The following is a 72,089-nucleotide window of genomic DNA, read 5'->3' on the forward strand; positions in this document are numbered from 1 at the left end:
ATACATAGATTGATATATGCTTAAAAACATTGAACTGTGCACTTATACAGATGAATTTATAGTATGTGAATTATATATCAATAAAGATATTTACAGAGGGTGTTTTCTTATCTTTACTTCCAATAAAAACTATTAATATTAGGTAGCTTGAAAGTGTTGCCAAGCAGTGATGTGAGTTTATTTGTTCCATTTCCCTCAGCAATTTCATCATGGTCAGTTGTTAGATTCAAAGCAAAAAATTAAAATAAAATATTTCTTACTGGATAGAAAGTATTTGTGCTTAGATTATAAAGGCAATCTTCCAGTAATGTCAAGATCCATTCTGGCCATCACATTGGATTGCTATTGAGAATTTACAAAGGTGGAGGAGATGGAATATTTTCTCTTTTCAATTTTTCAACCCACTCTGACAGTCTCATGCCTTAGACTGTTAGATGTAGAAACTTCAAGTAGTTTTCCTTGACCCAGTGGCAGCTAAGTAATAAGTAATGCCAAGAACTGATTTTAAGAAGGAAACCTCATCTCTAGGGAATTAGATCACAGAGCTGGCCTAACAACTCCCTCACTCCTCAGCATAGATCCCAGACATTTCCCAAGTACAGAAAACAATTCTCATGACTTTATCTTATCAGCTCAGCAACATCCCCTTGAGCACCAAGTCCTCTTCTTGTCCTTAAGAATACAAGTCATTCTGAAAGTCAAAAGATAGTATGGTAAATATGTTTATAGTCACACGTATATAGCTCAGTTTCAACCAGTGCAGTCTCAAGGGAGAGAAATATATGAATCAAAGGGCCATTCTCAATTGCAATTTTATAACAGCTGAATGATTGAATAGGCTATTTCTAATTCAACAGTTAACATAAAGGTAGGCACTATTCTAAATGAATAATGGGACTAGCTATTCAGATCCAGATACGTATTTGAATGATAGCTTGAGAAATTGTCAGTTGGAAAAATACTTGAAAATTAAATTTGTCAAGACTGTTGATTGTTTAGATATAAGGTGAGTGATAGAATAGGTGAAGAATCATAAAGATGCCTCAGTTTTAGTAGACTATTTCATGCAAAGATTGTTTAGAAGATTAGCACACCAGAATATATATATATATATAGTATATATATATATATATATATATATATATATATATGCCACTGGGTGTAGCATGCATGGGAAAGGGAAGGGATTTCCTATTTGTGAAATGGCCCTTCTATCTGGGCAAATCTCCAGGTTGATGCTTTTCACAAAAGCATATCTTTAAAGCATAATTCTTTAAAAATAAAACATCTCATACTAGAACAGAGAAAGCATCTCACTAATGAAAATTGACAGGAAAACCTATTTAGTTAATCTTGGGGGTGATATAGGACAATATTTCTCAGGATTGAAGGTTCTAGGTGCCCTTCTCATGGAACTGAAAATGCACATGTTAGTATTGTAGGTCTGGATCCCTCTGAAAGTCTATATTTTTTAGTAACTTCAAGATGGTACGGCTGTTTGTCTAGTGGTTGCACTTTGAGTATCAGTGACTTAGAGTAATTCTCAATTAATTAGTGATTAATCTACCGACTCAAAGGGTTGTTAATAATGATTTAAGTGGAAATAAATTAAAATAAAGGGAATATCTGAATCCACTGCAAGTAATAAAACAAACGTAAGCTTTTTAGAAATTTTGTTTGAATTATAATCAAGTATATATGTTTAATATCATGTATTTTATTATGCAACACACAAAAAATTGGTAGGAAAATTATGATTCTGGAGTGCCAGGATGGATAGGTAATTTAGATAACTGTGTAGTCTCTTTCATACTTTCAAATTCTACATCTCTGTAGCAAGTCTTTCTCTGTCCCACTTGCCAGCTCCCAAATAAACTCACAGAGATTTCTTATTAATGCTGAAAGTTCTGATGATAGCTTGGGTGTGTTTCTAACTTGCCCTTATTTAAATTAGCCCATTTCTCTTAATTTACTTGCTGCCATGTGGCTCATGGCTTCTTACCTCATCTCCTATATGTCATGCTTCTTCTGTGCCTGACTGGTGACTCCACCTTCTTCCCAGCATTCTCTCTGCCCTGAAACTCCTGCCTAGTTATTAGCCATTTAGCTTTCTATTAAACCAATCACAGTGACATATCTTCACACAGTGTAGAGGACTATTCCACCATACATCTCTGTATAATCTTGTGTCTCATTCTAATGGAGCAGTCTAGTCTATTATTTTCAACTTCAATTTGTAAACCATGGTGCTTAATCTTCATTTTCCACTTAATTAGATTTGGGATAACCTAGGAAACATACACATGTACATATCTGTGAGGCTGTTTCCAGAGAGGTTTAAATGAGAAGAGAAAACTCATCCTGAATATGGGTGGCCCTTTGCCATGGGCTAAGGTCCCAGATTGAATGAAAAGGAAAAGATAGATGAAATGAGCTGAACATCATCATTTTCTCCACTCTGCTTCCTGACTGGAGCCAAGGCCATAAATTGCCTCACTGCCTCATGTCCCTCCCACCATAGACAGAACCATTTTCACTGCTAAAATTCCTTCTCCAGTGTAATAGGCGATACTGTCCTTCAGACTTGGAGCTAAATAAACTCCTCCTTTGTCAGGTGTTTTGCCATAGCAATACGAAAAGTAACTAATGCAAAACTGATGCTGAACAGTAATACTATTGCTGTGACTAACCTGGTTGCATGGTTCATAGGCCTATGAAACTGCCTTGTAGTACAAATGCAGAACAGTTTGGAACCAAGAGCTAAAGAAGCCTTAGAATACTCTAAGTAGAGCTTATTGGGCCTTTGCAGTGGGCATTTGGAGGAGCAGGGGTTTTCAGACGGGAACAAGTACTCTAAAAAGAATTACCCTAAAGGGAATTAATATAGAGACCATTCATGTTACCTTCTGGAAAAGAATTTGCATTTTTTTTGTATCCCAAAAATTTGAGTGAAGCAAGAATGCCATGGAATAAATGCAAAGAACATGTCAACACAGTATAACATTCACATGGTGCTGTGATCGCCACTTAGTGATCTGGTCCAAAGCCATATGCAACAGCAAATAAGTAGGACAAAAGCATGATGTACAATTTGGGGAGAAAAGGAGAGGGTTCAATTTTCAGGCAAGGAAGGTGAAGAAAACAGCTATAATTGTTAAAGAGATTAGCACAAGTAAAAAAAAAAAAAAGAACCTCACATTTTGCACAGGGATAATAGGAAAGGTGTCCTGAGGCCAAGAGCTCACTTACCAGTGGCTCCAACTTGTGCAAGTGTAAATTCACTTGGAAGTAGAAAGTCTGAACTGAAAGTTGTGCTGAAAAAATCCCCTGCTTGAAAATGGCTCCCTAGTAAAGTTCTATTACCAAGGTGCACATAGGTTATCACAGATATGGAGGCAAGACTACCTTTCACCTGGAAGCAAACCTTGGAGCACTGTCAACATGGTGATTGTTTCATAAGCATAAAAACTGTAAGAGTTACTGGAGGCTCATACCAAGGTTCCACAGTCACTGGGGCTACTCAGTGTGTTGCAGGTTCAGGTTTCCTACAAGAAGGCCTTGAGATGCCAATGAGTAAAGTAAAGATGAAATTTAAGTTGCTAATGGTGACTTAAAGATGTTGCAAATGCCAGAACCATAGGATGCCCACAGAGGAAAGCTGCAAGCACAGATTGGAGGTCAGCAAAGAGAAGTGTTACATGTATTACATGCATTACAGCTGAATTGGAGGGGCTGTCTTTGTTTAGGGGTTAGTTATAAATTGTTATTGGTCATAGTCAGTAAAGAAGAAAGGGGATATGATATAGAAATGATGGAAAAGGGGTAGATTGTTATGATACAAAGGATAGATCATTGAATCTACTTTAATACAAAAAACAACTCTTAATCTCAAAATATCTTACATTGGTATGTATTTTTAGTTCATTGACACAAACATAAAGTCAATTTTGCTATGCTTTATGTATATTTCTACTCTTATTTAAGGTATTGTGTTTATGTAGCTGATTAAAATATGTAATGTGTAATTAAAAATACAGATTAATAGTCATCTATAATAGTCAAACTTATAGCCATATTAGTTAGGTTTTCTAGGTATACAAAGATATATTTCAATTAGGTAGCTAATCTTCAAACACTTCAAAAATCTACAGAATATGGTATTTAAAATGTTTTAATAACTTAGACTTTTCTTGATAGTGAGACACATCTGCTCCTGGCAGCACCATTATACTCCAAAAAGATGATGAGTCCTGAAGACACTTCATATGGAGTTTGTTTTCTTTATGGCAAAACTGGTCTATTGGGGAAGAAACTGCTCTTGCCTTAACTGCTGACAGTAAGTATACTGTCCCATCTAGACCAGAAGGACACAAAGAAAAAGCAATTGCCAAACTATACCAAGACAGGGTAGGAAAATCCTTCAACATTTCCTGCTTTTGAAAAAGGTCTGTCAGAAATTCTAGGCCTGTAGGCCAAAGATGGATGCACTATTGTTGCAGAGAAACTTTGGGTGACTGTCCAAACTTTGGGTGACAGCCTGATATCCCTGTCATTAGGTAATGTTGCATCCTTCTGGAGTCTTTGATGGAGCTGAAGACTAGGTAGTTATAATTATAGTTTTCCTTAGTTATAATAAAAAGATAAATTTGATATACAAATTTAGGCTCATCAATATAAGATAGATATCTTGAATGTTTTCTCTGATTTTGTCAAACACAAATAGACTGGATATTTTAACTGTAATTCTTTCTTGATAACTGTTTAGTTATATGTAATTTTACTATGTTAAAGTTTAAACCTTCCTTTTTGATTAGACAGAAAGGGAAAAATGCTGTGGGATGGTCCTTCTGCATGCTGTGAATATGTGTTGCTCTCATTGGTTAATAATAAAGCTGTTTGGCCAATGGCGAGGCAGGATAAGGTTAGGCAGTACAATCAAATTGAGGACAGAGATGAAGAAGGGCAAAGTCTGAGAGATGAAAACCAGCTGCCCGAGGAACAAGATGCCAGAGGACTGGTAAGCCACAGGCCATGTGGCAATGCATAGATTAATAGAAATGGGTTAATTTAAATGTAAGAGCTAGTTAGTAATAAGCCTGAGCCATTGACCAAACATTTATAATCAATATAAGCCTCTGAGTGATTATTTGGAAGGTGCTGTGGGATAGACCAGGACAAAGAAACTCCACTTATTGTCTAATTTACAAATTGTACAAAATAATGTTAGTCAGATTAATAGGAGTCATAGAACTAGCAATGTAATTAGGAACACACACACACACACACACACACACACCACATGCATGCAAATAAACTCAGTCTGAGAGCAGAGCAACCAAGGGCAAAGAGAAAAAGCTGCAAATAAGAATCATGTAGGAATGGGATATTTTGGTTTGGCTTTGTACTTCTCTGCTATTGAGAGGGGTACATTGGTGTCTCAGAAGTAGTTCCTAACATCTGACTTATTTTACTACCATTGAAGGCCATACATCCCACCATTCTGATTCATATGAGTTTTACTATAAACATTCAGTACCATTTGAAATATATTGATTATGAAAGTAGTGGATACAACTTAATAAAATATTTACTCTTTCTGTATTTAACTTTTTCTCAAATTGCTTATTATTCATTTCAAAGCATGGGCTATTATGTTAAGTGACTTGTTGGATAAAAATCAACAAAATATTTCCTTCTTTGGTTAAAAAATATCACTATCTCCAAAACAAATCCATGATCTGAGTAGTAGGGTCATGAACATCCAGTATGATATCAAGGCATTTCTACAATATTTAGGTGTTTTGGTACAGAAATGCAATGTGGGAATGGTAGCTGTTGAAGCTCTAAAATAATCCACTTTTGACAGAAATACTGGCAATTGAATATCTCCACACTAAGTGAAACTGTGAAATTTACTTTTCTTAATTCCATGTAAATCATTTAACTATGTATTTATCTTTTTCTATGAAGCATGACTCAGAAATGTGCTAAGTATGCTAGGAAATAGAGAGGAAACCTGAAATGAGTTGTCTTGAATTCCCAGTTTTCCTGAACTGCTAGAATCACAGAGAAGGAAGGCTAAATGTACACATATTCCATTCACTTGAACACATTTACATTTAATTTTAATGGTAGAGGCTGACTTTCTGTTATTTTTCTCAATTATGTTATAATTTAACATATTCTTAATATGGCTAAAAATCAGATTACATTTTGTATCTAAGGGACTAACAATTGGCCAACCAATAAACTGTCTTTTGTTGTTAACAAACTAATTGTTTTCATGACACTCTACTCCTTGATTTCAGATCAGTAGGAACAATTAGTAGCTAAACAAAATGAAAAAAACAGCAAACAAAAATTCAAACCCAAACCTAAGTTAGACTTCTATACTATGCTAAATTTTACAAGTTTCACATTTTGTGTCATTGAGCTAAACTGGACCAATATTTTGACATTGAAACACCAGATAATACACTATAATAATCTGAGCATATAGCTCATAAATCGTATTTAGAGTTGGACTTTAAATGAAAGCATTCTTCTTGGGCTTAATCACCCTATTTCAGGTAGTAGGGTATGTGCATTCAGATAATATGATATTTACAATTTCATGTATTTTGAATTTCAGAGCAGAGATACTGAAACATGCAGATAATTACCATTAACAACAGTGCTTCTGTGAACATAAAATTGAGGATAGCATTTTGATTATAGTTAGACCAGGCTTAATTCCAAGAACACTGATTATCAATGAAACTAAGCCTTTTTTTAAGTTGGTTAAATCATCTGGGTGTCAGTTACAATACTAAAAACTAAGACTCCATGAAGATCAATAATCCAAGAAATTCCTTATTTACTTAAATAATTTATACTAGAACTGTTGAATAAAAATAAACTATATACCTCAAATACAATTAACAACAATAACAATAAGCATAATCATGCTACAGTCCACAGGCACTGAGAGGCTAGGTAGCAAGGAGGTCTCAAGGGGGGAATTCTTGGATCTCTCTGGGAAGGAGAAATAGAATAGATTTCATGGGTGGACTGGGAACAGGTGGGGATGAGAACATGAGGGATCAAGTTGGGTGGTGAGAGTATTGAAAAAGACGCCTGGAAAAGGAGGGGCACTTCAGAGTGAGGTAGAAGCCTACTGCAAGGGAAATTCCCAGTAATCTACAAGGATAATCCCAGCTAAGACTCCTAACAATAGGAAATACATAGCCTGAGCTGGCCATCTCCTGTGACCAGGCAAGACTTCCAACCCAACCATATAACCTTCGACCTACAGTCTGTCCCGCCTACAGGATGTGCTGGAATTGGTGCCTAGCCCAATTGCCATCAGAGAGGCTTTCATCCAGCAACTGATGGAAACAGACAAAGATCCACAAACATTAGGTGGACTTTGGGGAAAACTGTAGGAGAGGGGGAGGAAGGATTGTAGGAGCCAGAGTGGACAAGGACACAACAAGAAACCTCACAAAATCAAATAACCTGGGCTCATTGGGACTCACAGATTGAACTGACAACCAAGGAGCCTGTATGGGACTGACCTAGGCCCTCTGCATATATGTTACAGTTGTGTAGCTGGGTCTTCCTGTGGGACTCCTGACAGTGGGAGCAGGGATTGTCCCTAATACTTTGGCTGGCTCTTGGGATCCTATTACTCCACAAGGTTGCCTTGCCCAGCAAGGGGAGATGTTTGGTCTCATTGCAACTTGATATGCCACGTTTTGTTGACACCTGCCCTTTTCTGAATAGCAACTGAGGTGGAGTGGATGGGGGTGGGGCAGAGTAGAGGTGTGGGGGAGGAAGTGGGAGAATAGGAGGGAGGGGACACTGTGGTTGTGATGTAAAAATAAATAAATGAATAAATAAATAAGGAAAATATGTAGACAGTGATGAACAGTAATATTATCCCTGTCTACAACTCATGTTTCCAGGACTTTAGTAAAATTTTGAATTCTCTGTACTTATGGGCATAGTAGTAAATGTTCCCAGCTTTCTGGGTAAGATTTTTAAAAAAATCAACTATCCACCTCATGCACAATAACAATAAGAATAATATTTCAATAGATTTTTACAAAAGGTCACAAATTTTAGGTACTAGAAAAGACCAGTGGTGGAGATATTTGGATATCAAATCCATTCAATGCATTTATAGATTTCTAGGTAAAACAGTGACTGGGATTGCACATAGAGGAATATGTTTTTAAATCAAAAACCATTCAAAACTAAGAGCTATAAAATCAGTATTTAAGGCATGACTGTAGTAACAAAATTAATTTCCATAGTTGTTAGATAATCCTGGCAATGTGTCAATGTGTATGTGAATCATTGTTAAGCAGATAAAATGATACCTCTTTGACTCTGAATTTGATTTCTGTTTTCTTCCAGTCTTCTTGCCGAATGGGAACTACACATCCACCATGTATGTAAAATAGTAATTTTTATCTTCTCCATGTTTGATTTTTATTTTTACTTTTTATTATACTTTACTATGTTTTAGTAGTATGTATGGTATTTTCATATATGTATATAATGCGTTTTGATCATATTCATCTCCATTAATTTTTGTTCCTTTCCCATCCCCTATTCATCTCCTTATTCCTAACTACTAGTCTGCCTTTTACCTTCCTCTCCTTCTACTTTCTGTTGCCTGACACCTTTCCTGAGGAGTCAATGAGTTTATTGGAATTACTTATAGGAATATAAATTAGAAGTCACTTACAGGGACACAGACACCCTCAAAGGCAGTTTAGTGACCAAAGCCTACTCCAGCACAGGTACCAACTCACAGAAGCTCCAATCCTGGAGTTCTCTGCACAACTTTCAGGCAGCTCAAAAAGTCAGCATCTCTTCCAGACATCTCAGCTGGTCCATGTCTCCTTAGCAGTCCTTTTGTTTATATATCCTTGGGGATGGAGGGCACTTGTACATCAGGACAGTTGCAGGAACTCCCTGAGATTTATGAGGTGTTTTTTTTTTTATAAGCCTCCCTTTAGAAATTCCAGAGTCATAAGCTTCTCTCCAACATGGAATGGTTCAACTTGGAGGAAATTGTTACAAAAATGTTTCATTATTTTAATGATCCAGTGAGTTTCATTCACTTACAATGAGGTTCATATTACAATAGAATGCATGAGATGTTGTTTACAGGAGCATGGACACCATGCTAATGCGTACTCCACTGAAGAAAAAAATTTGCCTCTCCTTGTATGTCCTCAGGGAGAGATGAAGTCTTTTGAGCTTCTTCTGCCTCTAGGACATGATGTTGATAGCCCCAATCTTATGCTGGTAATTACAACTCTCTGCGATTTCTTAAGTGCAATGGTCATGGCTGATCTGGAAGTTAGCACTCTCCAATTCCCTCTGTATTAGTTACTTTTCTATTGCTGCGATAAAATACCATGACTAAGACAACTTATAGAAGAGTGGGTTCATTTTGGTTTATTATTCTAGAGGGACGATCCCATTATGGTGGGGAGACATGGAAGCAAGCGTGAGGCATGATGGCAGGAACAGGAAAGTGAGAGTCAACATCTTGAAGTGCAAGCATTAAGCAGAAAAAGCAAACTGCAAGTAGGGTGAGGCTATATACCCTCAAAGTCAACCTCCAGTGATGCACTTTTTCTAACAAGATTACACTTTTCTATAATCTCCCCCAAAAGGGCCACCAACTAGGAACCAAGTGTTCCAATGCTTGAGCCTATGAAGGACATTTCTCATTCAAACCACCACATTGTCCTTCTGGCTCTTACATTCTTTATATCCCATCTTCTATAATGTGTCCTGAAGCACAGATGAGATGATATAGACGTCTTATTTGTAGCTGGGCATTTAGCCATCACTTATTCCCAGCACTTTAATTAGTTATAAACCTCTTCAGTAACCCACTGCAAAAGGCAATTTCTCTGACCAAAGCTGACAGCATTACTAATCTATAGACATAAATACAATTATTTAGAAGGCAATTTGATGAGCACATCATGTCCACTTAGAAAAAATAGTGGCTTCTATACTAGGGCCCATGACCTTCTCAGCCATTGACTTTGAGCAGGCTTACGGTACCATATGTAAATTCTACCTTGTAGAGTGGGCTTCAGATCCCCTTTAACTGTGAAGCCACTCTTGCTCAGGTGGGCACAACTTGCATGGCTGGTCGTTATTGCTGCACACAGGGAATACAGCTGAGTAAGACCACTGATGATGTCTTCCTCCTGCAGTGTGTACAGCTCTATCTAGCATAATTAGAGGTAGCTAGTAGGGAGGAAACTTCAAGGCCAGCTCCGGCTTGATTTTTCTATGTCCTGTCACCAGAACATTTGACATCTTCAGTGATAAGGTCTTGTCATCTAGTTCTGTGGGCAACCAACAGCAGTGGCAGCTGTCTGTATTTTGGGGGCAGGGGGCACAGAGGCCTCAATTATCAACAGCAACAGTTCTTAAGGCAGCAGAGATACAGAAGTCTTGGCACTGGGATTTTCATTTATTAACCTATGACTTCCAAGAGCAAATTTTCTGTCCAAATTTTATTTCTAAGAGTTTTTTTTCCAGTTTCAGGTCATCAGGAGAGAGAGAGAGAGAGAGAGAGAGAGAGAGAGAGAGAGAGAGAGAGAGAGAGAGAGAGAGAGAGGCAGAAACTTTAATTATTTTCAAATATTCTAAGTCATATTTAATTGAAAAAGAACTCAATTTATCATCCCTTATAAATACAGGGTAATAAATAAAAATGTTTATGCCAGGCGGTGGTGGCCCATGCCTTTAATCCCAGCACTCGGGAGGCAGAGGCAGGCGGATCTCTGTGAGTTCGAGGCCAGCCTGGACTACAGAGTGAGTTCTAGGAAAGGCACAAAGCTACACAGAGCAACCCTGTCCCGAAAAAACCAAAAAAAAAAAAGAAAGAAAGAAAAATGTTTATACTTCTTATTGAAACTTTGCAATTCTTACAGAAGAAGCACTTATTTATAAAAAAAGGTACAAAAAGGTACATATTGCACACACAGACACATACAAAGTTAGCAAAGCAATGAAATAGAGCTGAACGAAAGTTCACAATAATATTTCCTAAACACATTCAAAGAATAAAGCAGGTATGGATTCAGTTATGATTCATTAATATTTTGAGGAAATACAAAAGTAGAAGTTAAATCAGAACTCATGCCAAGTGAGAAAGTTTTCTAAGTTTTAATTCTAAAAGTAACATTTCCAAATGCCTCCAAACACAAACTTTCTGAATTAATGTATTATTTTCTTTTGTTTGTTGATGAAGAAATTGAGGCATAAGAACCATTATCCATGTCACAGACTGAGTATTGCCAAGTCATGACTTCAAAGTTAGTGCTGGAAGAACTCAGGAACTGAAGGTGGGATGTGGCTGACTGAAGTTCTGTGGAAGGTCCTTTATTCCCAGCACTAGTTTTAAAGTCTACATTCACGTCTTTTGTAAAAGTAAGGAGAGAAAAATGTTAAAATCATATTTCCAACAGCTGAAATGTTCTCTGAAGCTTGTAGTACATGTGATGGAGACAATAAAAGGCCAAATTCAACCCTGGCAAACTCTCTTTGTGTTGAAATAGTATCCTGTAATGTGAAGTAAATAAAACAAAAAATAGAAAGTCCTTGATCATTCTTGGCCTGCTGTCTCAAATGAGTTCATTACTTGTTATCATTTTCTCAAATTAATTCACATCCCCAACTTCTTCTGGATGAAGAAGTTTATTCCGTATTTACCACACTTTTCCAGAGATTTCACAACACAAAGCAAACAGTTTTGTGCTATTTTCCCATTAGAAGAAAATTATGAACTTTGTACAGCACTCTTCATTTGTATTCTTTTAAAGTTAACCTTAACCTTGTACGTGTTATTTTGTTTCGTGTCCTTGTGCCTGGTTCTAATCTTAAATAAAGGGACAAGAAATGCTACTTTTTTCAAAGGGAAAAATATATGAGAAGCCACGTCAACACACCCAAATACCACAATGGTTTTATTCCACTTCAATAACATCTCCTACTTGTTAGGAGCTTTGATTTGAGCTAACAAGGTTATCAGATTGTGTGTCTATTGTCCTGTTAGGACTTCCTTGGCTGAGATCCTGCAGCAAACACTGCTGATGTGATGTTTTGTTCAGGCAGCAGCACAAGAGGTAGGTAGCAGAAGGAGGGTCTGTGGAGAATGGCAGGGTCACCAAGCTGTCAAGGCCTTCCCAGTGGAGGAGCTGCAGCCAGTATAGCCTGTGGTCATTCTAATCAGTACTCCAATGTGCTGACCTTAGGGCCAGTTCCCCCTAGTGTCTCAGAAACAGGGACTGAAACTCTATGCTTTGTCTTCGGAACTGAATTCTGAGAGGAGTCATCAGAAGAAATATAAGAAAAGAGGATGAAAAAGAAGTAAGAGAAACACTGAGTCTTGTCGAGGTGAAAGAGCCCAGGACTGAGTTCAGTATACAGATTTTTATTAATCCTCAATTCATATTATCACTCACCAAATCGTTCAAATTTCATTTTCCAAAAGACAAGGGCAATTATCTTTAGCAAAGAAGTTTGAATAAAATACTGTATGAGACCACACCTAATAAGTTAATGAAAAATAAAAGTCATATATATTTTTATATCTACTCTGGGTTCAACAAACAAGAAGGCATTGCTGGCTAAAAACAGCATTGGTTGAATGTCTCACCTTCAGCAAAATCTAAATGACAACTGTGATGTTTGTCATGTGTAAGTTTTTTGATGCTGCTGTAATAAATTACCCCCAATTTTGTGGTTTGAGTTAACAATAGAAAGCTTTTAGAGGCCAGAAGTCTAAAATGGGATGCTCTGGGTGTTGACTCTTTGATTGATTTCATCAAATTCATTTTGGTTGCCCCTAGAAAGAATCCAATTTCTTGCTTTCCTGTGTTATGGCAGAGACTTCTGTCATTTCTTAGCTGGTGGCCTGTTCAATCCTCAGTCAGAAATTGCCGGTTTAGTCTTTATCACTATGCTGTATCTCTATTTCAGCCTCTTGCATATTTTAAGGACCCCTGTGATTACATTGGAATTTCCTCTGTCACCCAAGATAACCTCTTTATGTTCATGCCAGTTGTTAGGAAAAGTTACATTCACCAAAGTGAATTGTCTCTTGACAGGGAACATAGTATGCTCAGAAAATATGGACCCAGTATTCTGGTTACTCTCTGTGATGTAGGCAGAAGCAATTTATATTATCTTGCCATTCCTATGATGCACATTTTAATTCAACTAATAATATGAAATAACCTCTGATACAGCAGATGTTGATAAAACACGTCAGGGAAACTTCAAGAACTCATGAAATAGTCTTATGTTAGTATCCAGTTCATCCTTGATATTAGGTTCTCATAAGTACCATCTCTCACACAAATATTGAGCTATTGTTAAACTCAGCTGTTTAGGCTGTTTGTTAGGCTAAACAAATTTGGATAAAAGAGAATATATTTACAAAAGTTAGTTTCAAGATACATACATAGTCCTGTTATTCTACTATGAACCACCAAGGTGTACAGTATAAGAGATGTGCAATAATGACAGCCAATACATACCCTCACAATATTAGATGACACCTTTCCTCAGAACAACAGAGGTCATTTCTTACTTAAAGACATGCTATTTTCTTTATTCAAAATATCTAGCAGAGGGCAAGCAGCTTTTTTGTGCAAAGGTATTATTTTTTCTAGAACACATTATAGTGCTAAAGGATTTGGTTATAAAACCAATGGCCATGATCCATCTTAAGTTCTCTCATTCCATCAATTATTCCAAAGTATAATGGAACTTACCCATTGACAGAGTTTTTGGCACAGTGTTTTTGGACTCAGACTAAGATTTAACTTCAGTGCAATGTGATTGTCTTTATTTTCAAACACTGAAGGATTCTGACAGAGAACTTACTAATTGGAGATAAAATCGGCTGCCCCAAGTAAAACAAGAGACTCCTAGAAACATCTGTGATTCCTATAAGTAGCAAACAGTTTTATTTATTTGATACTGTTTTCCTCCTTCCCTTTCTTCTTTATTTCTTTCTGTGTTCTTAAATTTGTAAATATTTATTATTATTGTCATTATGATTGTGTGTGTGTGTGTGTGTGTGTGTGTGTGTAAGTCAGAGAACATTTTGGAAAACAATTCTTCCCTTCCACTGTGGTTTGTAGTGGAAATGAAACTCAAAGTCAAACTCATGCTTGGGTCTTTATGCTTACAGGGTAAATATTTTCACCTTTTAGCTGTGTAACTTGCCTTCTGCTTTTTTTCTTGTTTTGTTTTGTTTTCTAAGACAGTGTCTCATATAGGCCAGGTTAGCCTCAAATTTATTATTATCTTGTAGATGAGGAAGACAATACTTTTTTGTTGCTTTTTTTTAACATCCCAACTGCAGTTTCCAATCCCTCCTCTCTTCCCAGTTCCTCCTCCCACCCTATCCCTTATATACCTTTCTGCTTCCTGCCATCACTTCCTGGGATTAAAGGCATGTGCCACCATACCTGGCTCAGTTTCCTGTGTGACCTTGAAATCACAGAGATCTGGATGGATCTCTGCCTCTGGAATGCTAGGGTTAAAGGCGTGTGCTACCACAGCCTAAACTCTATGTTTAACATTGTGGCTGTTCTGTTCTCTGACCCCCAGATAAGTTTATTGGGGTACACAATATATCAACCACATATCCCCATCTGCTCCTCCTCCTCCTTTCTCCCTATCTCTTCAGAAAAAGGCAACCCCCCATGGATGATAACCAGCCATGGCATATTAAGTTGCAGTGAGAATAGGCACTTTCTCTCCGATTAAGGCTGAACGAGGCAACCTGTTAGGAGGTCCCAAAAGCAGGCAACAGAATCAGACATAGTCCCTGCTCAATGGCTCAGCAGTTAAAACCTAGATTCACAACCAAAAACATAACAGGAAGACAGTCTTTATCGTTCTGCCTCTACCTCACAAGCACTTTCACCACCAAATCATGCCTTAAACTTGTTTCCTACACTAAGGTAGCAAACCACAACTTCTTAGCGTGATATGCTTTGCCCGAGCCACCCTTTGGTAGAATTTCTCTGCCAACGTATTTCCAAGCAATTGTCACCTGACAATGTTTTCTAAACTTATGTAAAACTTGTTGTAATGCTCTGTACAGACCATGTCATATCCAGTTCCAATCTCTCCTTACCCTGTTTCTCTTGCTTGGAATGCCTTCTCTAATTCCTTTACCGGATTCAATCCTAGTCAGACACCAGGATTTTATATAGACATAACTTCCCTTAGGTTATCTTTTTTTTTTTTTTTTTTTGCTTTTCTAATTCCACTCAACTATCTTGGATGCTAGTTCCCTTTATCATTGAATGTTTAGTCTCTCCTAGTCTTTATGAATGATGTCTTAATCTTTTTTCGTTTTATTTAATGTGATGAGAAAATGGTATCTTTTGTTATTTTTAGTTTAATTCTTCAATAATTTTGCATATATATTCCAATCTAATTATTCTCTCCAGCAACCCTCTTTTATCTGCCTCTCACCCATATCAATTCCCTATCTACCATACCTGTCCTTTTCCCAGATTCATGACTTTTGGTTTTGTAATCTGTTTAGTTTGACCAGGGCCATCTTTGTGAGTATTGGATTAAGACTATACATTGGAGTTATGTGGGATCACCAGTGGGTACACAATGGAAGCCAAATAACAACCCCCTTTTCTGAATCTATCAGTAGGAAATAGTTCGGCACTGATGGGCAGGGCTTCCTGGGTCCTTCCACTGTCCATACTTGGCTGTTGTTGGACCCATTCTTCTGCAGACCCAGTGCAGGTGTCCACAGGTGTTTAGTGTTCATGATTGTGGTGACTGTGTATTGCACAGAAGGGGTCACAGAAATGCTCTGTACCTTCCTATTCTTACATTCTTTATGTTGCCTCTTTTGCAATGTCCCATGAGACTTTGAGCAGCTAGTATGAAATGTCTTATTTAGGGCTAAGCACTCAGCCGACCACCACCTATTCTCAGTACTTTGTATAATTCTAAGTTTCTGCATCCACCATAGTTCAAGGGAAGAATAAGCTTCTCTGATTAAGATTAAGAGTGGCAATTATCTATACCAGGTACAGATTCCCTCCTTTGGAGTAGGCCTCAAATTCACAGAGTGGTGTTGATTACCCATATAACAGTGGTGTATAAGTGAGTAGTACGTCTTGCTGGGCAGGCTAGTATTATAATTCAGAGGGTTCATAGTTCATAGGACTGCTGAAACCTTTTATTCTCCCTCGTAGTCTGCATAGCACCTTCTGGCACTATGGAAGCTAGCTGGCAGGGAGAAGGCATCTGCTTTAGCTCCAGCTTGCTTTCTTTTTTTCAGGAGTGCCCCAGCTGGGGCATATGGTAGTCTATATTTCGTGTTTTTGGAGAACTTCCACACTGATTTGCATAGTTAAGCCTTACATTTGGAAGGTGACAATACTATCTATTTTATTTTATTTAAATACTCCCCAGTAATTTATAAAAATTGCAAATATAATAATATGGACACTGATGAAGTATAAACAGATGTAGGCTAGAAATTCTCGTAAATTCACCTCTTTTAGTAAATGACAGGCTATACTGGAGAAAAAAAAAACCACTGAAATATATCTCTAATGTTGGGTTTTCAAAATTATCTTTAATCTAAATCTTACAAAGGGATTCCTCATAGTTGGTTACCAGACTACTGACTGCATGAGATGATAATGTAATCTCTGACCTGAGAACTCTTACATAACTGATGATGTATAATAAAAGTCATAATTAGTCAGAGCTTTTCTGAAATTCTCTCTTTTTCTAGGTTCACACTTGGTGAGGCTAACTGAAGGAATTTCTGGTTCATGGAAATAGAGAATATCTGAAGGTTTTAGGGGAACTAAGACAATAAAAGGCATGCCCACTTTGCCTCTTTGGCAACAAGCCCAAATTGCTAGCAAGATGGTGAGAAAATATTAGAGCCACACTCTTCCCTTCTTTTGCCTTAAAAGTCAATGAATGGGAAGAAGAAAGAGAGAGGTAGGGGAGAAGAGAAAGAACATGTATGTTGATGTAAAATCTTCTTTGTGAAAGTTACAACACGAAGCAAAATAATATGCATGACATCTTAGCCCAGTTCATAACCAAAATAATAATTTCTCATTGTACAAAAATAAAATATGAAAAATCAGAAGTGGACCGGGCAATGGTGGTGCACGCCTTTAATACCAGCACTTGGGAGGCAGAGGCAGGCAGATCTCTGTGAGTTCGAGGCCAGCCTAGTCTACAGAGCAAGATTCAGGAAAGGTGCCAAAGCAACACAGAGAAACCCTGTCTTGAAAAAAAAATCAGAAGTGGGGGGGCTGAAGAGATAGCTCGATAGTTAAGAACACTGGCTACTCTTGAAGAGGACCCAGGTCCAATTTCCAGCAATAAATGGTGGCCCACAATTCCAGTTCCTGAGGATCTGATACTGTTTTCTGGTATCTATACTGTATGCATGAGGTACACAGATACACATGCAGTCAAAATACACACACACACACACACACACACACACACACACACATACACACACACACACACACACACACAAAAGAAAACTAAATATTTTTAAATTAAAAGTGATTTATCAGAGGGCTGATATATGTAAAATGGTTTATATAGAAAGAAACAAGTAAATATGTGTGCAGCTGGAATTGTTTTGAGATACTGGGAGATTGAATTTTGTAAAACTTTTAAAAATTAAGCCTGGATGTATATGGGAGTGAAATCTATAAGAAATACCTTTGACAAAATATCATTCTATATTTTATTCTTTTTCATTGCAACATGTCCTGTCTTTGTTGTGACTGTATAAGAAAATTTTCAGTCTTGCAGCATACTCATGAGTGACAGGAACATTTAACCTAAATCCAAAATAAAAGCTTTTATTTATGGAACCCTCAAACCCTGCTGGACAGCTGAATGTAACAAAGTTCCTTTTTAGCCTTTGGCAGTAAAACAGGATCTTTAGAAGGACTGAAATTGTCACCAGGCACCTAAGAGATGTCTCTTTTACTCAAATCTGGGGTCAACTTCAGTCATCTTGGGAGAATTTAAAGACTTCTCTTCTCTTTAACAAATGGACCATAGGGAGCAAGAAGTGGCAAAGAATTCCAAATATCAAAAACTAACTTTATGTAATATGATTAGAGCCTTTAAAATGTAAAGGGCAGTAGGCCAAATTTCAGTTACTTCAATGAAAAAGAGTTATAAACACCACAATGTCTAGTTTTTCAGGTACCTCCATCAACTAGAAATTCCTATTGATGACTTCTTCCATTCAGATCATTGGGAAATGGCAATGCCACCAGTGACCCTGAGGTTCTGAAACATTCTGAAATCTTTTATGAATTAGTAAAAAAAATGGAGTCACTTCAGAATCATTAGAACATTTAACCAATTTCATAATATAAATGCTTTAAAAACAAAGGGTTTGAAAATGTAGCACAAAATATAACATCTTCAGTTTTTCAGATTACATGCCTAATTTTAATAAGTTGTAAACATATCCAATGTAGAAGTTCCTCTCAGATCTTAACACAAACTTTCTAAGCATCTACAGAGAAAGTGTTCCAGATTATTTACAAACCACAAAAAAGAAAGAAAAGAATAAGAGCTTTCAGGTGTGCAGAGTTAACTACAATAAACAATTCTTTCATGCAAATGTATTTAAATATACATAAATCAGTGGTGCAGAGTACTAGAAATGAATTATTCAGAAAAATTTCAAATACCATTAGTAAACATACCCAGTGTTGGTCATGCTGCAACCCTCACAAGGAAACATCCACAACCACCTCAGTATTTCAGTTTTGTCTGACAGCAATCTATTTATTAAAATTTTTTTTGTTGCAGTTCTTGTTTCTGTGATCAGATGTATGATAGACACAGCCTGAGGGAAGAGTGGTTCATTTGGGCTCACAGTTTAGGGGGCATAGTCTTTCATGCCTGAGAAAGTTCTCTGCTACAGTGGGAGTTTGTAGCATGGCTTGTTCACATTTTTCTGGATCAAGAAGCAGAGAGCTTGGACTGGAGGTGGAATTGGGTTACAATTGTCAAAGTCCTGCCTCCAGTGACCCACCTTTACCAGCTGTGCCTCCTTCCCTAAAGGTTCTACAACCTTCCCAGCCAACATCACCAGCTGGTAACCCAAGCATGCAAGTACATGAACCTGGTGGAGTCATTTCACAATCAAATCATGACAATAAATTATGTGATGTGAGTAGAGCCTTTATGTCTCTTAGTTGGTAATTTCCAGCCATGTGCTTTAGCAAGAGGATATTGGAGGCCAATAGCACACAATTTACTTTCAAAGGTTATTTTTTGATTAGTTGTCTATGTAGGTAGTCTTATTATCTGTGGACCATTAAACTCTCTTAAAGCTTAAACTCTCTAATAGCCTACCCAATTGGAGGAAGGTCTGCTTCAGTCACTAGCAGTACTTTTTGTTGCCTTTCTAGAATATTACTTTAATCATTCAAGAAGCATCACTCAGATAACTTTATATATATATATATATCTTAAATTAACTCAATTCTATAAATCTATACCTTGCCATGTGGCTTGTGGCTTACTGGCATCTTCACATGCTGCTTGTCATGGTGGTGGCTGGCAGTGACTCCTTGACTCAGCCTTCCACTTCCCAGAATTATTCTCTCCTTGTCCTATATATATATATCCTATTCTTCACTTAGTTGTATTTCTATGGATTGCTCATATATATAATATATATCAACCTACTAGGTGCAGGGAACTTTGCAAAAAGGGGGGTAGAAAGAATGTAAGAGCCTGCAGATGGAGAGCAGAGTCATGAAATTCTGAAATGCTGACCTCTGAACACGACGTGGCTATTGCACACAACAACTCAGCATTTGTGGTTACCTGCACAATATTTACACACGATCAGGCAAGTCAAAATGCCAGCAGGAATGAGGAAGAGGACCCCCTAAACCTCACCTGTATATGATGAGCTATTGAAAGTTGATGGCTATCATGGGTGAGAAATTTACTCCCCTTTGGAGACGTGGGCATTGATGGGTTGCTCATATCATAATGAATGGCCACACAACCATCTGCCTAGGGGCAGAACTAATTGGACTTGGGTGTTTATTAAGAACAAAACAGGGGTTGGGGATTTAGCTCAGTGGTAGAGCACTTGCCTAGCAAGCACAAGGCCCTGGGTTTGGTCCTCAGCTCCAGAAAAAAAAAAAAGAACAAAACAACAAAAAATAAAAAGAGGGTATGAAGCTATGGCGGGAGGAGTGACATGAGGACCCTGAGGAGAGGGAGTGGAGAGAGAGAGTGGCGCATGGATCTGGACGGTATACATTGTATAATAGTGCAAAACTTCTAAAGACTAAGAAATAGTATAAAGCAGACATTACTATGCAGTGAGTTTTATATGTTAGCACAGTGGAATCTACATTTTTCATTAATCATGATATTTGGGGAATTAAACCAAATATTTTACTTATAAAGTATAGGCATGTTATTTGATGTGTGTGTTTCTGTGTTCAAGAGGATAACAGGATGAAAAACATGCCATCAGTGACTTGGTTTTGCTCCATTCAATGGATTTACTTTTCAAGTCTCAGTGATACTTTACAAAAGGTACCTGTCCTAGGGACGAGGAGATGGTTATTAAATAGTGACATGGCCTCACACTTAGGTTTTATTTTACATGATAGTAAACATTTAAAGTTACTATTGTCTATGTTTTTATTAGGCAAAACATATGAGTTTGGCAAAACTTTCATATGTTAAAATAAGAAAACAGTGTAACTATAATGACAATATTTGTTAGATCTTTTGACCAAAAGAAACTGTGTGTATGCTGGGCAGTGGTGGCGCACACCTTTAATCCCAGCACTCAGGAGGCAGAGACAGACGGATCTCTGTGAGTTCAAGGCCAGCCTGGGCTACAGAGCAAGATCCAGGAAAGGCACAAAGCTAACAGAGAAACCCTGTCTGGAAAAACTAAATTAAAAAAAAAAAAAAAAGGAAAAGAAACTGTGTGTTTGATTTTTTTTTTAACTTGAGGAAGAGCAGGGGAGGCCTTATTCAAGAGGTGCCAGGGCTGAAAGTCGTTGTGCTTTTATGGTTTGGGGATAACTAGACTTTAGCTATTACTTCATGATTTTGGAGTAGTCACTGACTTCATGACTTGGTCCCATAGAGTCAGCTATCTGGCTGTTAAGTGTGGTTATAGAGTACAGAGCTACCATCATTCTCTCCTAAACCACACAGCTAGTATAATTAGTCTACAATGTGACAGATCCCTCTGGATGGATATCAGTTTAGAGGTTATGGAAGCAGTAGTGACTGTATATTTACTAAAACAATTCTCTAAGTTTCTTTATTGGATGAAGGGGTGGCTTGAAGAGAAACTTAGACCAATATTGTACATAAATGTTAAAAAGCCATTTCCCCTAGAGAGAAAACAACACCGTGAGGTCACCTGTAAATTTGTGGCAATACTCTGTATACTGAAGTGCAGAACTTCAAGTTATCTCCACAATACTAACTTATCCTAGGGAGGGGTGACACTAATTCGGGTCTCATGTCCCTTAGAATGGTCTAGCAGATACACATCTGCTAGTGTTTGACCAGATCTGGTGTGCTGCAGACAAGGCATGGATGGAGATCACAGTTACTCCAAGGGTAGACCTTGGAGGAGGATGTAGGAAACGTGGGTAGTGAGTGCAAACGCTGTTTGCATTCCTCTATCCAAGATGGTAGTGACCTATGGAAGATGCCCATGTTGCTCACATACACAAAGACAGCAGTCTCAACACTTCTGTAGTAGTAGTACCATACCATGCTCCATCTCAACAACTCTTGTCTTCCCATTTCCTGGAACTGGATCTTGATAGACTACTTACAATGTATCTCCATAGCTCACTATCAGAAATCCACTCTTTTTAATTTTTTTTAATTGACTTTTGGTGGATTTCACATCATGCATCCTGATCCTACTCACTTCCTTTTCCCCTCACTTCCACCATCTAGCCTTGCAACCTCCCCACCAAAACAAAATTTAAAAGTAAAACCAAACCAAAACAAACAAGAAGACAAATTAAGAAGAAACTTGACATGGAAGCTGTAGTGTGGCCCAGTGGGTCACACAGTTTACCCTTTAGTCCACACATCTTTAATTGTTCATTGCAAAGAGCCATTGGTCTGGTTTGAGACCTCTGCTTTCTGCTACACCATCAATGCTGGGTCCTCACTGGACTCCTCTTGGATATCCTGTTGTTGCCTTGTGTCATGGAGATCCTGTAGCTTTGGATCTGCAGGGCCCGCACCTTCACGTGCTCCTGCAGATCATAGATGAGGTGGATGTTGGGGTGGGCCAACTCATAGCCCTGGTTCTGGGCCTGGGTGGTAGCTGGGTCGGTCAGCCTGCCCGCTTTCCCTCATCATCACCACCCAGGCGAGCTCTCCAGCCCTGCCCTGGGTCGCCCACCCAGTGGAGTACTAGGCAAGCAGTGTGCCAGTTCTCCTGTTCTCACACCCTCGGGTCCAGCTCAGCAGCACTCACACCACCAGGACCAGCTCTCCTGTTTGCCCAGGCATGGGGCAGGGCCTGCTCTCTGGACTGCTGCACTTGATGAGGGGCAGGGCCTGCTCTCTGGACTGCTGCACTTGATGAGGGGCAGGATTAGCTCTTCCGTTCTTATGCCCCCAGGTCAGCTCTCCTGCCTGTAGCACGTGACAAGGGGAGGGAGAGGGCACACTTCCCTTACCCTTGCCATCCCGCGGCATACCTGGAAGGGGGCAGGGGCAGCTCTCCCACCTACAGGCCCAAGATCACCTGTGCCCCCGCCAACAAGGTCAGCTCTAGTGTGCTGCCCAGTTAAGATACAGGGCCTGCTCTCCCTAGTGGAGCTCCAGGTGAGGGGCAGGGCCAGTTCTCCCACTCTCATGACCTCAGGGCCAGCTCTCTCTCACCCACCACAGGTGTTGAGGGGTGAGGGAGAGGGAGGTCATCTCTCCCTCATCCACTCTACCATATGGCCAATGAAGGGTGGGACCAGATCTCCCATGCTCATTCACAGTGCAGGATCAGCTGTGCCTCTATGAATGTCAGTTCTACTATGCTGCCCCAGCTAGGTGTCCATTCTCCTGAGTGCTGCAGCCATTGAGGGGCAACTCTTCCATTCTCATGACCCTGGGACAAGTTTTTCCAACCTGTAGTAGATGGCAAGGGGTAAGGAACAAGAAGCAAGTTGGGGTATCTCTACCTCGCCCATGTCACCACATGAGAGACCATGGGGCTAGCTGTCCCCCTCTGGCATATTCAAGGTCTGCTCACCTACAGCCCTGCAGGCAGGGACAGACTGCTCTCTAGAGTGTTGTAGGTGGTGAGGGGCTGGGCCAACTCTGTGCAGCCCTATCCTCACTGCTTTCAGTGGGTAACAGGAACTACAGACATCAACACAGATCATAGCTGCAGCAGGACCATGGACCCAGGCATGGCCCCTGACAGCAGTTCAGGCCTGGACAGCATCATGGCTCCAGGTGGCAGTGCAGGTCACTTAGATCAGCATGGACCTATGGCAGCATGGCCCTAGAACCCCTATATGGCCCCAGGTGTAGGATCAGAAGAAATTCTCTCTTGATCATGGCCTCAGTATGGCCTGGAAGCCACCACATAGCAGAAAGTGTAGATCAGGCATATCCTGCCTAGGTTCAGGTTTAGATCATGATGAAGGCAGAAGTCCCAAAACCCTGAAACTGCACAGCTGGACCAGATGACAACCCCAAGCAATGAGTCCATCTCCAAAGACATACTCTCAACATTCCTCAAGCAGCACAATGTTCCACTCTGCTTCCCCTGGAGGCTGGCAACACACTGGTGTATAGATTTGATAGGGATGCTTGGATGTTTATTGCTCCCTGTTCTTTCCATATTGCAGCACTGTCATATAACAACAGGAAGAATTATCTAGAGTCTGTGTATATGATTATCTCTATGGGTTCTGTCAACTCCAAAGCCTTAGTGGTAGCTATAAATTTGGCCTACTGATTGAAAGTTCCTGGAGACAGAAGATTGTTCTCCATGTTTTCCTTCAAGGCTGAGTAGTGGAAGCCATTCCAGAAGCACTTACCCTTGGGCTTGGATGCCCTGAAGACCCTCTTCTTGACCTGAAGTTTAAAAAGCAGGTTGAGCAAGCCATGGGGAGCTGAGCAGAAAGCAGTGCTCTTCCATGTCTTCTGCTTCTTTCAGTTCCTGCCTCCAGATTCCTGCCTTGAATTCCTTCCCTGACATTTTTGATGATGCGCTGTGATTTGAAGAATAAGTGAAATAAACCATTTGCTCTTCAGGTTGCTTTTGGCCATGACATTTTATCACAGTAATAGAAACCCTAAGACAGTCATGTTTAAAGTAAAACACAGAAAGAGAAAAGATGGATTTGTTTGTAACCAAAACACAGATCTCTCAGGAGCTCAGTAATTACAAACTTCCAATAACTAGTTTGTGTCTAAGAAACTTACAGAAGGTCATGTGTCCCCAAATTATCTAAGAAAGACACTTGGCTTTTATAGTGGAACATTTTTTTCCTTCCACTATGTAAGTAGCTTTTTTCTCTTTTAAAAATAATTTTCTTTGTTATGGCCATCAGATACTATAGTGGCTATTTGATGCATGATTTCAAAAGTAAATTTCTCTGTGAAAGACTTCCCACATAAAAAGTAAGGTTTAGCACATTGGATATATGTGCTATATATATATATATTTATGGATATATATATTTATGGATATATATATATATATATACTCATTGCTCACAATCCACCATTATGCCCTAGTAGCCACGAAAGCATAAAAATTTTTATAGTTGTTTATCTTACAGTTGACAGTCACTAACACTTGAACTTAGAAGAGACAAAGAGGCAAATATTTTATATTTTTCATGTAGTTTTCGCTAACCACTTTCACTTTCACAGGACACAGAAGGCCAGAGAAAGCCATTGGCATATAATTAGTGTGTATGAAATTCTGCTGAGTATCTTTAAGTGCCAGGTAGCTCAGTTTGTGACTATAAGGTCTCTGGGTGCTTCCGTGCCCATTATATCTGTGAAGCTTCCTGAAGCTGAGTATATAAATTAGCCTCTGTGTGTTGTTTCCCTGTCCATAAAATGGGGATAGTAATTGTGTAGACATCATTGGAGGGTTAGTAATATCAGATGTGATAATACCTCTGAAGTGTTTAAATGAGGCTCCAACTAAGCCAAGCACAGGAGAGGAATGGAAAGGTTTGGGAGAGCCATGGATTGGCAAGACATTGTTCTGAGCTGCAATATTTGCCTAACAGAACTTCTTTTGCTGAAGGTGTTTCCTGCCTTTTTGTGACTCCATCTACTGTCAGCATTTCCTGTAACTAGGAAGAACATTTGTGATCCAGTCATCTTCCAAATGGATTTCCTCACTCACAATACGCAGAGGGTAAAAACTTAAAGCTAGTCTTATGGAGGCTTTCAGATTGGGTCTTTATGACCCACATGCATCCATTCCATGACTTTCAGACCTGGGCAGCACCCAATCCTGCCAGGCTAGCTCACTTACTGGGCACAGCAGCAATCTCCATCCTGTTCCCTGTTCTGCTTCAAAGCACCCTGCTTCGGCAGCCCACCACTTCAGATCTGCTTTGGCAAGGAAGAACTCACGGACAGTGGAGGTACCCAAGCCACCATCAACTGTAAACTCATCTTGCTGATATAACTTCCCAAGTCGTACTGCTACTGTCTTCTTCCAGTTAGAAAGCACATTCCAGAGAAGACTCTGGAGCCTGGGGAGCAGTGGGTAGCTATTAAGGAAGGTTTCCTGGCAAGGGGAATACAGTTCCCTCAAACCTTCAGAATGGGCATTAGCAATGACATTGTCCACATGCTTAGTAACTAAATGAATTCTCCTCCTTCCTTTCTGCTAAATGACACAGCAGGGGTCCTCAGGGTATGAGTTTTTTTTTTATTTTATTTAACTTTTTTTTCATTTATTTTACATACCGACCACAGTTTCCCCCTCCCCCCATCTCCTCCCATTCCCTCACCCCCACGACTCCCATCTACCATCCACTCTTCCTCTGACTCCATCCAGAAAGGGACAGGCCTCCCATGGGTTTGAACAAAGTATAGTACATCAAGTTGAGGCAGGATGGAGCTCCTCCCCCTGCATCAAGGCTGGGCTAGGCATCCCAGCATGAGGAACAGGTTCCCAAAAGCTGGTTCATGCACCAGGGACAGACAGGTCCTGATTCCACTGCTAGGAGTGTTACAAACAGACTACCTACGCAACTGTCACACACATGCTGAGGGCCTAGGTCAGTCCTATGCAGGCTCCCCAATGCTACCTCTAAAAATTGGAACTAAGAGAAGGTTCAAAGATGTTGTCTGATAGTATCAATATGGAGTGTAGTTTTGTGTCAGGATATTTTTTCTTTTAGTTTCACTGAAATGAAGTAAATTACATAAATGTGAAATTTTGAGTAAGAGATGTGTAAAAATCAGAAACATCTGTGTTTCCACCTATTTTACACAGACATTTTGGATCTGTGGTACTGAGAAAATAATTCAGGGTCTCACACATGTTAGTTAATCACTGTACTGCTGGGATATTCCCAACCTGGTTACGTATAGATTTTGAAGGTCATTTACCCTATGGCTTTATTTTTAAAATACGCATAACTTTCTTCAAAAATGTGCACATTTCAAAAACATGTACAAAGAAGAATGATAGTGTACCTACTCAGTTGATCTCCTAGGGGTGCTTTTTATGGAGTGTACCATTATGTTCACATCTCTTTCATTACACATACCAAGATATTTATATATGTCAAGTATATTATTATTTAGAATGTATTTGCTACGTGTATTTTTTAAAATTTTGTTCTTTCAGCAGGTGATATAGAAGTGTTCAATTTGTAATAGTTATGAAACATTCTGCTACAATTCTCTAGAAAGGACAATTAATTTGAGTATTGTTCTACTTATTACTTTCTTTTAAGTTATTAATAATGTTGATATATTATAAACAGAGGTGAAATAGGTATCATCTTGCAAATGATATTGCAAACTCTTATGTCCCTATTAATTCCAAGCATTGAAATTCTTAGTCAGCAAACAAACCTTTTAGCATTTGATGGATTTTATGACATTATTGTCCAAAATATCTTAAAGTGGTTACTTCTGCTACACTTGGATTTCCAGGCTTCTTTCTTACCTACAGTGTGTTGACCCATAATATATACATAGACTGCTTAAATACAACTTTGAGACAGCAGGGACAAAGTATGAGCACTCAGTGCTTTATAAACCATGACATATTCTATTTTTCCCCTTCTGTGTGTTCCTAGCTTGACACTAAACTTCTTCAATCTCATCTTCAGATTTGCTGTGGGAAAGAAGTGTATCTTCAAACTGAGCAGACTCATTTGTGGCCGATCAGCTTTGCTGTTTGAAATAGCCCATTCGAGCAGCTGGTGCTGGCACATGTGGAAATTTGACAATAACGTTTGTGATTTTTGGGGGGGAACTCTGGGAAGCTTATTACCCTCAAGAGTTTAACATCTCTGGGTCTGTGATCAGGAGGCTGGTGCACAGCCCTACCAACTCCACATGGGCCATTTCACCTGAATTTCAGTGTGCCCGGAAACTGATAGTGTGCACCATTTTGATGAAACCTACAACTCCTTATTTTCAGTGCAGTGGCCATTAAGATCAGCTGCATGAAAGATCCATTTGTTGACATGCAGATATTTTTATACAAGATCTATGCTTTAGTTTTGTCTGTTAGCAGCCTTTGCACCTTTGTTCCTGTATGCTGGAACTATGTTGTAGACTTTTATGGCCAAATCATACTTTTTTTTCCATCCACCTTTCCTGGTAAGAAAGATGTTCTGATAAAGAAACACTACACTGCTGTGTTCCCACTAGGGGTCCTGACAACTACCATCTCACTCTTGCGTGCTATTATGTTCCTCTTTGAGATTAAATGTTTGACACCACAGAGTGAAGTGAAGGTCCACTGTGCTTCCAAAATGATCGTTCAAAAGGTCTGAGGTGAGGACTCTGGCATTTGTAACACCTGCCAGAAGGTTCCTTAAAGAAATTTTGTAGATGCACACATTACTAATATAGTTATCAACTCATTCTAAATAAACATCAACTTGGTTTCTGTGGTATGTCTCAAGCTTGTATCTTCTACTGTCAGATGTGTTTCTTTCTTTCAAGGTGTTCACATACTAAAGTCTGCTGGCCATGATCATGTGCTCAGATACTGCCAACAATCTATGGCAGGGAAAAGGACTGATGAAATGTAAATAGCATAAATCAAAAGGCCTGACATTAAGGTGAGAGGTTTGCAGTTAAACTGAAAAATGACACACAGGAATGTAGTCATGTCTTCAGGTTGGAAACATTTAAGTCCTGGTATGTTTTGAGTGCAGAGTGGGACTCTTACCCTTGGCACTGCTGAACAGTTTTTTGTGGTTTCTTTGGGTAGGAAGGCCAATCTCTGTACTGAGGATGCTGATTGCCTTCTGTAGCATCTCCACACTAGTAGCTAGTGGCCAGCTTCCTTCTCCCTGCTTGTGAGTATCTCAAACGCCCAGGAAATACCAGTGTGCTCTGATGTTCCAAATGGATCACTATGGGGAACCGCTAGGCTTTATATGGGCATGATCCAGGTGGGTAGAAGCTCTGTGATGGATAGAGTATTGTGAGGAATGTATAGAAGAGTGGCACTGTTCTAGTTCCTTTGAGTCCCATATGGGAAGCAAGTGAAAATACCTTCCACTGAAACAATGCAATGTCTTCTCCAGTACAATTGGAGATATGGGGTAGGGAGCCGGTAACTGGAATTCAGAAGTCTGTATTTCCCAGGAGAGCATCATGAATCATTGCGCCCTATCTTGGAGTAGCTGGAAAGCATTGTTTTGCTGTGGGTAGACCAGCCCCCAGGGCAAGTGACTACACATAATGTTCCACTAAATGGCTGCATTTTCACCTTGGTCCTCTCCACTTAGTTCCATCTTTCAGAATCATATACAGGATAAGACCTTAGGGGAAGAAGAAGAGGAGGCACTAATTAGCATACCTAAGGAGAAAGAGGAGTTATATATCCATGTAAACTGAGTTATCCAGGCAGGCCAAAGAAGCACTGGTACAAGCAGGTGTTGCTGTTTTAAGTGCAGTTTAATGCTAAACCCCCAACTCAGGGCCCTCTGACATCAATTACTTTTCAAGAAAATGTCCCACAGGCTTGTCCACAGCCCATTATATGGAGGCATTTTTCTCAACTGAGGCTCCCTTTTCTCTGATAACTCTAGCTTATGTCAAGTTGGCATAAAACTAGCAAGGACAGTTAGTGATACTATGTGCTGATATACTTTATGTCAGGTCCAAAAGAAATTCCATTTCCCCAGTTTCCAAAAGTCCAAGTCCAGAATCCTTCAGTATTATGAATACCTTTATATGTTTCAAAGTCCATGCTGGCATCTTGGGTTTTCTCACCCGCTTCCCTACCTTAGCCCTGCACCAGCTCATCGTCTTACCTCTCTCTCCCCAGCTATTCCTTCTCCTTCTAACATTGCTACTTTGGCTGTGCCTTTTCTGTCTCCCTCTGGCCTGCCCCTTCTGTCTGCTCTGCCCATGTTCTCTGTCTGTGCTCCTCCCCGACACTGCTTCCCTCATTCCTTCTCTCTCTGTCTCTTGATCCCTTTCTTCCTTTCTTTCTGCATCCTCCCTTGCCTCCAGCACTCTCACTCTCTCCTTCTTGTCTCCCTGACACCCATCTCTATCACTCTACTCTGCTGTGCTTCTCTCATGTACACTTCCTTCATTCCAGTAAACTCTTGTTGTGTCCCTCTACTCCCCATCCCCACCACTCCATGATCGGCTTGATCCTTTTGATCCCCAGTATTTCGCATCTCTACTTTCGTTTCACCTCTATTTTACTATCACTCCCCTATAGATGCACCTGCTATCACACTGGTCCATTTCTAGTTTCCACATATACTCCAATCAAAGCACACAAAACAAAAGGTTTGATGCTAATTCCTGCATATGAGAAAAAAAAAAACCATGTGGGCAGGGAGAAAAATCAACTGTCCTGCTCTGTGCCATGAGAACTGCTCAGAGCTTTTTCTCCTGGGCAAGGAGAAGACAGCATGGTCCCACCAGACATCTTGAGACCCTGGGTGGTCAGGTGCCATTATGGTGAGCAAATATATGGTGAGGTATGGGACAGAAAGAGAGGCAGAGTGGTTCATGTCCCATTGAGAAAGGCAGATCTGAAGAGGTAAAGACAGTGAGGAACGGGCTGATGTGGGAGGCCTGCTTGCTATTTGGGGCCATGGTGACATCTGGTCCTGGGCTACCCCTGCACATGGGTTCATGGCACTTCCTCAGCCATGGTCTGTATTCCTATCCATGTACTTGTTACCATCAAAGGTTGTGAGGGTGTCTGGGTTCTGGGCCCCAACCTAGGGCCATGTTGGTGTCCGAGCCACCCTGCAGCTGGGGTGATACTGATCTGAGTGGTCTGTTCTGCCACCAGGGGCCATGGTGACATCTGGGCCTGGGCTGCTATCGAGAACCATGTCTAGGTCGGTGGTCCTACTGCAGCCGAGGTTTGTGTTGATATCTATGACCTGCATTACCACCAAAGGCCACAAGGATGCCCAGCTTCCAGGTTGCCACCTGTGTCCATATTGGGGTCCAAGGGACATGACCCTGCCAAGGACATGCCAAGCTGAGTGGCCTGCACTGCCACCCATGGCCATGGTGTTGACCAGGCCTGAGCTGCTGCCAAGAGCCATGTTTGGGTTCATGGCACTACTGTAGCCAGGGTCTGTGTTGAGGTTCATGGCTCCTGTTCTACTGAAGGCTATATGATTGCCCGGGGTGTGGGCCACCACCTGGGCCATGCCCAGGGACCACTCTGCTGCTAGCCCATGCTGATCTCAGAGGCCTGCACTGTGACCTGGGGTCATGTTGACATCCAGGCTCATGCTGCTGCTGATAGTCATGTCTGGTTCCGGGGCCCTGGTGCAGCTGGGGTCTGTGTTGATGTCTGTGTTACCAGTTTAACAGAGGGGCCCATGTGAACCATGTGTTGAACCATGTTTTGAAGCACAAGGGTTTATTGAGCTGGCCCAGCCCCTTGTGGGCACTGTGATAAAGGCCCCATGACCCTGGCACAGGAAAGCTGGCTCACCCTTAATAGAAGAGCTGTCCAGTGTCCCCTGCCCCTTGCACATGGGAAATTTGGCTCCATCCCTTACCACTGATGCAGGAGATCTGGTTCTACTCCTCACCTGACGGGGGTGGTCCTAGCAGCCCAGTTAGAACAACCCAGTTACACATCCGTGGCTTTGAGTGGGCCCTCCCCAACATCTACACCATCTATGACCTGCTAGAGTGCATGAAAGGACTGGTCCTAAAGAACCATAGCTACAGGACTTCCATGACTCAGGGCAACAGCAGGCTATCCTGGAGGAGTTTCAGTGGGGGTCCAGTGTTGATGGTATACCAGAAGCCTTTAACTTGACCAATAGCACATTAAACAGTGAACATTTTCAGGTAAATCTGTGTTGACAAAAGGATGTACTTAAAGATACACAGCAGCTCCCAAAGCCACAAAGATGAATGAGAAGCAGGAAAGACTGAGGGACAAACTGGGTTTTTTGTTTGTTTTGATTTTGCTTTTTGCTTTTTTGTTTTTTAATTAATATTCTTATTTTTTTAATTTTTATCTTAATTTTATTATTTCTTTTAAGTTTTCCTTTGGGTAAAGGGCAGATTAGGAAATGAGTGGGATTGAGGTACATGATATGAAATACCAAAAAGAATCAATAAAATTATGTTAATTGAAAAAAGAACATGTGTCATTTGTCTACTGTGGAATAATCCTTTTGTACACTGTGAAGATTTTTCACTTGGATTGGTTTAATAAAAAGAAGACTGGTTGGTAGCTACACAGGAAGTATAGGCAGGACAGTCAGAGAAGACTCTGGGAAGAAGGATGGAGTCAGGGGAGTCACCAGTAGACACTGAGAGAAGCAAAATGGGAATGCTGTACTGAGAGAAGGTACCAAGCCACATGGCAAGACACAGATAAAAAATATGGGTTTACATAAAGGTAAGAGTTAGTTCATTAATAATGAGCCTGAGCTATTGGCCAAGCATTTGTAATTAATATCAGCCTCTCTGTGGTTATTTGGGACTGGTGACCATTAAAGAAAAGTCTGCTTACAAATGGAGTTCTAATATGGGTCTAAAATTTCAACAAATGACCTGACAAAGCTTAAAAAAGGATTCTAAACACACAAAAACAGCTCCTTGGTAGCTGCCTTTTCTTGGTAGGCTCTGTTTGTGGGGAGTGAACAGAGATGCAGCTTGTTTAAGAGGCAGCTTCCTGTCTCAGTGCCAGAAGCAAAAACAATGTGGCTCTTTTAAGAGGACCTGCTACCAAACACTTAAATGGGGTTACTAACAGTGTGGACCAAAAAACTCCCCAGAGTTGGGGCAGTAAATGTGGCTCTTGTGCCCACCTGTACCTCCAACTTGAATATCAGCCCTTAGGAAACCAAGCAGGGTAGAGCCAACTACCAAAGCAGAGACTGATCCTAGCCATGCCTTTAAAGGCTCATGAGGTCAGAGGTTTACTGATATGCAAAACAGAGATATTCAGATGGAAAAAAAACTCTAAATGAGTTATGGTGTGTTTTAAAATGTACAAAAGCTTGAGAAAGAAAAGAAAAAGGATATAGACAGTCATAAAAAAAATTTATAGCTGGGCAGTGGTGGTGCACGCCGTTAATCCCACTTGGGAGGCAGAGCCAGGCAGATCTCTGTGAGTTTGAGGCCAGCCTTGTCTACAGAGTGAGATTCAGGACAGGCACCAAAACTACACAGAGAAACCCTGTCTCAAAAAACCAAAAAAAAAAAAAAAAAAGGAAGTAAAGTAATATAAAAGAAAAAAGCCACATAAAGATGGGAAATATACAATACACAGAATCTGGATATTGTACATTACTGTGTTGTCTTTAAAGTTTTGGCTGCTAAGAGACATTGGATTAAAGCTGCTAAATTAAACCAAACTATATGTTTTTAAATGTCTTAACTTAAAAAAAAGTCAAAAATGTTACTTTAGTTAAGAGGGTTTGCTTTTATTTCCACTGGAATGAGAGGCTGCAGATTCATGCCAGGTTGATATGGATCAGATTTGATTGTGAAGACCCCCTGAAAATCTTGGCTACAGAGATAAAAAAATAAACCTAGAAGAACTACAAGACACATCGTGCATATTTTACCTGTTCAAACTTAAAACAAAAATTCATATTTGGCTGAATTATGTACAATGCACAGTCTATACCTTTTTCAATGTCCAGAAAAGTCAAAGTTCTTAAAACAATTTAAATGCCATATTCTGTAGGTCGTTGAAGTATTTGAAGGTTATCTACCTAATTGAAATATATCTATGTATACCTAGAAAACTTAACTAGCATGACAGTAAGTTTGATTATCATAGATGACTAATTATTAATATGTATTTCTTAATTATACATTACAATTTTAAATGAGTTGCATAAATGTAATACCTTAAACAAGAGTAGAAATATACATATAGTATAACAAAATTAACTTTAAATTTGTATCAATAAACTAAAATCCATAGCAATGTAAAACATTTCAAACAAGTTGTTGCTCTTTAAAAGTAGATTCAATAATCTATCCTTTTATCTTATCATACCTATATTCAATTTTCTTCTTTAGAAAGAGATTGCATTTATAATCAACTTCCTTTAAATAAAAATAAACATTTATAAACAGTATTTTGGGAAATTGAGTGTAGCTTCTCATACTACTTCATGCTAGTTGGGGGCATTGGTAATCTTATGGAGATACTGAGAAAATTATAGTTAAATCTTGGCTGTAGTAGTTTATGAGGCTGTATCAACCTTTCAGGGGGTCTTGGTTGATCAAACCATATTAGCCTGGAAGCAATCCACAGGTTCTCATTTTCTGTAGAAACAAAAGCAGAACCTCTTTTCCAAAGCAACGTATCCTTAGACACAAATTTTGAAGTCATGATACCTTTCAAATATACGCATTGGTTTAACTCAGCAACCCTTACAATCAAGTGTCTCTCGCCAATTAAAAATCCCAAAACAACACAATCTAGACTCTTTGTGTAATTTCCATCTTTACATGGCTTATTATATTTTTTATATATTATTCTATTTTTAAAACTTTATTTTATTTTTATGACTATATACTTTCTCTTCTCTCTCTCTCAAGCCTATATACCTTTTTACACACAATGTAAACTGTTTAGAGTTTTATTATGTCTGAATCTGTCTTATTGTGAATCTATAATCCTTCACTGACCAGGAGAGATTTTAAACTGTTAAGCTGCGAGGTGACTTTGGCTGTTAACTCCACCCCCCTCAGCCTCCCAACATGGCAGAAGTATGTTTACTGCCAGCTCTGGGACCCATGCTCATCGCTGAGTCTGGGTCTGTGCCTCTATCCAGTAGCATGTAGTCCAGAAACTTTTTTTTTGTACTAGCAAAAGTTAAATCCATCATGCAGTGTGCTGCACAGCCTGGAGACACTTCTGTATACTGCAGTAGTAGTCAGCGATATTGTAGCTCAAGCCTGCATGCCACGGCGTCTCTGAATCACAGCTTGCCTGAGAGACACAACTAGGAAGCTGCTCTTGGCTCCATTTTAGAACCCCTTTTTAAATCTTTCTCAGGTTTTGGGTGGAAATTCTTGCTACCATATTGGAACCCAAATGTAGCCTGAAGTTTCTCTGGTCCTGCCCAGCCCTGTGATGGGGATGAATCTCCCCCACCCCTGTCCTGCAGCCACTTGGTCCCAAGTAAATGCACAGAGGCTTATATTACTTACAAACTGTATGGCCTATGGGTCAGGCGTCTTGCTAGCTAGCTCTTATAACTTAACTCAACCCATTTCCATTAATCTATATATTGCCACATGGCCATGGTGTTACTGGTCTGCTGGCATCTTTCTGCTCCTTGGGCGGTGGGTTGGCATCTCTTCTTACTCTGTCTTTCTTCTTTCTGTCTCTCTCGTGGATTTCCCACCTGGCTATAACCTGACTCACCATAGGCCAGAGCAGCTTCTTTATTAACCAATCATAGCAACACATATTCACAGTCTACAATAAGAACATCGCACAGCAAATTGTCTCTCTGATGTACAGCTGTCAAAGATTTCCTCACATTCCATGGGCTGCATCTTTATTTGATTGCCAGTTTCCATTGTTGTAAAGAAACATCTGTGTTTTGTTTTGTTTCATGGGAGTCCCATTCACAAAGTCCTTATCAGGGCCTCTAAGTTGAAGTGCACTCCCTAATTCTTCCTCTGTAAGTTTTACGGTATCACATCTTATGTTGAGGTCCATAATCCATTTGCAAGTGTGCTTTGTGCAGGATAAATGTATGGATGAAGTTTCATTTTTTTTCTGCACATTAAAATCCATGTTTCCCAGTAGCATTTGCTGAAGAGGCTGTTTTTTTTTCTTTAGTGTATATTTTTGGAATCTTTGTCAAAGATCAATTAGCTATAATTGGGTGAACTTATATCTGGGTCCTCTATATTTTTAAGACAGAACCATGTTCTTTTATTAATTTTTTTCTACTATAACTTGAAATCTGGTATGATCAAATCTTTATTATTTTTGCTTAGGACTGATTTAACTATCCTTGGGATTTTCTGCTTCCATGTAAATTTTGAGTTTTTTTCCTACATCTCTAAAGAGAGGCCCTAGTTGTTTTTAAAGTATTGTTATTAGCTCTTTGAGAATTTCATTGATCATATTCAACCCCCAACTCTCCTCATATTCTTCTACCCTTCCCATCCTCTCCACTCTACCCACCCAACTTTGAGTTTTCTTTTGTCCTCCATTTAGTCAAGTTTATTTTACCCAAATATATTTAGATTGTGATGTCTTTAAATCTGTAGATTGATTTTGGTAGGATGGTCATTCTTATAAGATAAATTCTTCCTATTGGTGAGCACAGGAGATATTTCCAATTTGTTTTTGCTCTCTTCCTCAATTTATATTTTTAGTATCTCAAAGTTTTTGTTATAGAGGCCTTTTATTTCCTTGATTATTACATTTATTCTAAAATATTTTATTGTTTTTATGGCTATTGTGAAAGGGACTATTTACCTGATTTATTTTTCAGTATGTTTGTTATTGATAAATTGGAAGGCTACTAAGTTTTGTGTTTTGTGTGTTAATTTTGTATCAACACTTTTCTGAAAGTATCAGGGTTTTTTGTGGGGTCTCTAGTGCCTCGTATGTATAGAATCATATCATCTGTAAATAGATACTTTGGCTGACTTTTTTTTTCCTATTTATAACCATTTAATTTCTTCCTCCTGTCTTAAGGCTCTTGATAAGAATTCAAGCAATATACAGAATAGTAATGGAAAATGTGGACCCTATTCTCTTGCTCCTAATATTAGTGGGAATTCTTTGAGTTTTTCTCAATTTAGCATGATGTTGTCTGTGGCTATGTCCTATATAACTTTTATTATTTTGATGTGCATTCTTCCCATTCCAAGGGAGTCATTTTTGGCTAGACAAATCTGAATAAAGTAACTAAACAAAGCAAACATAATTTCTTATCTTAAACCTTTCCTTCTACTTAAAATTAAGTATTAAAAAAAGTATCATGGCATAAAGTAACAGTTCCTCTCAAATTCTAAAATCACAGTATTCATTAGTTTTCACAAAATGCCATGCACATTTTAGTGCTTTTGAAGAAAACCAGAGCTTATTAATTTTAGGATTTCAGCAACAAGTTTTTCTGCAGTAAGAAAAATTTTTCATTGCCTTCTAACACTTTCAACTTAACTAGAATATAATTAAATATTATAAAGATATGCACATAGTGGATAATTTCCCAACTCTCCCAATAAAGGTTAGATTGCTACAGAGAAGTAATACAATTATATTTAATAAAGTGAACTTTAAATTGGTGGTTACATAAGTAAATAAAATAAACCATTAAATTAATTACTATGGTGTTTTACATTTTAACTATTACAGGTATATAGTAAATATTTCTAAAATTGAATCAAGCACTATTGCTTTGGAGAAATTATTATATTCTAAAAATTATATTAACCTATTTGACAAATTCAGTATAATCTTAATGTATTTGGTGACATAGAAAAAAGTCATTTTTATAGAATATATGTGAATAAAGCCAAATTTAAAGAACCCTGAAGATGCAATAAATTGGAAATAAATAAATACATATAAAGGTTCTAACAAACTTGTGTAATTAGAAAGATGAAGAACTCTAGAATGTAAATGCTTAATTTGGGGTACTTTCTCAAATAGTTGAGAACTAACTTGATTTTGTATTCTGGTATTTTCTTGGTTCTGGTTTATTACATGTGAATTACATCAATTTTCTAAAATGCATGTTTTTTAAACAGGGAAAAGTATTCTGTTGATCCTGTCAGTATTTAATACAGTCATTCACATTTACATTCATCTCAATTTACCATCAATTGGCTTAGTTTGGGAGGTTACTTTCTTGGAACAAGAATCCTCCTCACAATGTTTGCTTTATCTCCATTATGTACTGTTTGTTCTGGTTTTCATAGGTATGTCTTTACAAGGACAACTGAGTAGGTTAATGGGCATGTTTTCTTTTGAGTGCGATTTGGATGACTGACTACATGTATTCTGACCCCAGCCATGAGTAAGTTGCATGAGGACTTAATGAATGTTTTGATGCAGAAAGCAATAGAGATATCTGACTTCTACTACCAGGTTATGTCAGCAATAGAATATATAGTAGTTAAGTTGAAGGAAAGTCTATCAAAAGTCCCCATTAAAGAAAAACAAGAATAAAATGACAGCAAATTCAGTCAAACAACTATTGTTCTTTTGTGCAAAGGACAAGTTTGAGGTTAACATGACATTATCTGTGAAATACTGCAAAACCTCTTGGCCTTGGAAGGTATGTCAACACGCTGCCAGCTTTGGGTTACCTTAGTAACTAATAGAATAAGGCCTTGGCGTATTTAGTGACCAAGGAAAGTAGAAAGCCATTTAGATGTTCTAAGTGGAAATGAAATAATTTTCTTCATTGCTTTAAACCAGTTTGCTTTCTTTCATTTCCTCATTTAAGAGCTTTTAGAAAAGTTTAAAATGCTTTGAAAATAATTTGATTTAAAAATAAAAGCTCAAGCTAATATTAGGAAACTCATGGCAAATAATTGTGTTTCAGATAAAATGGGACCTATTTATTGTTATGCATCCTGTACAAATCAGGACCTTAGACCAGCATTAAATTGTGAGTAAATAACAGAAGAAGTGACACGAAATGCTTGAGGTCATTTTGAGTTTTTGTTTGAATTTAGACAAAGCCTTTGGTTTGAATTAGTCAAGATAAGAACACTTTGCCATGATGTCCTTGTATTAGGAGAGTCCTCAAGTTACATTAGTGATTATCTTTGCACTTTTTCTCAGGTAATAGGCAGGGTCTCAGACGTCACTTGAGCTAGTTCAGGAGGCAACAGAGTAAGAAAAGTCACTGTTGGAATACATGCTTCATGTTTCACCATGCAAGCTCATCAACGTCAGAGTGAAGAAACAGGGGGTCTAGTACGGTCAGATATGTATTTTTACTTTGATTTTATTAACATAAAAACATACTTTCTCATTATAGCCCAAGCAAATAATAAAATTCACTCATTTTATTTTAATTAATTTTTTAAGTTTAATGCTTGAGTACTATGTTTATGTTATTTCTACCCACTTTTCCACATCCAGTTCCTCCTGCATCCCCTCAACTCTCTCCCTCTCTCTCAACCTATTATACTTTATTATTGTTACACACACACACACACACACACACACACACACACACACACACACACCACTGAGTCCATTTAGTGATGCTCATATATATTGAGTTTAGGCCTGATCACTTGAGACTGGATAAATTATCAGGGTCTTGTTCCTAGAGAAAACTAAATTTCCCTTACTCAGCAGTCATTAATTGCCTGTACCTCTTCAGTTAAGGGTGGATTTCCCCCATCCACACTGACAGCATGTCAACTTGTGTTATTGTGTGGGTCTTGTTTAGGTGACTGTATTGTTGAGTTTTCACTGGTGTATATATTTTCTTATACCATAGATTCTGCTATTTCTGAATTTGAAGCAGATGGAGACCATTACAGAAAGCCATAAGTGCTCAAAATGCATAGAGTGACTGATCATAGGGTGCCCAGCTACTATAGACATATCTACAACTCTTGCACCTAAGGTTCAGGAAACATCAAGGAAGGGGGTTATTGTAAGAGCCAGAGGACCAGGAGATCTACTCTAAGATTTTGTTTCCTAAAAATAGTAAAACTTCATCTATGATACGTTAACCATATGACTGGCTAAACATGCCTATACAATGGTGATGCCAGTTGGCTTGTCAATGTGAATGGGGGAAACCTCACATGTCCCCACCCCTAGATGAAGAACTACAGGCAATTAACAAATGCTGGAGAGGGAGAAGTAGTTTTCTGTAGAGACGAGGGCCCGAAATAGTTATCAAATACCAAGTAGTCATAATTAAAAGTATATACATATAAGCAACACTAAATGGACACATTAAGGTACATTTATATATTTACTTGCATATATATGAAACAATAATATTAAAGAAAAAGAGTCCCTGTATTTAAGAGGTAGCAGGGCAATAACATGAGAGTGGTTGGAAGGAGGAGATAAAGGGGAATGATTTAAATATCCTTTAATTGAATAAAAAATGGAATCACACGATACATAACTGGTTTCCACAACCTTTTTTTTTTTTTTTTTTTTTACTTAGTGCATGATAGCATGTGTCACATTTCATTCCAATTTTTTATTGCTAAATCTGATTTAATTGTCTGGCTACACCAAAGGTTATTACCGGTTTATTATCTGATGGACAATTGTATGTTTTCTTCTTTGCCACTAAGAATAACTTAAGATTTCTGTGAACAGGTGCTTTAGTTCCTATAAGGTGGACAGTTAGGATCGGTTTTATTGGGTTAGTTTAATCATTTTAAAGATCTTCTACAACATTTGCTACATTGGCTGTGCCAGTTTCCATTCCTGCCAGAAATATATTAGGTAGGGTTCATGCTTCTTCATATGTCACAAACATGTGTTATGTTGCTTTTTAAAAAACACTTTGGCAAACTTACTGAATATGAAACAAATCTCTTTGTAATATTGGTTTGCATTGTCTTATGCTCATAATGTTTTATATGTTTTCACATACTTATTACTTACATATATCCTAGAAGAAATGTTAAAGTTAGGTATTTTGTAGCTTTTTACTGGATTGTTTGCTGTTTCATTATTGAGTTGTAAACATTCTTATGTATCCCAGGTAAAAATCTTATGAGAAATACAAGTTGCAAATAATTTCTGTCAAGTGTTGGATTGCCTGTCCACTTTCTTAATGATATCTGATCATGGTATTCAGCTTCTAGGGCAATTTGATATATTATTAGTTTTACATTGCTTCTTCACAAAGAACTACCAAAATTGGTTGTTATTTTACAGTTTTGTTTTTTGCTGAAATTCTAAAAAGAATCAAATCTTGGCCACTTACTAGCTAGAAATGAATCTTCTTCTAGAATACAGTGTTCCTTAGAGAGTTTGATAACCTGGGAGTGAACTTGCACTTGAATACAGCAGACACTCCCTTGAGGCTTCCTACACATCTTGTGAAAGTGGGTCAGGGCTAGAAAATCTGCAGTTGCCAAGATAACCACATTTTCACAGACTAGCAGGGCCTGGGAAGATGACTTAAGTAAGGAGACATTTTTAGCAGCTTAATTACTTGATGCTTTCTCCTGCCTATTGTGTTCTGTCTACAATCCACCACAGCCTTTGGGTTGGATTGGAAATAATATAACTTGTACTACCACTAAAGTCCCATTATGAGATCTGTGATCAGAAATGATCAAATAAAGAAGGAACTGTCAGTCTGCCCACTCACAAAGTCATTGGAAAATGCTTTAACGAACTCAAAAAATTCTGAGCTTAGTCATAATGTTTTTAAGTTCCTTTTGAATTTTTGGTTTCATGTGATTCAATTAGAGAGAACCATTTGTCTATTATTCTCAGGGTTAATGTGTTTGCAACAATACCTTTGTTTCTACTCTTTAGTGCATACAAAACATATATTTGTGATTTCCATGTGTTCTTGCTCCTGCTATTGAAGAATGGTTTTTAGATTGATTCTTTGACTTCCATTTCCACAGATCATGCTCTTAGATGGTGTCAACATGAGACTCTATCCTTTTTATTGCAATGTACCTTTCTAGAAGGCTCTGCTCCTCAAGGTCTTTGCTAATTCTCTTGGCCTGGATGTTTCCTGTCTAGCCTCCATAGATTCCTCTGCATTTGGGCCATACTGGAGAACAACGCAGGGGGATATCACATTGAAAATTAATATTACTTTTTCTCATTTGGGTAAAGCAACCCCAAATTTTAAGGAAATCAGACATATTCTTTGAGGTAAGAAGTAGACTGAAAAGGGGTTAAAAACAGCGAGAAAATCTTCTCTGTGATGAGTTGTTTGTAGAAACTAGTCACCAATTATTTTTTCACTTTTCTTTATTTGTGTATGTGTGTGTGTATGCATGCTTGCACAAGAGCTTGTGTGTGCAGCTGTGGGTGGGCAGCTTGTCAACTAATGAAAGTCAGTTCTCTTCTCATACCATGTGAGTCCCACAGACTGAGTTCATGTTGCCAGGCTTGGTAGGAAGTTCCTTTACTGGAACAGCCATTTCTCTGATCCACAGATCAGTTTTTAGAAAGTCAGTCTGGAGCTGGACAGATAGGTCCGCTAATAAATTGCTTACCTCAAAAGCATGAGGACCTGAGTTTGCTCTCCGAAAGCCATGTTAAAAAGGTGAGCATGCCAGGCAGTGGTGGTGCACGCCTTTAATCCCAGCTCTCAGGAGGTAGAGCCAGGCGAATCTCTGTGAGTTTGAGGCCAGACTGGTCTACAGAGCGAGATCCAGGACAGGCACCAAATCTACATAGAGTAACCCTTTCTCAAAAAAAAATAATAATAAAAAGTTGAGCTTGACAGGGCCTTCGTGGGGCGACATCAAGACCTCTGTGCATATATTAGGGCTTCCAGTTTAGTGTTTCTGTGGGATTCCTGAGTGCAAACGTGTGGGTCTCTGATTCTTAAGCCTCTTTTGGGGCTCTTTTGCTTCTGCTGATTTGCCTTGTCCAACTCTGAAGTGATGGTTTTTGTTTTATCTTATTATATGTTATTTTGTTGTTTTTGTTTTATCTCTTAGAAGCCTGTTCTTTTCTAATGAGAGATAGAAAGGAAGTGGATCCGGAGGGGAGGGGAGATAGAGAGGGACGGGGATGATTAGAGAGGGGAAACTATAATCAGGACATATTATGTAAGAAAATAATCATTTTTCAATGAAAGGAAAAAAGAAAAATGCTGAGCACAGTGGTGTGCATTTATAATCTCAGTGCTGGGGAGGCTAGTGAGCTAGAAATGGTCTCAGAGCTCTGCTGGCTAACCAGTCAGGCCTATTTATGTGCCCCAGGACAATTTCAAAAAAAGGCACTTTAATGGCTCCTGAGGAATGATATTCAAGGTTGATCCATGGCTTCTACTTACACATGTGCACACACACATACACAGATATACATCCACATAAACACAGACATTCTCTCACACCCATAAAATATATCTTGAGTACTTCATTCCATTGAATTTTCAGAGAGAGAATTTTAATGTCTCCACTGTATAGATTAGAAAAGTGAAGCCCAGAGAGGTGACGTCACTGGACAAGTTTGCCCGTTCAGGAAGCATCAGAAATGAAGTGAACAAGACTGAAAACAAAGTTGACATTTGTTGCATTATTCTGTCCCACTATTTACAAGTAACTGCTGACAATAACCTTAACAACGATTTTAGTTTTGGATATAAGTGTATTCTGTATTTTGAAGTATTAAACTCTGTAAGTATATATAAGTTAAGGGAAAAATAATGCAAATGCTATTAAGAATTAGTTCTGATGGAGAAATGCCTAAGAATGGATAGCACGACAAGTATCAAAAATGGCTTTCTTGTTTTTAAACTGCTATGACAGGAGAATAATCAATAAGGGACTACATCCGTGGCTCTTGGAATCTTAGGCATTGCCGGTCAATTGCTATTGAAAGTCAGATCATTTGTTGACAATATCCTCAGTCTACAAGAAAGATTACATTGACAATGACTGCTTTTGGGACACAGAGTAAAATGAACTTCTAGGTTATCCCCGTCAAGGATCATTAAGTCCTGAACTATGAGGGACACTGTGAACAAGTCATATTTTAACCTCCCATGAGCACACGGCCGGCAGGTTTCTTGCCCCCCCCCCTTCAACAAATCTGACCTTCACTGAAATTTATGTGAAAATGAAAAGGGGGAAGAAAGCTGTGGCCCTGCCAAATTCTGACGATGTTACTCATTTTAATTACTGGTATTTGGAAATTAAATGGCCTAGGGCTTGTTCGGCAATTTGTTTCAGGAAAAAAAAATGATTTAAGCAAGCCACAGAGTCCCAGCATCTTTTTACAGCAGGTGTTGAACAAGGCGTTCATTTTTCTTTTTACAGAGTGTCCTTGTAAGCATAATAACAATTAGGAAGCAAGGCCTTCACGTCAAAAGCTCAGACTTGTTCTGACATTCTTCCTTTGGCTACTTCATTGCTTCCAGTTTCCTCAGTCAGCTTTGCAAATGCATGCACTTGAAAATTTCCCGTAAATAATGTGACATGTTGGAGACTTTTTTTGTGATGGTAAAGATTTTAAGGGATACTATGAACAGTACTTTCAAGTTAATTAAACTGATTCTCTGTCCTTATATTCTATTCTCTATCTCTGAGTTCAATTAAAATGGCATTAATACAGTAAATTAAGGTAGTTTAAAAGAAACATAATGTTTAATTTTAACACATTTGTATATCTTTTGAAATTGCCATTAGCTCAAAGTTTCATGTATCATAGGCCACACTTGTAATATACTTTAGCAAAGAAAATGTAATGTGTATAAACTCTGGAATTTTATTTATATATAGAGAAAAAATGAAACCATAACATGCACGAAATTGGAAATTATTATATTAATTGAAATAGGCCAGACAAGATTGACAAATACAGCATGTTTTCTTTCATATGTGGAACCAAGATGTGTATGTATGTGTTTGTGTGTTTGTGTGTGTGAATGTGTGTGAGTGTGTGTTTGTGTTTGTGAGAGTATGCATGAGTGTGTGTGTGTAGAAATAGGAAAAAGGACCCTGAGAAAGGGAGTGACTGGAAGAGAGGGGGCAGTAGAATAGAGTACCTGTAACATAAAAACGGAAAGGAGGGTAACTTGAAGTGAAGAAGAGACTTAGGAAGGGGAGATCAGGGGATAAGGGAAGGCAGTGGGGGGGGGAGATGAATTAGAACAAAGTGTAATGAAAACACTAGACCCTATTACTTTATGTGCGAATGTAAATATTGATCAAAATGATTTAAAATCTAGTTTGTTATGGTAAGAGCACAATATGAGCTTTACTTTCTTAATTGCACTTTGAATTTTTTTTTTCTTTTTTGGTTTTTTGAGACAGGGTTTCTCTGTGTAGCTTTGAGCCTTTCCTGGAACTCTCTCTGTAGACCAGGATGGCCTCGAACTCACAGAGATCCACCTGGTTCTGCCTCCCGAGTGCTGGGATTAAAGGCGCGCACCACCACCGCCCGGCTACACTTTGAATTTTTTGAGTCAGGGTTTTTCTGTAACAGCTCTGGCTGTCTTGGACCTCACTCTGTAGACCAAGCTGACCATGAACTCATAGAAATCTGCCTTCCTCTGCCTCAGAAGTGCTGGGATGAGAGGCATGCACTAGCATGTTCAGGTTCTTAAAATTTTAGGTATAATACAGTATTATTGACTACAGAAACAATTTTGTAAAGTAGATCTTTAGGGCTTATTCATCTTGCTTATGTGAAATTTTATACCCATTAATTACCAACTCCCCATTTCCACCTTGCTCTAATCCTCTAAGAACCATAACATTTTTCTGATTTCATGAAACTGATTACTTACTGATTACATATTGTCGAATTATGCAGTATTTGTGTTTCTGTGAATATATTCTATTTATCAATAGGTCTTCAAGATTCATCCCCATTGTGACATATTATACAATTTCTTTCTTTTAAGGAGAAATCATACCTCAATATGCGTAGATACTGCACTTTCTTTTTGTATCTACCAGTTTATGGACATTCAAGTTATTGCATATAGTGCTTAGAAATTGGTACGTGAAAGCCCCTCCAACACACCAATTGCTTTAAGATCCCTTCCCCCTCTTAATCACTCTTATTTTTTCCAGTGCTGAGGACTGAGTCCAGAGCTCCACGCATGCTAACCATGGAGTTATATTTCCAGTCCCCCCTTAATAATTTTCTCGTTCACTGTAAAGATGTGCGCAATTTAAATTTAAATACCAGGTTTGGGGGGCTTGTTTAAAATTTGTTAATAAACAAGGATGCATTTAATTTTCTTTTCTTTGATTTTAAACGAGGATCTCACTAGGTAGCCCAGACTGGCCTGGGAATCATGAGACTTCTGTTTTAGCATTCGTGTGTTAGGATTGTAGATATGTGCTAGCACCACTGGCACTGCAGTTATGTTATGAAACACAAATGAGCTACAATAATATTTTCTTCTAATGTTACCACATAACTCATAGAAATGGTCAATGTAAAATGTAATAGTTTTCTTGTTTTCAAGGTACTTGAGCTGTTATTATCACTATTTAAATATTATAATCTTCTATGTCATGTAGTTTAGTATAAAATGTTGATAAGAGTAGTGGTGGCTGATGACCATTTGATAAAAGATATCAAATCAACATGGTATCTAATCTTATCTTAGGAGAAGAGATGAGAAATAGGTTAGCATTGTAAAAGAGACTGCCTATATATTGTCCTTGACTTTCCTGACCACAAGATGAAATTATCGTGTTAAATCACAGATATTTTAGTTATGTCATTATAACTTAAAATACAGAAAATACCACCCACACTGGGCTCCCAAAAACCTGCCCATGCACCAGGGATGGATCCCATCCCCCTGCCTGGGTGCCCCCCAAACAGTTCGAACCAAACAACTGTCTTCCATATCCAGAGGGCCTAGTCTAGTCCCATGGGGGCTCCACAGCCACCAGTTCACAGTTCATGGCCTTCCACCTATGTGGCCGGTCATCTCTGCATGTCTTCCCATCATGATCTCAAAGTCCCCCACCTGCAGAATCCCTCCTCTCTCTCATCAATTGGATTCCAGAGCTCAGCCTGGTGCCTGGCAATGGATCTCTGCATCTGCTTCCATCAGTCACTGGACAAAGGCTCTATGATGACAGTTAGGGTATTCACTAGACTGGGCACCAAAGTAAACCAGTCTAGGCACCCTCTGGACCACTGCCAGCACTCCCATGTGGGTTCATCCTTGTGGATTCCTGAGAGCCTCCTGGCACCCTGCCTCTTCCTATTCCCATGATGTCCCTACCTATCATGGTATCTCCCTCCCTGCCCTCCCACTCTGTCCCTGTTCCAGCTTTATCCTCCCATTTCCTGATATTCTCATCCTCCACTCCTCGCCCTCCACCATCCCCCCCACTCTGAGTGCAATGGGGAGGGGCTTCGACCTGCCTAGGCTCAGTGTGCCTGGCTGTGCTGACTCCCCATGGAAGACCTTGATTTGAGGGATGTGGGGATGTGGGGTGGCTTGGGAGGGAGGGATGCGGGTGGGAGGAGGGAGGAGATGGGATCTGTGGGTTAGGTATGTAGAGTAGAAAATTTCTTAATAAAGAAAAATGAAAAACAAAAAGACAGATTCAGATGGAAAAAGCCTCTAAATAGGTTACAGTGTGTTTAAAAATATATGTAGGCTTGGGAGTGAAAAGAAAAGGGGTAGTACTTTAAAAAGGAATAGAATAATAAAAATATATAATAATCCACATAAAGACGGAAACTACACAGAGGAGAAAAACAGAAAATAAGTAAATGAAAATTACTTTGTACTAAATTTAGGATAGCTTCAGTTTTGTGATTATCTCAATTGTCTTTTGTGTATCTATGTGCAGGTATGTAAGTGAATAGACCTTATCTTTTGAGACAGGATCTTTCACTGAACTAAAAACTCATTTTGACTAGACTGGACGGTGAGTGAGTTACCAGGATCTCCCTGCCTCCACTTCCACCTCTGAGATTACAGGCATGGACAATCATGCCCAGCTTTTTACATAGACACTGGAGATTCAAACCCAGGTCTTCATGCCTGCACAGCAAGTTCTGTTGACCACTGAGACATCACCCCAAACCTTCAATCTTCTTTTGACAATGGTAACATATTTAAGAGAATCTGATATATTGGATATTCTAATGTGGAATTGATTTTAATTTGAAATGGTTAATTCAAATTAGATTTGCTAAGATTATGACTTGAAAGATATAAGTAGATCTGAGTTCTTATGTAATTGGTTATGAATTACTATATTACTATTTCTCCTTTATTAGATTTACAGGAGCATTTACAATGAACAGGATGGTTTCTACCCACATACTACCATTCTAGGGAGGGAAGGTTTAAAGAGCTTGTGAGCATCACCTATCAAACTTGGAAATGACTATGAAAATTCTATAGTCTTCACTTGGTTAGCCAGCATACAAAATAATGGGCTTCTTTGTGAAATTTCCACATAGTTATCATAATGTCCATTCATTCTTCCTTGCCTCCATTCTTCCACCTTCTCTGACTCCTCTCAAACAGTATCCATTCTGGATGTTAAAGTTAAGAAGATTTAAGTAAGTAAATTTGAGAATATTTAAGAGCATTTATTATCATTGTTGTTGTTGTTGTTGGTGGTGGTGGTGGTGGTGGTGGTGGTGTGTGTGTGTGTGTGTGTGTGTGTGTGTGATGTGTATCAGAGGATAACTTTGTGTGGATAGTTGTCTCCTACTTTTATATAGGTTCCAGTGACCAAACCGAGGTAGTTAAGCTTGTGACACAAGTACTTTGTCCCCCATTGAGCCTTATCACTGGCCCATTTAAGAAAATTTAATTGTAAATATGAGTCATTTAGCTTTAACTAATGGAGAAATTTAAATAGTTATTTTTATTTTTAGATTTAAAGCCCCACTTCAGTAAGCATCATAACAAGAATTACAATTAAACTTAAATGCTTGAGAAAAATTAAGGCTTTTCAGTTTGTAACTTACCATAATATCTGATATGACATGCAGCAGCAAGCATTTTCTTATGCGAACAACAAATACTTCAGGTGTTTAAAAAACTCAGGAAAACGTGAGTCCCCATTTGACAAGCATTGACTTCTATTTCTTATTACACTGAAAGTTCCATGGGGAAACTGGCTGCATCTAAAGTTTTTCTGCGATATTCTGCTTTACTCTTGGTACCTAGCACTTCCTCAGAAAACAAAGAGAGGTCCAATGTCATTATCTGTCTGGACTCATATTACTCAAATACTCCAATCACAATGATAAGTTTGGGAGAAAAGATAGGTTAAAGAGCTATTTTTTTAATGAAATATATGTGTGTAACCTCCTCACTAGCTGAACAGCAATTGACATTTGAGAGCTGCTGGAAAAGGAAGAGTCAACTTTCTTTAATGATGTGACTCCTGGTTGATAGACCACACTCCGCAGCAGGCCCACTCCCAAGACGACTTGAACAACACAAACTGAATTCGATGAGCTAGGGAGGAGAAACTCAGGTGGGTAAGGAGGAGAGAGTAGATATGGGAGGAGTTTTGGATATGATCAAAATACATTGTATGAAACTCTCAAAGAATTAATAAAATATTGTTAAGTCAATCAAACATTTACAATGTGAGTCTGGCATGTGCAATATATTTTCATCAAAAATGAAGGATTCGGGAGAAGGGGTAATTAAATTTGCTGTACATTTACTTTCTGGTGATAGATCACTGTGGTTCCTGCTTGATTAGTGGCAGGAACACATTTGCAGGTAGGAAACAGATGACTGAGAAAATTCTGTATAGACTTTAATCCTCAATATCCTTTGGCATGTAACCATTCACATAATTAGCCAAATTGGATCCCCTAGTTTTTATAACTTATTAGGGCCGTAATTGGTACCATTTCACTTATTAAGATGCAGAATGGACACATTTTCTTGGCTTTGGTGTTTTCATTCACAAGTTTCCAATGGACACAACATGATTCATAGATGAGAATTTTCATGCCAAGAGAAGTAGCTAGTTGAAATGTAGCTGAATAAGCCTCCATTTGTTAGATGATACAAGTTATGTTTTTATTTGAGGTTTCAGATTTATGAAAGCACTTTCATGCATACTTCCTTCTTGGTTCTCACTACAGATATACAATCTAGTCATGGTAATATCACTATTATAAAATGGCATTTTGAAGATGTGGTTGTACAAGTGATGTACAACTAGAGTAAGAATTTTTTTCAGAGGTCAGGTGGCTAGTGAAAGTGAGCTCAGAATAAGATTTCTAGCTCATTCCCTTCTGTATTCTTTCTTTATTGCCTTACTAAACAAACTAAGCAAGGGGTAAAGCTATGTACACTTTATTTACTACTTGGATGAAATTATATACAATACAGATTTTAGGTCACTGGTGCATTAACTGAGTAAAATTATATTTAAGTGAAATTTTTACTATTATTTGACCATTTAATATCATTTGTTCTGTTTTGAATAAAAGTGAAAACCCATTGCAGAATGTTTCAGAAAATGGAAAAGCCTCTCTCATGTTTTGTGACCAAAACAGATATAAAAATTAGAAGCCATAAAAGAGTTAATGAGTTCAGATGGGTTGAAAATTGAACTAAAAGGCCAGTAATAGTCTGCAGAAGGTTTCTCTGGATTGAAAAAGCTTTTCAGGAAAGATGGCCTTAAAGCCAGTCTGCTTCAGTCAATTCTTTAAACAGCCCAGCAACAAAACAAGCCTATTCTGTTTTCCTCAATTGATGGTAAGTGGGTTTGCTTTTTCTCTTTGTTTATGCAGCTAGCAGTAGTTTGCATCCTCGATTATGCCATGGGTCTAAAGCTTTCATTTATTGATACTACATTTCAGAAGACCATGCTCAATTCTTAGAACTGTATAAATGCATCCCATGAAAAATCAGTATTTGTTGCTATGTGTAGGTCTTTTATTGTGTAAAAAGCAAATAAATTTAAGGTTTAAAGAAATGCATTAAAATTACAGCTGGCTACCATGGTACACAACTGTAATCTCCACACTTGGGAGGTAAAGGCAAAAGGATCAGGAATTCAAGGTCATTCTTGGCTACATAGTGAGTTTGAAGCCAGCCTAGGCTACAGGAGACTGCCACAGATAAGAGGAATAAAGTATTTCAGGAATGAAGACACAACAAAGGGCAAGTGCATGTATAATGTTAAGAATGATCATGTTTCAATGATGCTTAATTTTTGTGAACATTAAAATACGAGTTTTATTAGTAATAAAATCTCAAAAGAGAGTATTACCTAGGGAAATTATTGACCATGTGAAGTTAATGGACCTCTCCCTTGCCTTGGCCTATGAAATCTTTCAGCTAGTCATCCATCAATCTCAGAATATGCCTATGCTAGAGTCATTAACATGAAAGAAAACTGAAAACCGAGTGATATAGGATTAATAATTCAAAAGGTACAAAGTTTATGTATAAATTGTCACTAGGATTCTTTTCCAAAATTTTCTATCAACTTTCTGTAAATTTGTGACTTTCTATTTATCTGTATATAATATACATGTACTATATAGAAAGAATAGATATATCTATTTTACTCTATATATGTTCTCGCATACTCATTCTCTCTACAAACATGTATACATATATGTGTGTATACATATAACTATACAAAATACTCCAAACTTTTTTCTTTTATTTCTTTGAGCACTATGCTAACTCACAAAAAATATAGAAAGCACTGTTAATAATAGGTAAGTCAAGGAACAGACTGAAGTGCTGATCAACTAAAGGAAAAGATAACGGAAATTAGGTACCTGCATACAAGAAACGTTATTTTATCAGCCATAAAGAATAACAAACTTGTGTCACTTGGCAGGGAATGACTACAGGTGGACATAACCACGTAAAGGAATTGGCTGTCTCAGAAAGCCAAATGTTGCATGTTTTTTCCTAGTTGTGGTTCCTATACTTCATACATATGCGAAAGTAGAAGCAAAAATGTATAAGAGAATAAAGGGAGCCAAAGGGAGTGAGAAGGGATGAAGCCACTATGGGAATCAGTTTGGAGAGTTCTCAGGAAAGTGAAAATGAAACTACCATACCACTCAGCTATACCACTTGTAGGTGTTTGCCCAAAGGACTCTAAGTCTTACTACTAGGATACTTGTACACCCGTGTTTATTGCTGCTCTAGTTACAACAGCTAAGATATGGAACTGGTGTAGAAACCCATCAGCAGTTGAATGGATTAAAAATTACTGTGCATATACACAATGGAATAGTCAGCCATAAAGCAACTGTAATAATGTAGTTTTAAGGAAAATGTATTCATCTGGAAATTATTATATTAAGCGAGATGATCCAGACTCAGAAAAACAAATATCACATTTGCTACTAGACTGTGTATCCAAAATTGTGTGTGTGTGTGTGTGTGTGTGTGTGTGTGTGTGTGTGTGTAAATAGGTCAGGAAATTGAAAAGGCAAACATGTGAGAGGAAAAAAGCAGTCTTAAATGGGTTATAGAATGGAAGAGACAGGAAGGGTGGGAGGGCAGAAATAGGAGAAGGGGAACAACCAACTTATTCTGTGGAAGTGTTGTAATGGAACCTATTATCTACAGTGTTTTTTTTAAAGAATTAGAATTCAGCTGGGCAATGGTGGCACATGCCTTTAATCCCAGCACTCGGGAGGCAGAGCCAAGTGGATGTCTGTGAGTTCAAGGACAGCCTGGTCTACAGAGTGAGATCCAAGACTGGTACCAAAACTACACAGAGAAACTCTGTCTCAAAAAACAACAATAACAACAACAAAAAAAAACCCAACCAAAAAAAAATTAGAATTCTTTTTTATTTCAAAAATGTAATTAACTTTTTTATTTTTTAAATTAAAGCATATTTACATCCATTATGCAGGTTTAATGTGGCATAACTTAAATGTAAAAATTATATTAAATGTGTACAGCATAATGATTTGATATATATATACCTTTTGAAATAATTAACATAATCAAATTAACATCTATCACCACACTAATCATATTTATGTGAGTATATGTGTGTTGAAAATAATTGTATTCATAGAAATCCATCCAATTCATAAATTTTATGTATTATATAAAAATAAATACATATACCCGCTACAAAAATTTCAAGCAAACATTTCAGCATTATTAACTGTAGTAATCATAATGTCCACTAGATCTCCAGAACTCACGTATCTTATAGCTAAAACTTCCATGTGTGTTTTTAAAACAAGCTATTATTTTCTTTAAATAGACTGTTTTGATGTCATAAAAATGCTTGACAGCAGCATTTTCAAATTAATTATTTGTGTCAGCCTAAATATTCCAAAAGACATTTATACTACTCCTTTAAGTAAGTTGCTATTTACTGTGCTTTACACTCATTGGTTTAAGCTGAATAAAAAATACTTAATACAAATCACTCTCATTATATTATGAAAATAAAATACAGAATGACTGACTGCTCAAGTCAATTAAAGCCTTTACACAAATGTTTTTAAATTTCATTGAAAAAAAAAAACCCACATAGGGAAAGGAGCCATGTAAAACAAAAATAACAGTTAAACAGCCATCATTTATTGTCATTGACAATTGGCTTATAATATTGCTAAACCATACTGAAGTCATGTAAAACATTGTATTTCTCTTCCAGTATTTTATAAGTTCATACAGTAATGGAGACAGTATGTTAATATCAGAAATAACATATGCTACAGAAATTGAAAGGAGAGAAGCATTAACAAAGGATAAAGAGGTAGGTCTTGTGTTATTCTAAAAGATGGGTAGAATTCAAGTCTTTTAAAGAAAGATGAAAGTAGATTCAAATAAAAGGCTGGAATGAACAAAAGTAAAAACATTTAAGGAGACAACATGGACACCAGAGTGATCAGTACCAAATTTGCATGTAGTGTTGAGTAATAATGTTAAGAACACAAATCTCCAATGCAAAAGAACACAGGACAAAAAGTTTAATATTAACAACCTAAGGTGTTATGACAGACTTTGTCAAATACTGTTTCATCAACTATTCTGAATCTCAGTTCTCTCATCTGTAAAATTGCATGTTTGCCAAGAATTAAATACAAACATGTAAACTTGTAAATGTTAGTGTAATTATTATGATTATGGAAAACTAGCATTTCAGCAGAAGTACTTCAACTATGTGTGCTATGACATTCATTGAGCAGGAAAGTGGTGTAATTGCAATAGTGCTTAAGAAAAATTACTCCCATTAATGACAGTCTTGACAAACTGTCTGGATGAGGATCAGAGGCAAGAAGCCACAACAGAAATCTCAGGCTTCAATGCTATATTATTGTGACAGCAAAGGAATTGAGAAAGAAGTTACTCTAAGTTGTGGAATGTTCACCAGTCACGTATATCTACTCATAAAGGACAATTTAATACTGCATGATTTATATTGTGTAAATAATAAACTCTAAAGGGTTGCCAAATAAAAAATCTTGGGCCAGGTGTGGGATACTCCCCCTTGAATTGTTTCGGATGTCCCAGAGACCACCCCTCAAGCAATGCAGGTGATTGCTATTGCTTGGCTGCTCACAAGAACTTAATGGGAAGATCCAATGGCTGAAGCCATTGCACCCATTGGCCATAAGACCATCAAGTCAGTACTAGCCAGGATACTTCTTCCCTGTGAAATATCTCTCATAGAACTAGAAGATACTATGTAGAGTGCTGGAGGGAACCATCAGAAATTTTACCCAGATGTGAACCTTGTGAACTATGATAATGTCCAATGTTGACAAGGTATTGTCTTTGGGTACAATAGCAACATGAATGTTGTAGAGGTAACTAACTACATTTTGATTGGATTTAAGGCCTGCTCCATGGGAGCAAAGACATGCCTGTTATGGTGAATCTTGTTAAGAAGCTCAGGGTTCCCCGGGGTAAGCCTACAGCTAAGATTTTGCTAAGCAAACATAGTGTCAAACTGTCCTCAGAATTCATCTCTCTACCCACTGATTAGTGCAGCCAAAACCATAGGAGAAAAGTTTCTTTGCTCAATGGACGGTAGTTAACACAACTCACAACTGGTCACTGTGGAGAATAAATGACTGTAGTGTGCTTAGCCATACATGGGTTATCTATATTATAGCCCCTTCCACAGGGCCCAGGGCCCATTGCCAAGAAAGTTGGGGGAAATATTGTAAGAGACAGAGGTTGGGAAGAACTTCCGTGGAACAGTGTCTTCTGGACATGACAGTACCTCTGCACTCATGAACTCACAGAAGCTGTGGTTGCTTTCACAAGACCTGTGCTAGATCAAGCCATTCAACATTCCAGCCAGGATGGAGAGAGGCTCATGGGCCCCACCCCTAACTTAGGAGCTATGGACAACTGATGACTTCTAGGAGAGGGAGAGTCCATTTTCTCTAAGTGTGTGTGTGTTTCTTGATAGATCAACCATGCTTTAGTGGATGGACCCACACCCAGAATTATATAGACAGCACAGATTTGAGTCAATAAGTAATTAAATTTAAAACAATATAGGACACAAAGTGCAGGAGCAGGGAGATGGAGTGAAAAGACAGGAACCAGGAGTGAATATGATCAAAATAAATTCTACGACATTCAAGTATTAAAAACATATTTATTTAAAAGAAATAATTTGGATTATAGAGAAAACAGAAATGAAGCCTATGGCTACTTTATTTTATTTTTATTTAAAGACATTCATTATATATATATATGTGGACGTGTCTGAGAGTATGTGTGCACCATGGGCATGCATATGTCTGCAGAGGCCAGAAGAACATGCTTGAGCCCCTGAAACCGGAGTTTATAGGGGGCTGAGTTCTGGGAACAGAACTTAGGAACTCTGCAAGAGTAGCAAGTGCTCTTAACCACTGCACTGTATCTCCAACCTCTGGCTATTTTAAGGGCTAAATCTAAGCAGTGTTACATAAGCAGATTATCCTTTCCCATCAAGTTGAAAGAAAAATAGACAAAAGAAAATGGAATCATTGACTTCTGTGAGAATTAGTGATTTAAAAATCACAGTGAGAAAACAAAGAGAAGGGTATAGAATGCATGAACGTTCTTATTTTAATAAAAGTTTTCTTCTTTTAAGGATAAGCACCCCTAAAATAATGTTTTTTTAATTAAAAATAACCATCATAGCCAGGTAGTGCTGTTGTTTGCTACCCTCTCTTGGAAGCTTGCATAGAGACTTCTGTTATCATGAAGCTAGTCCTCATGGAGGGGGCTTTCACACACAAAGAGAAAGAAACATGCAGAAGAGAAGGAAATTATTTAACTTTTATTTCAAATCACTATTCAATATATTTCAAGGAAAGTAAACAATATTAGATTTCTTCTTTTGTTTTGGGGTAGAGTAAATTTAGGGTCTATGTAGTAAATAGTGATGATGATGTCTACTAAACATTTAAAGTACAAAAATGGTGCATTTATTTTTAGTTGTGGATATCATTTCATCAATTCTTTCTCCAGATTAATTGACATTTTAATATCACATTCCACATATATTGTTCATAATTTCTTCATTTTTCTTTACACATTTTATTTATTTTTCTTACATTTTAATTTATTATTTGAGATTTTCATACACGCATCCAATGTATTTCAATGATATTAGCCTCTACCCCCTTAGAAATCCCTCCCATGTTTCCTCCTAACTTCATGTCCTCTTGTTTTTATTCACTACTGCGTCTAACTAGTGCTGGAGATATGTTCAAATATGCTCATGAGTGTGAGGTCATCCAGTGAAGCATGGTCAACCTATCAAGGACCATATCTCTAATGAAAATGGACTCTACCTCCCCTAACAGTCATCAACTGACAATAACACCTTAGATGGAGGTGGGGTTGTATATGCTCCTCCTCCTATATCCATGCTAGAACGTTTATTGGCTTGATCATGTGTAGATCTTGTGTAGGCACCACCACCGACATGAGTTTATGAGAGCAACAGCCTTGTCATATCGAGAAGATACTGTTTCACAGCAGTCCTCTCTAATCTCTGGATTTTGCAATCATTCTGCCTATTCTTCAGCAATGTTCTATGAGCTTCAGGGTTACAAAGCATGATATAGATGTCCTGTTTCAGGCTCAGCACTCTATAGTTACCTACTGTCTGCACTTCGGTCAGTTGTGGGTCTCTGCATTAACCATTGTTCATTGCACAAAAATGCCTCTCTGATGAGGTCTGAGATGTGCTGCACTAACACACACACACACACACACACACACGCACACGCACACGCACATGCACACACACATACACACATGCACACAAACACGCACATCATATATGTATATGTAAAAGAGCTCAATAGCACATTTACTTAGCAAAATAATAATAAAAGGTTCACTACTTGGGCCTATGAATTCCCTGTTCATGAGTTCTTGGCAAGATTTATAATACCATTATTTATTTATTTTTGAGACAGGTTTCATTTATTTCAGGCTTACTTGAAACTTGCTATATAACTGAAGATTACTCCTGTTTCTCCTGCATCCACTTCCTAAGTGTTAGGACTAAAGGAATGCCCCCCCACAGCGTGATTTATAAAATAAAAATAAAAATCAATTTCTAGTTTTATTCAATGCAAACACCACCTCATTAGCAAGGGAGCAAATTCTTTTTTTTTTAAACCATAGCAGTTTGTCTATTTTCCATAAATGAATGTAAATGTAAAACACTATGAACAAAACTGTCTCCTCTCTGATAAGGGTTGCTGTACTTCCAAGAAAACACACACACACACACACACACACACACACACACACACACACACACACACTTAAATTAGAGTAGGTGCAAGTTCAAAATTTATCACTTTAAAGGGAAAATATTGTAGGTTGATGCCTTGCTGAATCATTTATAAAGAGTGTGACTGAGTGGGAGAGAGAGAAATCTTGTCACCCTTGCCTCTTATATTACACATTGCCATTCTGTCAAGTCAAATCTAATATAAATGAATCACATTAATCAGAAAGTGTGAATTTCTACATGACAAGCTAAAGGGGCATGCCATTTCCAATTAGATTAGTGATCTAAAATTAGCTACTGACACAAGCAAGTATACATGGTCAATTTGCCTGCCTGAGACAGAAAATTAAATAAGACATATTGGATAACAGATAGCCCTAGAGGGGACACGCAGCTGTAATTCACTCAAGTTACTCAGTTGATGTCAGAAGCCACCAAAGAATATTCAATCTTATGCTCACTTGAGATGCTTGGATTTAACTCAAGACAATATTTGGGTCACTTGCTCATTTATTTGGTTCTGCAAATACTAGAGGGTGTGTCCAGAGAGGATATTCAATGTGGTTTCAATAAAGAAGTAAATTGGCATAGTAAAGGAGAATGGCTGATTGCACGATCAACATCTCATTATTGATATGTAATACTTATAAAACTGGGGAACATGTCTTTATACAAAGCTTTCTTTATCGTGCTTACTTCACCAAACAATCTCTTGCCAGTACTTGTCAAACAAAAGAACAGTATTTCAGGAATTTAAAAATTAGAATTGATATTGTTACTTGAAAATATAACTATGAGTCATTTTGTAAGATTTCTTTTGTGAATGATGTATAACTGTTCCTCACATACATCTGCTGAGACAAGCTCATACAATGAACAAAGTCAAGCAGCAAAATTTACTTGTTCTATTGGGAATAATAACCAATTGTTAAAATAAGGTTCTATACCTTGATTTCAGACACAGGAGCCAAAATATAAGAGGCATAAGATTGTAGTGAATACAGCTCACTTTTACAATGGCTGATTGACTTTAGTTAAAAGCAATAAATAACTGATAATGCTATTTATTTGACACATTCTTTTTAGGAAGTGTCCATATGTTCATGTATTTGCTCACACATATGAAAACAAAATTGTTGCAAAGGAAACATATAGTCCAGTAAATTTGTCATAGAGTAAGTATATTTCCAGTTCATTTTGCTTCCTAATTAGCATCTACATTTCTGAGGGAAAGTCACTGTGTCATGAATGTAACGAAGCATTTTAAGAAAGCAGCAAATCACAAATGAGTGAGTGGTACAGGCCTGTAATCTCAGCACAGAAGATGCTGAGGCAGGAGGATCACAAATTCAAGGTCACCCTAGGATAGAGAGATCCTGTTTTTACCGAACAACAACAGGAAAGAAGATTAGAATTATTACTTTGTAAAAATGTTCAAGGTCTGCCTGATGCGCATAATGTAATCTTTCCTACTAAGCACATGCTGCCTTTATGATCTAGCAGTGTCTGTCCCTGTAATGTTACATTTACACCGAGGAAATGAGTGCAAAAGTAGGCATCAATGGTATTTGTGTGTGTGTTGCTGAGGATTGAACCCAGGGCCTTATGCATGAAAGGCAAACACTGTCATTTAGCTCAATCTCCATCACCAGTATCAATAATATTCTTAGCAGCTAATTTCTAATAACCTCAGATTAGAAGTTACTAATATGTTCTTCCAAAATAAAATGAATAGATAGATTGGGTATATCACTCTATGGAGGTAAACTCTGTAATAAAAAGTTATGAGCTACAGCTATATGCAACAATGTGGATTACTGTTTGAAACACAATGAGTCTAGAAAGCCACATGTAAAAAAGTTCTGACTGCATTTGTATGAGATTCTACAATGGGGGACCCAAACAGCAGAAGTCCAAACTATGGTTACCGCAAGGAGTGTGGACCAACTAACTGGCAAGACTAAAAGTGAGGCCTGTGGAATGATGGAAATGTTTAGTAAACCAGTCTTGGTTTTGTGTTTGTGTGTGTGTGTGTGTGTGTGTGTGTGTGTGTGTGTGTGTGTGGTGTGTGTGTGTGTGTGTGTGTGTGAGAGAGAGAGAGAGAGAGAGAGAGAGAGAGAGAGAGAGAGAGAGAATCAATAGTTCTAAATTTAACCTTTGTGAGCATTAGATAATTTTATATCCCAATAGAGGTTTTTAAAACAATGAAATAAATTTAAAATTAAATCATGTATTGAAAAGAAAATGTATTTGACAAGATGTAAAATATTAACAAAGGCTTTGAATTTCAAGTAATACCATTGAGCCATATTAAAAATGTCAAAGTAATACTCAAAATGATAAGGTAGTATAATTTTGAAAACCCTGTCAGTATGACTCTTCCATCTTAACACACATTCCTCCACAAAAAGCTCCATCAAATCAAATAGACTTGACAACCACTTCTGATGTCCTTGAAATGTTTCGGTCCCCATTTTTATCATTAAAAATATTTTCATGCTCATTTTGTTGATGAATAATACTGGTCTTTCCCCACATTTCATGTGCTTATCTATTCAATTATGTAAGCCTATGAGCAGGTTCATGGGATTCTGAATGATAAAAAGAGAGCTGGAAATACATCTACAAGGTGATGCACATAATGTAATCTTTACTACTACGCAAGCACATGCTGCCTTTATGATCTAGCAGTGTCTGTCCCTGTAATGTTACATTTACTCCAGAATCTTCATATTCTGGAGATTTGGAACAATCAGGACATAGATTCAGTTGAAATCTAGTAAACGCCCAAATAATCAATAGAATGATTAATTTGTAGATGGTGCTAAGCCTATCAACGACTCGGGAAATCTATTTATAAAGACTGAGCTTTATAAAGTATAAACTTTTCCTTGAGTCCTGAAATAAATAAAATATGTTGACAGGAGAGTAATCTTTCATCTGTGAAGACACTGTGAACAAAATGTCGGTACAAATAAAGGCAAGAAATCTTCCAAAGAGTATATGTTTATGGGCAGTGTTTCTTACCATTCTTAGGCTGTTGATTTTTTTATGCTTAGAATTAGGTTGGGGGTGCCAGGCGGTGGTGGCGCACGCCTTTAATCCCAGCATTCGGGAGGCAGAGACAGGCGGATCTTTGTGAGTTCGAGGCCAGCCTGGGCTACCAAGTGAGTTCCAGGAAAGGCAGAAAGCTACACAGAGAAACCCTGTCTCAAAAAATCAAAAAAAAAAAAAAAAAAAAAGAATTAGGTTGGGGGATTTCTCCTAAAGAAGGGTCTTCTGCAGCTCACACCAACCTTGTCCTTTTTCTTTATGGACAAATTAAGAACACTGTGGTCAGCCTCCAAGTTTCAAAATTCAGCCCCACACATAAAATTTGAAGAAAGCAGCACATTGTGGATGGCTTGTGTTTGAGAGGTCTGGAGTGAAGACGGATTCAACAGCAGATATGTGCATAACTTTAATTAGGCACCGAGAGAAGAAAGCAGAGAGTCATGTGATAGTGATGTGCCATGTGGAGAAGCACCTTAACCACAAAATATTGTAGTCTTTCCTACTCACCTGATATACCAGTGACTTCCCCATTACACTCCATTGCAAGATAGACAATCTGAAAAAATGAAAATAATTACTCAATAAAAATTGACCAAAATGTTGAGTCTTGAGAATTCTGCTTAACCTGTAACTACTGCTTACACCTTAATTTGGAGAAATTCTGTGTAACCTGTAACTGGGAGTGAGAAGACACATAAATGTATTTGTACATGTAAAATTTGTTTCCATTTTCCAAAGGTTAGATGTGAAATTATCCTCCAGCCATCCTGTTAACTTTCTTAGAGGCAATCAATGCATAGTGACACACATGCATATGTTTAATTCTTATGAGAGAAAATATGTAAACCAGGCATGCTAAGCACACACACATACAATATTTTTTAACTTTTACATGAATGGAATTTTACTACATATAGACTGGTTTTGCATAGATGTTTTATATACACTATTTCACAGCAGTGTCAAATAAGAGTTTTCTAGATGCTGCTTGTATACCGATAGTAGCATCTGTTTTTCTACTCTTAGAATTGTATGGCAAGTTGTAAACATACATGATCTGAACAAACTCAGCTCTATTACCCACTGACGTTTGGGGACATGAGCAAGATGCCTAACTCAGGGATGCTGGCAATGAATTCCTCGCAAGGTTATTCTGTTAATTAGGAGTTAAGGAGCTAGGGTCTCAATGATAATTCACCTAGTATATTCAAGGTCTTAGGTTCCATCTTAGCACAAACTGTAAATGAAACCATTACCATTTTTACTTCTGCATACTATTCTGATAAAAGAATTTGTTACAATTAATGTATTAATTTTATTAAACAAGTATTTATATGTATGTAGAATTGCATTGGTTTTGATACTTTATGGTAACTGATCAAATATTCTAAGACATGTATTACTTTCTCTTGGGTTATAAATAGGAAAAGAATTGCTAGTTCTTTGTAGAAGTAACCGTCTTATTAAATAAGAAACACAGAGCCAATGTAAAGATAAAAGCCCAAGAGGTCAGAGCTAAGAGCTTTACCCTTCCTGCTTCAGCGATCCTCTTCAGCCAAGAGAGACCTACTTCCTGTGTGTTTGTCTTTATATAGACTTTCTGTTCTGCCTTCTCGTTGGTTGTAAACCCAACCACATGACCGCCTCGTCACTGCCTGTCTGTACTGACCTCCAGGTCTTTTATGGTTGGTATTGAGATTAAAGGCATGTGAATCCAATGCTGGCTGTATCCTTGACCACACAGAGATCTACCTAGCTCTGCCTACCAAGTGCTGGGATTAAAGGCGTATACCACGAACACCCAACTCCGCTATGGCTTACTATTATCTCTGACCCCCCAGGCAACTTTATTTATTAACATACAAATAAAATCACATTTCAGTACAAATAAAATATCACCATATTTCCCCTTTTCTATTTTAATAAAAAGAAAAAAGGAAAAAGGTTATAACTAACATAAGAAAAACTATATACAAAAGTACAATAACTATATACAATATATACAAGTAATAAATACCTAAACAGTGTTTAGTCCATTTGTATTTGACAAATTCAGAGAAAATAATTCCATTATCTATCCTATTTTGGTAAGTCTAAAATGTACCTAATTCACTTTCTATCCTAACTAGTCTTCAACTATAACTAATCTTCAACTCCCTCAGAGACCCAAGAAGGAAATAATATTACCTAACAAAAATAAAAACAGGAAGTGCATGCAAGCAACTTCCAAAAAATTTGTGAGTTGACAGAAACAGCCAGCTGCCTGGACAGTCACCTTAGGTTTCTCCGCAGTGTTGGGGCATCATCTTCAGCCTATAGGCTTAGCGTATCTGACAGACTCATTTGTGAAGTAGGATGTACACAAGGTCAACAGTTCAACCTCACATTAGGTGAGAGCAGTCCGTGTACCAGAAACACCTGAATTCCACTAGTGTCATGTCATGATTCAGGATTTTAAATTCTGGAAATTGTTGATGGTTTTTACATTCAGCTGTCCATTCTTCTTGGCTGTGTATATATGGCTTCATCTCAGCATCCCGTTCTTCTCCACATCCTTCTATTAAATGCCAGTCTACTATTGAGAGTCATGAGCTTAGTTACTCTTCAAGAATAACTGTTTCAGCTGCTGTCCCATTGCACATCAGAAGCCATTGGCCCACTGCCTCTTCAGCTGCCTTTGAAGAAAAGGGCACTGTACCTTTTCTGGATTGTGAAGGCCACTTTAGGATGGTGCCATATTGTCCTGGTTTCAGAAGATGCCTTTTGTTTTTTTTTGTTTTTTTTTTTTTTTTTTTTTTTTTTTTTTTTTTTTTTTTTTTTTTTTTTTGGTTTTTTGAGACAGGGTTTCTCTGTGTAGCTTTGTGCCTTTCCTGGAGCTCACTTGGTAGCCAGGCTGGCCTCTAACTCACAGAGATCCGCCTGGCTCTGCCTCCCAAGTGCTGGGATTAAAGGCGTGCGCCACCAACGCCCGGCCCAGAAGATGCCTTTTGATAAAGCCATAAACACACTTGTTTTGGCAAGAATCAGTAGTCCTTTCTTTCATGTCCTGTCTGCCCTGTTTGTCAGCAGTTGATTCGAGGATACTTTGTTGTCCAGTGCCTAACTTTTGCCACAATGAAAGTTAACTCCATATGCAGTTTCTTTAATGCCCATATTCTCTCTGAAGTAGATTGGTACTGCCAGGAGCTGACATGTCTCATAGTCATAACAAAAAGAAAAATTTTCTAAGTTATTAAAACATTTTAAATGCCATATTTTGTAGATCTCTGAAGGGTTTGAAGATGACCTGTCTATCTAAAATATATCTGCTCAATCTTGAAAACATACCTAATATTACAAGTTCTATTGTAATGTCTAACTACTAACTTTCATTTCTTTTTATCCTAATAGTTGGTAATAATAACATTCAAGGATCAGAAAATTGCATTATTTGTTAAATGAATGGTATAAGTACAATTAGAAATATACATATAGCATTTTCTAACAATATCAATTTCAATATATATAATTTGTATATAATATAAAACAATCCAATCCAATGTAAAGTATTTAAAACTAGTAATTGTTCCCAGCACTTGGGAGGCAGAGGCAAGTGGGTCTCTGTGAGTTTGAGGCCAGCCTGGGCTACCAAGTGAGTTCCAGGAAAGGCGCAAAGCTACACAGAGAAACCCTGTCTCGAAAAAAACCAAAAAAAGCCCCAAAAACTAGTAATTGTCTTTTTCTTTTTCTTTCTTTAAAAAAAAAAACAAGAACCTTAAATCTAATCTCCTTTGCTTAGCCCTTTTTCCTAACCCTTGACAACAACTTGTAACCAACCCCCGTAAACAATGAAAATTATCCCAGACCCAAAACCCATTAAAAGACCAAAAAAACCATCTGCCCCATACCACCTCTTTGGGAATGTAGGTGTCATATTCTTAAAATTGCTTCCTGCTGGGTATGGGCGAAGTTATCTTTATCCTGAAAAGAAAAATTTTAGGTTAATTGTCAAATTCTAGGAAAGGTAACTATATCCTTCATTATCCAGTCTGTGTATAATGCCAAAGTTCAGGGTTTGTCTCAAGTCCTTATTCAAGTAGTCTGTGAGACTTGTTTTACTAGGTGTGTTAATGCAAATAACATTCAGGAATTGGTGATGACTATCACAATCTGTCTTAAAGCTTCAGAGTTTATAGTTAAAAGGATCAAAAAAATAACCATGATTGACTGAAGGACAAAAGGATTTTTTCTGTTTATTATCCTATATTAAAATCCTACAAATCAATGGGTTTCATTATAACATTTTCATTCATATATATACATATGCATATATATATATATACATATACACATACACATACATAAATAAAATGTGCTTTGGTCACACAGACAATAAACTCATCAGTTGTGGTAGTCCTTGCCAGTAGCATACACTGAAGAGATCGAAGTAGGATTATGAATTTGAGATGGACCTATTCTACACCTTTTAGAGATGACAAGAAGTCTCAGCAGATAAGGGCAATGGCCACCAAGTCTGATGACCTAAATTCAGTCTCTAGTGACTCCATGGCAGAATGAGAGAAACACCTCCCACAAGTTGCCCTCTGACCTCCACATTTGTTCTGTAGCACACACAGCAGATCGATGTAATTACAGTTTTGTAAACACTCATTCTTTCAAAAGTGACACTTATTGAAAGGCCACTTTGCAAGTCAGAACATCACTTACACGATCTGAAAATGGTCTCAGGAAAAGAGGGAGCGAGAGTGAACATGAAAGTAACTTTATGCAGCAAGGTTGCTTCAGGAGAACAGAACTGTAGGCATGCTGTATACCACACCTCAGAGTTGGTAGAACCAGAATTCGATTCTTGTTCGTGGGACACAGGCACATCAGGGTCTTGGATGTCACTGCCATAAAGAAGTGTCCCTGTCCTGGTTTTGCTGCCGATTTGTCTCCTGATTCGAAGTCTATGTGTGCACAGCTGGTAGGTCAATTCTGTGTTATGTGTCAAGACCGGAGATGCAAGAAAGCCTGGGAAGTGATGGAGAATGTAGGTTATGGATATGATAAGATAAAAAGGGAGATTATGGAATCTACTTTTAAAAAGGAACTACTTGTGTTAAATAGGATAAGTAATGAATTTTTTTTTTGTCTGAGTTTATCAAATGTTACTGGACTGGACATTGTTAATATATATAATGGAGGTTTTATCTGAATCTGTCAAATGCTAATGGACTAGACATCGTTAATGTAATTATTGACCATATATTGTATATACTTATTGGATATAATTTTTCTTGTATTAGTTATAAGCTTTTTTAATTTTAGACAAAAAACGGGAAATGTAGTATTGTGTTCCCCAAAATATTGTGCACCCTAATAAACTTATCTGGGGTCAGAGAACAGGACAGCCACAATATTAAACATAGAGGATAGGCAGTGATAGCACACACCTTTAATCCCAGCATTCCAGAGGCAGAAATCCCTCTAGATCTCTGTGAGTTCAAGGCCACATTGGAAACAGCCAGGCACGGTGACACATGCCTTTAATCCCAAGAAGTGAGCCTTTAATCCTAGGGAGTGATGGCAAAAACAGAAAGATATATAAGGCACGGAGACCAGAAACTAGAAGCATTTGGCTGGTTAAGCTTTTAGGCTTTTGAGCTACAGTTCAGCTGAGATTCACTCTGGATGAGGACTCAGAGGCTTCCAGTCTGAGGAAATAGGATCAGCTGAGGAAATGGCAAGATGAGCTATCTGTGGCTTGTTCTGCTTCTCTGATCTTCCAGCATTCACCACAACATCTGGGTCCAGGTTTGATCTTATTAATAAGACCCTTTAAGATTCCTGCTACAGTAGGTAGTCTTCAAATAGAAGTAAATAGCATTCATATGGTAGGCAGAAAGTGACAAATGAGCCAGGTATGAGAGTTCATGCCTGGACTCCCAGCATGCCAGAGGCTGAGGCAGGAGGTTTGATAATTTGAACCTAATCTGAGATACATAGTGAAAGTTTTCTTTAGTGACAAAGTACAATCATAGTGTTCAAGAAATTTATTTATTCTGTTTCTAAGATTGACTGTTTCATCCTAAGGATCTTAGGGTACAGGTACTGGTCTCCTTACATTAAGAAATAAAGCAAATTAAAGCAGCACTAATTCAGCAATTCAAAAATCATCATTTTCTAGTCTCCATATTCAACAAATATAAAATGAGATTAATTCTACATGTAAATCTGATGTTTGTAAAATAATTTAAAACATGTGTGTGGCTACTTATAAAGTAGAAATCTAGGATTAAATTATACTGTGGATATTTATGAAATAAAAAATATCATTTTCTAATAGTTTTTGAATGCACGCTTAATTGGCACTTCACGTTCCTGATGCAGAAACCGCCCAAGAGTCACCTAGTTCTGGACTTCGTACCATTTGGTACAGATTCAGAATATTAGAAGTCAGTTTTTAGAGTTTTAGACTCCTTGGTTAATTTCTGAATAATAAGCCTGGTTTATACCTTCTTACCCTTTCACCATTATGTTCTGCCCTGATTCCTATATTCACTGGGCTAATTGAACCATAGATCTTCTTGGTAACTTTATTCTATTGCTTTTCAATTCAAATCCAGCTAAAGTTGTTACTGAAGAAATACTTTTTCTCTTTGTAGCTATAACTAGCTTCTCTCTCAGCTTCCAATTTCTCTTTTTGTTGATTTTAGTGGTGGTTACCAGGATGAATCTAAGATGTGAATTGCCATTCTATTGCATTACTAGTGTTATTTCTAGACATTTTCCCTATCCTCTAGTAAAATCCTGTTTGGAAATCTGTCCCGGTTTAAAAATTATCCTCTCTTCTTTCTCTTTATACTACCTGCAAGCAGCGTTCACTTCCTGACCCAAAATACTGATTCCCAGTCTCTCTTTTCTTCTCTGACTCCAGGGTATTTTTATATTCATTGGCATATGAGATCCAACTTAATGGTCTTGTAATTCTTTAGCTCCCAACTCATAAGCCAACTAACTCTCTCAAGTTGTCCTCTGACCTTCACACTCTCACATGACATGTGCACACACACACATACACACACACACACACACACACACACACACACACACACCAAATAAATGGACAAATATAACAAAAATAATGATTAAAAAGAGTACAACAACACTTATAATACCACTAATTGTTGATAACATTTTACAATACATACATATATATGTATATGTACATAGAAATATAGAGGCATAGCAATAGGCATGCAAAATCCTGTATAGTAACTTCACCTGTTTTGTTTTACATTGTATTGGAAATGTATTGCTATATCCATAAATACTCATTTGAAGATGCTTATAATTGTTGTGTGATAAGTGGTTAGATGGATGAATTGTCATTAATTTAGTAATTTCTCTACTATTGGGTATCTAACCCATTCAATCTTCTCTATTATACATAAAAGTGCTATATACATCCTTGTACATAAATCTTTGACAATTTCCTTGGGTTTTTTTAGAAATAATTATTGCAAGAGAATTATGGATACAAGAAAGTAAATCATCTTTAGTTGTTGTCACATAATCCTGAAGTAACTGACAGGAAAGGTGTAATGATTCACAATCTCATTTACAATCAGTAAGAGGGCCTGGTTTTCTTTTTTGCCTTAAAATATTTTTGCCCTATTTATACTGCCTTTCACTTTACTTCAATAGTTCCAGTTTCCTACATTATGCTGAAATACTTCAAATACAAAACATCAGTCCTGGCCTCTCTTCTGAACTTTGACCCATGGATAAAATCCTCTAGAAGGTATGACTTTTCTATTAGTCTAAAAGAGTCCATAACTCTGTCTATTACAAATACAGGCTGGGGATGTAGTTCAAGTGGTAGAATACCTGCTTAGCATGCATGAAGAGCTATGAGGTTCCATCCTCAGTACCACATACGCAAGGGATAGTGGTACATGTCTCTAATCCCAGCACTCAGGAGGGAGAAGCCATAAGAAGTTGAAGATCATCTTACTTCCTACTGTTCAGACTTAGTCTGGCATATGAGACCCTGCCCAGACAAAGAGTTACCCCAATTGGGAAGCTTGTGTAAATGACTTTTCTCACCTCATCAACATCCCACTGCAGCACAAATTTTTATCACTGGGATAGGAGACTCTGTGTTTAATCTACTCAAGTAGAGAGTACATTAAAGATAAGAATATTTGCAGGGGATGGAGAGATGGTTCAATGGTTAAGAGCATATACTGCTCTTCCAGAGGACCTGGGTTCAATTCCCAGCACCCACACGGCAGCTCACAACTGTTTGTAACTCCAGTTCCAGGGGATCCAACATCCTCATACAGATATGTATGTAGACAAAACACCAATGCAAATGAAATAAAAATAAATTTTATAAAAGGTAAGAATATTTGCAATTGATTATTTCTATTTTTTTTTGAGGGAGAAATATTTGGTTGACTTCTTTTTAGTCAAACAAACTTGCTAAAGTCATGTGTAGGCTAGGCTTGGGGCTGCAAGGATAGATCATTTGTAGAGCATGTGTTTGGTATGCCCATGGCCTTAAGTTTTACTATCTAGCAGTACTGCTACCAATGAAAAAGTAAGACTAAAATTTTTGTTTCTTCAAGTTTACTATAATATTCTTTCCATTGGAACTTATGTTACAACCTATGTGCCTACATGTACTTGAAAAAAAAAAAACCGCCATGCCATATAATAATATCTAAAACCTTCTAAGCTAGAAGGCATAATTGAGACATCCAGTTAAATGCTTTCAATTTGCTTGTTAAGAATCTGGGAGCCAGGCTAGGTGGTGGTGGCCCATGCCTTTAATCCCAGGACTGGGGAGGCAGGGGCAGGCAGATCTCTGTGAGTTCAAGGCCAGCCTGGTCAAAAGAATGAACTCCTCAACAGCCAGGGCTACACAGAGAAACCCTGTCTCAAAAAGCAACAACAACAACAAAAAAAAAAAAACAAACAAAAAACAAAACAAAATAAAACCAACCAAACAAACAAAAAACCAACAAAAAAAAAATTAAGCAAAACACGGGAGAGCAGGAATGGCAACTCACCTGGCCAGCACATTAGAGCTGACCCGGACCCGGTTGGTGGAGGCACAAGTGTCTGGAGGTGGGAGAGCAGGAGAGCTGCCCCTGCCCCCTTCCAGGTATGCCACGGGATGGCAAGGCTAAGGGAAATGTCCCCTTTCCCTTGCTACATGTAGGCGGGAAAGACGACCTTGGGGGCATTGCAAGTGCAGCAGTCCAGAGAGCAGGCCCTGCCCCTCATCAAGTGCAGCAGTCCAGAGAGCAGGCCCTGCCCCATGCCTGGGCAAACAGGAGAGCTGATCCTGGTGGTGTGAGTGCTGCGGAGCTGGACCCGAGGGTGTGAGAACAGGAGAACTGGCACACTGCTTGTTGAGTGCTCCACTGGGTGAGCAACCCAGGGCAGGGCTGGAGAGCTCGCCTGGGTGGTGATGATGAGGGAAAGCGGGCAGGCTGACCGACCCAGCTACCACCCAGGCCCAGAACCAGGGCTATGAGTTGGCCCACCCCAACATCCACCTCATCTATGATCTGCAGGAGCACGTGAAGGGGCCGGACCTGCCGATCCAAAGCTACAGGATCTCCAGGACACAAAGCAACAATGGGATATCCAAGAGGAGTCCAGTGAGGACCCAGCATTGATGGTGTAGCAGAAACCAGAGGTCTTAAACCAGACCAATGGCTCTTTGCAATGAACAATTAAAGATGTGTGGACTAAAGGGTAAACTGTGTGACCCACTGGGCCACACTACAGCTTCCATGCAGAGATTTTTTTTGTCTTTTTGTTTGTTTGGTTTGGATTGATTTTACTTAAAATTTTGTTTTTGGGGGGAGGTTGCAAGGGCAGGGGCTGGAAGCAAGGGGCGGGGAGATAGGACAAGGATGCATGATGTGAAGTCCAAAAAATATCAACAAAAAGTTAAAACAACGAAAGAATCTGGGAGCCAGACAAATAGCATAGTTGACTCTAAGGAGTACACTTGACTAATATTAGAGACCCCTAAAATCTCAATCCTCTAATGCTTATTCTAATATGCATTTTGCAAAATAGATGTTCCCACATGTGCTTAACCCTGGTTCTTGTAGAAGCCTCTATGAAAAGATGTGAAAAAATAAATGTTGGACAATCTTGCATGCCTAGAATCATACCTTTTAGATATGAAGCTGGATTGTGATACTGACATGCTCCCGACACATTTGACTTTGTGGGCTATTAAAGACAGTAAAAATTAGATCCTAGCCGGGCGGTGGTGGCGCACGCCTTTAATCCCAGCACTCGGGAGGCAGAGGCAGGCGGATCCCTGTGAGTTCAAGGCCAGCCTGGGCTACCAAGTGAGCTCCAGGAAAGGCACAAAACTACGCAGAGAAACCCTGTCTCGAAAAACAAAAAAAAAACAAAAAACAAACAAAAAAAAATTAGATCCTAAGACCTTCCCGCTATGGAGAATACTATAACCCAGGCTACAATCATTATTATATACTCATTAGTATTATTTCCGCTTTCGTTGTCACTTTGAGGTTTACCCTGTGATGCACTGTCCCTATTGTCACCATTGAATAATTCAGTCTGGCTTGTAATCTACAATAAAGACTCAGAATTCTTATCAATACAGAACTTATTTTAATTAAAATAGAATTACATTATTTTCCCCTTCTCTTTCCTCCCTTAAATCCATTCCATACCATCAAACTCTCAAATTGATAGCCTATATTTCATGCGTATTGTGTGTGCGAGTGCATGTGCGTGTGTGTGTGTGTGTGTGTGTGTGTGTGTGTGTGTGTGCCTGTATGCATAGATATGGAAACACACCTTGCTTAGTCTATTTTTCTTGTTTATGTGTATTTGGTTTCGAGGCTGACAACTTTGTATTAAGTTAAGAAGTTCATACCTGAAGAGGCTAATTCTCTCTCTCTCTCTCTCTCTCTCTCTCTCTCAGCAGTCATTAGTTGCCTATAGTTCTTTGTCTAGGGGTGGGGCCTCATGATTTTTTCTACCTTCTCTGTTAGAATGTCTATGGGTATTACTATTATCCAGGTATTGTTTATGCAGCCACTTCCAGGAAAGACTGTTTCACAGAAGACTTCCAGTAGTCTAGCTCTTACAATCTTTCTGCCCCTTCTTCCACCATGTTCCCTGAGATGTAGATGCAGTAACTGTGATGTATACATTTGGATTAGGCTCTGCACAATCTGTTGATCTCTGTATTTTGTCCAGCTGTGATTTTTTGTGGTGGTCTCTATTTGCTGTCAAGAGAGGTTTCTTCAACAAGGGGTGATAATTACACTTATCTGTGGGTATAAGGATACAATTTAGAATGTAGTTTAAATTATACTGGTCAATCAAAATGGTAGTAGTAGCTTCTCTTTTAAGATTTATGACCTTACAAGTTCCAGAAAGTTGGGTAAGACCTTACAAGTTCCAGAAATTTGGGTAAGTTTGTAGTACCAGGCATGATTTCCTTTCTTTGGAGTGGCTCGAAAGTCCAATTAGACAGCAGTTGGTTACTACCAACATGAAAGTGCCATTTACCGTATCTTTGTGGATATCTTGTCATACTGGTAGTTGTTGTGGTCTGTAAGTGTTATATCTGGGTAGAACTATTAAGTGTTTCCCTCCCTGAACAGCTTGCATAGTATTATCTGGTACTATGGAAAGGAGACCGATGAGTTGTAGCTCAAATTATCTGAGTCCTGTCTCCTAAGTATCTTCAGCAATAAGGGTTTATCTTCCACATCTGAGAGGCAACCAAGAGCAACAGTAATAGTCTATGTCATTTTGGGGGTCACTTGGACTACACTGACCAATCACTCAAAAGGAAATTTCTTAGCTGGGCGGTGGTGGCACACGCCTTTAATCCCAGCACTCGGGAG

General features: G+C 38.2%; 1 pseudogene; it reads left to right on the plus strand.

Annotated features, from left to right (window-relative positions):
• The first annotated feature begins 25,542 nt into the window (after positions 1-25,542).
• Positions 25,543-28,097, plus strand: LOC114683584 (annotated as a pseudogene).
• The last annotated feature ends 43,992 nt before the right edge of the window (positions 28,098-72,089 follow it).

The sequence above is a fragment of the Peromyscus leucopus genome, chromosome X (assembly GCF_004664715.2).
Source record: "Peromyscus leucopus breed LL Stock chromosome X, UCI_PerLeu_2.1, whole genome shotgun sequence".
Classification (NCBI taxonomy): Eukaryota; Metazoa; Chordata; class Mammalia; order Rodentia; family Cricetidae; genus Peromyscus; species Peromyscus leucopus.